Genomic DNA, 63,682 nt, shown 5'->3' with positions numbered 1-63,682 from the left:
CCACCAAAACTTCAGGCCCGAATTCCACAGAATCCACCGAAGAACAACACTCTCTTTTGTATTGAACGAAACAAACAATCCTTTGATGTATACTTTTCAAACCAGATTTAAACTCAGACAAATATCAAAGAAACTAGCAAAGAAGCTCCAGATATAAACCCTAATATCCAAAAAGAAGATCTGGAAGCTATACCCTAAAATCGGACTGAAACACATATTTATAGAAAATAGATCTGCGATCTCCACTCGAGCACAAGAATGGCTACTCGAACGGACTAACGCTCGAGCGCAGGAAGTGTCGCTCGAGCACAAAAACACAACTTCCAGTACTTTTGCAAACAGTTTAAACTTCTGGAACCAAAGATTCTCCGCTCGAGCGCACAAATGGTCGTTCGAGCGAACAAGCAACTTCGACTGCATTTTTGCTTTTTGCTTTGGGGGCACTACCCCTCAACCCCACCTAGGCACTGCCCCGGACCCGACATAGTCAGCTAAGTGGCAAACATGATAGGAATTTGGATCACAAACTCCTATGCAAGGCACAATTCGGGTTGGATTCACATCTAAAACTCATAGTCTCACTGAAATAAAAGAACGAATAAAATTACAACTGAAAGGAGTTTTGTTCAAACGGGATTGCCAAGAATAAAAACCTAACAACTACCTCTCGTGGCCGACAACCACCTCTGACCACCATCTCTAACTGTCGGCAACAAACTCCCATAATCACTCATTTCACTTGTTTTCAAAACAAAATTTTAAAAAACTTGTATATTAAACATATTTTTTGTTTTCATTTTTATCCAAAATATAGCTATTGGCGTCATATTTAAATCATCCAATTCAAAAGGACACGTGGCGGGAAAAAGGGTACTCCGTGGTATTTGATAACATAGTGAAGAGTCCCACATTTGAAAGCACCCACGTGAGCTGCAAATGCAAGTTCAACCAGTAAAGATGATGAGCAACATGTGAGAGGTACGTGAAGAAGGAGTTAACAAGGAGCAATTGCTAGCAGTTACGCACTTACAAAGAGCATATTATGGCCCTAAGAAGTAGCTGAAAGAAGGAGATCATGGTAAAAGATAGCAGCCTAAATGCTTCAAAGGCATCGGAAGAAGGTTATAAATAGAAGAAAACAAAGACTAAGAAGGCCCTGACCACATCCAGATTATATGTCTTTATCAATTTCATTTATCTTTAAATTTTAGCACTTTACTTTTATGCATTGCACTTACATTTCATATTTGTATTCCCAGAACTTGGTCGGTTTAAAGTTTCGAAGTTGCCCTTATTAAAGGTAACATTTTGTAATTCTTTATTCAATTAATCAATTGCACTAGCCTCTCCTTTCCATTCTGTTACAAATTTAAGTTAAAACCTTGGTTCATCTTTTCAACACAACACAGTAAAGTTATCTTCATTGAGGTTAAGAGAACCTTAAGGCAATCGCTTGATAAGATTGGGATTTATTATCTGTAAGGACTTTTTAGATCCTTACTATCACACTCAATTATATTTCTAACCTTCGAAGTGTCAAAAATAGCCAACAATAATCATAAATGTATTTAATTATTTCTGTAAACTAAAAATAATAAGCTATATACGTTACCAAACAACATCTTAATTATTTATGTTGCATATGTCTACATTCTTTAAACAGTTTCTTGCATCATTTATCTCTCTACTCTGTCAATAATTTTTATTTTATTTTATTTTATTTTATTTTTTTTGCTTTCGATCATTTTTGTTGAAAATTTTATCATAATTGTTATACATAATTTTATACTAAAATGATAGGACAGTATGGCTTATGTAATTAAAGGTAGGGATTTTTTGTGAAAGCCCCTCCCATTGGACCTTTTTTGTGTGAAGCTCACAGAATAAAATAATGGTTAGGAATGGCAATGGGGGGCAATGGGGTGGATATTAATTCTCCATCCCCATTCTCCTATAATAAATTTTTTCCGTTCCCCATTCCCCATTCCCCATGGGTACCACCCTCCCCATTTTTTAATGGGTATGGATTTTCTCCAACCCATTTTAATCCCCATTTTTATTTTTTATATTTAATGTTAACAACCACTTTTTTTTTTTTTTTTTTTTTAAGATTTGCAACAAAAACTAAATATACCTTCAATCTTTTTTCTTTTTTTTAATATATTTAATGTTAACAATTTTTATTTTTATTTTTATTTTTATTTTTTTTCACAACAAAAGTTAAATATACCTTCAATCTTTTTTTCTTTCTTTTTTAATATATTTAATGTTAACATTTTTTTTTTTTTTAAGGTTCACAACAAAAGTTAAATATACCTTCAATCTTTTTTCTTTCTTTTTTAATATATTTAACGTTAACAACCTTCTTTTTTTTTTCTTTTTTTTTATAAAGGTTTTAGCTAAATATACCTTCAATCTTTTTTCTTTCTTTTTTAATATATTTAATGTTAACAACTTATTTATTTATTTATTTTTTTTTTTTTAAAGTTCACAACAAAAGCTAAATATACATTCAATCTTATTTTATTTTATTTGGTTCAACAACAAAATCAAACACACATTAATTAATTAATTAAAAAGTTTGTTTTATAATAAGTAAATATATAATTTTGAGACAATCAAAAAGTTTGTTTGAAGAAAGTATTATAAGACTCATATTAAATTACATCAGGGCATAAACAATGAATTGTTTGTTGATCTCTTAGCCACGGACATTTTAGACATTAAACCATCTTTCTCTTAGCAAATTTGAACCATTCATTTTAATTTATCCAAAATCTAATTATACCTTTAACAAATCTGAACCACTCATTTTAAGATATCTATGCATTACCACACCCAATCCATCCTCCATCTTCTTCCTTTAGTCCCTCACGAATTTTGTTGTTTGTTACTTTTAAAAAACAAAAAATATTTTTTCAATTAAATTTTTACTAATTTCACAACACCATCACCACTATTTTCACTTTCACTGTCACACTACCATCACCATAGCCGCTACCATCATCACTACCGCCATCACCCCACCACTATGTAACAATCTCTACTTTCACATTCGTTCCATCACCACCACCACCAAATATAAAAATATATATTTTTAATTTTTTTTATAAAAAATATTTTTCATTAAAAATATTTTCTATTTGAATAAATGACGCATAACATTGGGAAACAAGCTGATTTCAGTTAAATCTGTTCATAACTAAGAAAAAAAATTTTAATTTAAAAAAATTTATTTAGTAAGACTTTGTATCCCCTTTTTGTTTTTCTAGCAAATAAATTTTTGTACCCATCATTTCTAACCAATCACGACTCATGCTTGTTTTGATTCTCTACAATTTTCTTATTTTCAAATACATTCATATATATATATATATATATATATATGTTGTATAAATTGTGTGATAACATAAAACAAATAGATTCATACTCGTTAATTGAAATTTCAGAACAAGCAAACCATTCTGAAAATTACAATACACAACAAAATAAAATAACATAGAAAAGCAAACTGAAACCTACACTAGACAGTGCCCTTAATTTTTTTAAATAAATTTAAAAAAATTTAGATATGCATAAAATTTGACAAGAATAATGTGACAATGTTAATTAATGTGTGTTTGATTTTATTGTTGAGCCAAATAAAATAAAATAAGATTGAATGTATATTTAGCTTTGGTTGTGAATAAAAAAAAAAAATTGGTTGTGAACCTTAAAAAAAAAAATTAAAAAAAGAAAAAAGAAAAAAGATTAAATGTATATTTAGCTTTGGTTGTGAATCTTAAAAAAAATAAAATAAAATAAAAAAATAAAATAAAATAAAATAAAATTGGTTGTGAACCTTAAAAGAAAAATTATAAAAAGAAAAGAAAAGAAAAAAGATTAAATGTATATTTAGCTTTGGTTGTGAATCTTAAAAATTAAAAAAAAAAAATGGTTGTGAACCTTAAAAATAAAAAATAAAAAAAGATTGGAGGTGTATTTAGCTTTGGTTGTGGATCTAAAAAAAAAATGGTTGTAAACCTGAAATAAATAAATAAATAAATAAATAAAAAGATTGAATGTATATTTAGTTTTGGTTGTGAATCTTAAAAAAAAATAAAAAAAAATGGGGAAATTAGTGGGTACCCATTCCCAACCCATCCCCTGTGGATATTTAAAGAATATCACTTACCCTACCCAATGGATAAGAAAAAGAGGGGAAAACCCATGTATTTGGGTTGGGTCTCCATGGATACCCACAGGGTAGGTTATCCATTGCCATCCCTAATAATGGTTCCAAAAGTCCCTCAAATTAAAAAATATGATGAAAAGCTAGGAATACCCTTGCATATATATGAGCAATAGTAAGCAGTTGAGCTGTTTGTCTCTCTTGTTTTTTTTTCTTCGTTTGAAAACTATCGAAGTTCAAAACCCTTGATTCGAAAACCCTTCTTCAAAAACTATCAATTAAAGCATAATGAGAGATTTTCAAGTGCCATTGTCGAATGTTTCGAAGTTATTGAACGATTTCATCATCTTCTACCGGTCGTTATTTCTGAATCAACCATCACAAGTCAAAAAAGCTCTCTTTCTTTTACAGCTCTCTCTCTCTCTCTCTCTCCATCAACTCCACCGTCAATGGTTGTTCATCGACTTCACCATCTCCATCATCGATCAACATCGCTCATCCTTACCGTTGACCGGCGACCACCATTTTTACCGTCATATTTGATGCCTATGAACTCATGTTTGAGATCAATAACTTTATATCTGAGATAAAATGACCTCATATATGTCAAAAAAAATGATATATTGAGATATTATAATGAAAACTCAAGAGTTTTTTTGTTTGTTTGTTCATAGATCTAAAGTAAGATTCGACTATAATTCCTTTATCTAGTATGTACTCTGTTTTTGTAACAGTAAAATTTTACTCTGGTTAATGAAAATAAAGGTTGATTGCTGATTTGTTTAATGACAATAAAATTTTATTTTGAATCATAGTAAAATTTACTCTGATTCAAAATAAAATTTTATTCTGAATGACACTGCGATTTCTCCTTACTTTGATAATGACAGTAAAATTTTACTGTCTACGTCAATTTCAACATTACTTTGTTTTATTTTTTTAAGGAATTTCATAGTAACCTAGATCTTGTTTGATAAATCTTGATGAGAGGATTCAAAAAATACTAATTTTATTAAAAACCGACATCTAGATCAAAAGTTATATCATTTTAAAGTTTAAAAATAAAAAGGGCACATATGTTAGTATAGGTTGGATATGTTTTACAATAGAACTCATAATAAACTTATATTGTTTTTTACGGTAACAACATTTTATTGTCTTTCAAAGTAAAATTTTACTCAAAATCTTCACTTCTACTAAACAAGGTCCATTACAAATTATTTGACATGAAAATAATCAAGAACATTAAAAAATATATATTAAAGTGTCAAATTGAATTACAAAGTAACTCAGTAAATTGGATAGACAACCATTCAACAACACAATAAAAATGGACTGTTATTGTAAAAGTATTACATTATTCTCATACTTTTATTACAAAACAATAATGTCTTTCATAACAATATCTCCTTACAAGTCTTCTTGCTATGACCGTACTTCTTGCATTTACAACACTATACACTTGTTATATTCTCACTCCTAAACGAAATCCAATTCTTCTTGGTCTATCAGGTAGCTTCTTACAAATTTGATGGAAGATAACAAGATCATCCACAGCTATTCGTAATCTTTGTATCGACAATACCAATTGCAAGAGGAAAAAAATCTGAAAGAGAGAACATTTTACAATTAGTAAGTATAATATACAAAAAGCCAAAAAAAGTAAAACAATAAAATGTTACTATAATTAAAAGTAAAAGTTTACTCTGAAAATAAGTAAAATGTTACTATGAAATTAAGTAAAATTTTACTTTGTAAGACATTGACAATAGTATCTACCTTGATCTCCATCCTTCGTTGTAGTTGATAACAATGTGTCCTTATACTTGCCATTCAGGAAAGTACCATAAATAAACAATAGAAATCGGTTAAATCCTTTGATGTGCAGTTTGACACAACCTTCAACACAATGGTACGATCACCATACTTGCATAACAACATAAGAGGTGGAACCATTTTTCAAATCTGCAATCAGTTGACAGTAAAAATTTACTATCAATCAAAGTATAATTTTATTGTAACTACGAGTCCAAAAACAAATAACAGAAGTACACAGTACCAGAGTAAAATTTTACTATCATTCCATCAAAAAATAAAAAAACAGAATACATAACACCATAGTAAAATTTTACTCTCATTCTATCAAACAAAAACAAAGCATATACCAGAGTAAAATTTTACTCTCATTTTATCAAACAAAAACAAAGCACATACTAAAGTAAAATTTTAATCTCATTCTATCAAACAAAAACAGAGCACATAGTACCAGAGCAAATTTTATTCTCATTCTCATTCTATCAAACAAAATTAGATCATACACAATAAAAATAAATCAAAAAAAATAACTAATCAACAAATACACAAACCTAATTGAACTTGAACAATAATCAAACACATGATCGAAACAGAACCTCTAAAACTCGATCAACAGTCACAAATCTCAATGAAATTCTCAAAATCTGATACAAATTTGAAATGTAATCTCTCGTTTAATTGACTGTGTTGATCTTCGGCGGCGAGATCTTCTATTATTGACCAAAGGCGAGATCTTCAAATTTGGAGATTGTCTTCATTGATTTTGCAGATCGTGTTTATTGATTTCGCACATCGTCATCGGAGGTTCGTGTATATATTAGCTTAGATTTTCAAATATATGATACATATATAGAAGGGCAATATTGTCAAAAAAAAGGACAAATTATAGAATGTCCTTATTGAGGCACAAGTCTCCTACTCAGGGGCTTTTTAAAGGAAAATTCATTGAGTTGTCCTTTACTCTAAAAAAAGCTCAAAAAGGGAGGTCTCACCAAAATCCCTCAAAAGTATCTTAATGGATTCTTTTATATAAAGTGGTAAGCTCAATACCCAACCAAATTATTATGTATAAGTTTTAAGAATTGATTTTATGCCATATATAAACACTTTTTTTTTTAACCCAAGGCATGTAGCGCACTTGGCAAAGGCCTGGGGGTTAAGACCCTTGGTCTCAAGTTCAAAACTCCTTGGGCCAATCTCTTAGGCATAGCACAGTTGATTAGGAGGTTAGCCTCAAGTTGTTGTTATACAACACTTGGTGTGGGTTCAATACTCTCCCACTACGCGAGTCTTGACTTAAGCGGTTTGGTTAGGAGGTTAGCCTCAAATTGTTGTTATCACAGCACTTGGTGTGGGTTCAATGCTCTCTCGCTGTGTAAGTCCTGACTTAAGCAGAATTTGTCTTAGGAGGTCGATGCAAGTTCTCAAGTTATAGTCTCTTACTCGGAACGGACAACAGGATTTGTCTTAGGAGGTCGATGCAAGTTCTCAAGTTATAGTCTCTTACTCGGAACGAACAACAGGACACCTTGGTGATCTCTGCAAAGGGCGCTGTCTTGGACCTGCGGGAGAGTGTGAGGATTTTCCTGTTAAAAAAAAAAAAAAAAAAAAACAATATCTATAACTATTAAATTAAAGCATACAAAATCTGAAAATTGAAAAACAAAAGTGTTTTTTTTTTTTTTTTTTGGAGGGGGGGGGGAGGTAAAAAAAATTTAGGTATTTTTTTAAGTAAAGTTGCAACAATTTGTTATTAAAAATAAAATTATATATTTTTATGATAATTAAATGCTGCAATGTAACTCTGTTCCTCCAACTTCTTATAATAAGTGATGAAACATATCAAGTCTAACAGCATCATCAACATCATCTTGTAGCCCAGCTACCACTTGCTTAAAATTGTGCGTGGAATCATCTGTGTCAAACCAAGACGCCTTCCCAATAGAAGATTTATGATGGGCAAATTATATTATTAGTTTTTACATTTTATTTCTTATGTCATTTTGATTCTTACACTTTCGATTAACTAAATTTTAATCCTTAATTTTAAATTTTATGTCAATTTAATCTAATTAATAACACCATTCAATTTTTTGACAAAAAATAGTCACTGAGTTAGTTAAATATTAACTCACTAAGTTAAGTAAATTTATAATTTTGCTCCTAAAAAATAAGAGATGTCGCTTAAATATGTGATAGGGCCCCTTGAAACTCAGGACCAACCCTGATTCCATCTCTATATTAGGCAATTTGCAAGAAAGTAGGCTCTGCCAGATCAAAGTGCTAGAAGGGATAGTTGCACCACCACCCCACCATTGTCATCAGACTGGGAAGGGTTAGTGGGCAAAAGTTTGTAGCAGTCACAATGAAGGTATCAAGAGGCACCATTTTGGGTCTCGTTGCATTTGATCTCAAAGCATGCCCCGCAGCTCATGCATTGTTAGTGCCATAGTGTTACTGCCATAGCTCTGGCTATACAAATTGTCATACCCACAAGCTCCTCCTGCCACACCAAAATCATCCAGTATGAGAAACCCTTATCCCAAAACATCAATATTACCAATATCTTTGAGGAATAAGTAATTCATAAAAAGTTTTTTTTAAAAAAAATAAAATAAAACCTATGGTTGAGTTTTATAGGTAGTATTGTTTAATGACTCAATAGCAAAGAAGTCATTTTGTAAAACTCAAGTAAAAATGTGAAATTATGTGTCCAAGCAATGCAACTTTGTTGTGCTAAATTAGTAATGCCACAAGCACATAAATATTCACAGCACATATGATACTAACAAACCAAATGTAGCAAAACTACATACTAAAAATAATCCATTTTTCCATCCACAACTTGCTGATCCACATATGATAGTTCTGCAAATGTCATTCTCAACTTGGAATATAACTATCTGCATTCCACCATTTGCATTCTGCTTCTCCAGTAAATAATAGGGTCTGCTGATCGTCAGGCAACCGTACTCACTAATCGTGCAGCAATTCATTTGCCTTGTTCAACCAAACATTGTATATATCATCAGCAAACAGAACAAAGTGCACCTGCAAACAGCATTATTGTAAATTTGTGAGAAAAAAGACAGTTTTTTAATTTTATTTTTCACATGAATTTGAAATTTGGTAAGCTGCCTGATGATTAGTAGGTTGGAAACTAGTAATTTGATTCAACTGAACCATAAATTTGAGGACTACATCTTGCTCGGAAGGTAGAATTTACTACTCCCTTTGTTTGTCCCTCATTACTAGATCACATTTGCTTCTTTAGACACGTGAATTTTTTTGTTTTTTTTTTAATGGTAAAAAGACTAGATTGAATTGCATTATCCACATTACCCCAATATTAAAATGTTTATTACTTACAAGCTCTCTTATCAGAATCTTACGATTTGCGATTCAATTCACAATTCGATTCGTAATTTTTGCAAAATTGATACAAATCTATGGATGAATCTATTTGGAAGTGAATCTCTAGTGAATTGCATGATTCACAATCGATTCACGATTCGATTCACATTTTACAATTCCTGCAATTCTTGAAATTATAATGTCCGACAAATTTTCCACTCCTTTTTTCTCCATCCTTTTAGTAAAAATGACATAATACAACTTCTAATAGCATTTAGTTCCAAAATAACCATTATATATACATGATTTTTTGTTATTTTAGTGATCATGAAGTTTTAATAGGATCCAATCAAATTCAGTTAGACCCAACATATTTTTAACTTTTCTTCTAATTTTTTTTTCCTTTTAAAAAATCATAATATATGTTTTAAAGATGTTTAAGATTAAAGTAACTTACACCATGAATAATTTATTCCTATTTTATTAAATTAAATATAAGTGAGGCCAGTTATACCTTTTAAAATTGTTTTAGGCATTAAACTAAAAGATCATAAATAATTTTTTCTTATTATTTAGTCATTATTACTTGAAAAAGTATGTATGTTTATTGTATAAATATCAATATCGTTGTTAAATTATTATTACTTTGGAAATTGAGAGTTTGTCTTTGTTTACTATCTTTATTAAGAATGGTTGATAAAAAATAACTAAAAAAAGAAAAAGGTAAGACGGTGATCTTACATAGGACTTTTTGTTAATTTCTTACCCATTAAACTACACGATGATCATTCAAAACAATATTTTCATTGATTTAAGTCTAAATATTTTTTTAAGCCATTAACTAGTCTGTTTCTTAAATTTCAATAGGTCCTACAAATATTTCATTTTAATATCAAGTCTAATATGTTTATATTATAATAGCAGAACAGGGTTATTTACATCGAGACCCCCTAAACTATTAAAAAGTATCATTTTAACCCCCTAAAGTATAGATGCGTACAAATGGACCCCCTAAACTATAAAAACATACAAATTGGACCCTATAACGGAAAGCACCAAAGTGAAACACGCCAATAGTTTAGGGGTCCATTTGTATGTTTTATAGTTTAAGGGACAAAGAGATACTTCTTAATAATTTAGGGGGTCTATTTGTATACTCTTATAGTTTAGAGGACAAAGTGATACTGTTTAATAGTTCAAGGCTAAGAAGCATGGACAAGTGACACGACAAGAATATGACACAGGCACACTAACACAAATTTTTTAAAAAAATACAGGACACAAGTGGGAGACAGGCATGGAATATATAATTATATATATTTATTATGTCATATATATAAATATATCATTCTAAGATAATAAATAAATGCAACATAGCACTAATTTCTATAAATTGACGTTAATTTTCTTTTACCATTGTATTCTAAGTTATTTTACTCAAACTTATAATTAGTTTCATGTGTGTCTAATCAATGGACACGTGTTTAAGCAATGGACACATGTGTCTTCCAAGTGTCCAAAAAGTGTCTGAGTCTAAATTCTATTTTAAAAAATAGGACACGTTTTGATGATTGTCGGACACGTGTCGGGAAAGTGTCCAACGAGTGTCAGTGTCCAACACCGACACGCCACATTTTTAGAAGTGTCTGTTCTTCTTAAGTTTAGGGTGTCTTCGTGTAAAATTAGAGATATGAATCTCATTAATTTGACTAACCAAATAGTTTTTGATTGTGTTGAGTGGAGAAGAAAGATTTATGTAGCCAACCCCATTTAATAGAACTTAAGGCTTGATTTGGTTTGGCAACTTTACTAGTGTTACATTACTTGTTAATCTTTACATTCTATGTAGTTATATGGGACATACATGACATAATATGAATATGCTATTTTGACAAATTTTATTAATTTTAACTCCCTATGTTATTCTTATCAAAGAACCAAGCCAAGTATTGAAAAAATATTATTGTATTTATGAGGTACATTATAATGCTAGGTAAGAAATGCTACAATTCTAATTTCGTAAAACAAGTAAATACGTATATCTTATACTTAAAAAAGAAGTATCCAAAATTTCAAAATTAATGAAAAATTAATAAAGAAGTATCCGATATTTTTAATAAGTATCCGGGATTATCGATATCCAATATAGATACGATACGAATACATCTCTCTTTTAGAAGCATCGGTGCTTCATAGCCCCACACTTACCAGCTGCAACTTGAGCCTGCCATTGGGACAGAAGGGACGTGAACCTGCGAAACAGGTACTATTGCGCATGCCCCAAGGAAGGTATGCTACATAGCAACCCATTAAAGGAGCAAAGTACTTTAGAGACACTCTCCTACTTTACACTCAGGTTTCTCTATATATATATACTAAGCACATGCACTCCAGGTACATATCCTCAACTCTCTACATTCCTCCATTTCTAAATTCTACTTTGAGAGAACAAACTTTTATGTCAGAGGGCCTTCGAGAAGGACACCAACTCGCGGTGAGTTCTCAAGGGTTTGTTTGCGGGTCCGACAAAACAAGACCTGTGACATTAGAGCTGGCAATTTGGGCCCAAACCTGCGAATCCACCCACAATAAATGGGTTTGGGCCTATCCTTTTACATAAACGGGTGCTAATTGGGTTAAAAAAATTTGTTGGTTTATTAATGGGTTCAATGAGAGAAAACCCGTTGGACACCCAACAAAGACAAAAAAAAACAACCTGTTCATTCTGAGCTTCACTTCACGATTGTTAGGGTTCTCTCTCTCTCTCTCTCTCTCTCTCTCTCTCTACGTGATCAATGAACTGAGTTGATTAGGGCTTGTTCTACAACGACACCAAAGAAGAAACCAAGAAATGGACTCATCGACGCCATTGGCAACACTCCTTTGATCAGAATCAACAGCCTCTTTGATGCCACTGGCTGCGAAGTACACACACACACTCTCTCTCTCTCTCTCTCTCTCTCTCTCTGATTTCATCATCTGGGTCCTAAATATATGTGGGTTTGTGTCGAATTCTAGTAGTTTTATCTGGGTTTTGGTGATTATTCAGATTTTTGGAAAAGCAGAGTTGCTGTGAAAAATTTTCACTGAAAATTATTGAAGAGGTGAGTTTTACTTAGCCTTACTGTTCGGTTATTGATAACTATGGGGGAAAAGGAAAGAAATTTGAAGTTCCAATTTTCCTTTTTGTCATTTATGCTGAGTTTATTTTTCAAGAAATTGGAAAACTCTCCTTAATTAAGCCCATGATCTATTAATGCTTTTTTGTACACAATAAGAAAACTGGGTTCATTATGCTTATGCTTATGCCTATAAACTGGGTTCATGAGTTATGATGATATTGAGGTGAGCTAAAAAAAAAAGAAACACATCCAAAAAAAAAAAAGGTGAAACAGAGAATATCAAATTACCTCATAGAAAAATAATAATACTTAACTCATTTTACGTGATACAAAAGAGGTTTAGCAGAGAGCTGCTGCTCTGTTTTTGATCTGCAAATTGGGTGCTTTGACTTGGATTAGAGTTGGGTTTGCTTCAATCTCAGAGACAATTTTTATGTTTCCTTTTTATGTTAAGGATTGTTCTTTAGTCTTTTTTTCTTTTTTTTTTTCCTCCCCCTTTTTAAATCTTGAACTCATTGGTCTTAATCAGCTTTGTGGGTAAAATTATTTTAAATTTAGATTGATTCCACCATTCAAAGCACTTTATTTATTTATTTATTTTAGATTCAAAGCAACAAATCAGTTTTATCATGTGTTTCAGCTATAAAAGATTAAAACTGGGTATATTCAATGTTGCTATAATATGATTACATTGAAATCAACCATCCAATAAATTTGGGTCTGCTTCAATCAATAGGTGATTATTTACTTCTTTCCTAATTTTTTTTTATGAAGAGCAGTCAATCTTTAATTCAATTTGGTCTTTCTTATATTTGATTATTTGAGTAATTGTCAAGTGTCTATTGAGCTTAAAATGTTTTATTTGGAGCCTAGGATGGACAAAAACAGTGAAGAGCATGTGCAGCAAAGGTCTTCTAATATTTCAAAACGCCCTAGGAGGTCCACTTCTGCAGTATGGGATTCTTTTGAAAAATTGCCTATTACCATTGATGGGAGACAAAAGGCAAGGCGTAGGAATTGTGAGCAAGAGTATGCGGCTGATTCAAGATCAGGCACCACAAACTTGTTATGGCATATTAGAAATTGCCCTAAACAAGGGCTCCAGGATTCTCACTGTTCTACTGTGTTTGATTCAAGACACATACTGTGGCAAGGTTGCCACAACAATAATTTGGCATAACTACCGTTTTATGTTTGTGGAACATGAGGGAATTAGGGACATACATTGTTTTTAAATCCGGATGTAAAATCCATCTTAAGAAACACAACAAAATCTGATGTGTTGAAGTTGTATGAAAGAGAGAAGGAGAATTTGAAATATGAATTGGAATCAATCTCAAGTAGAATATGCCTTACTTCAAATTTATGGTCCTCTTTGACAACGGATGGATATTTAGCTTTGACAGCTCAGTATGTTGATGACAACTGGGTGTTACAAAAGAAGATTTTAAATTTTCGTCATGTGCCTCCACCACACAATGGTCCAATTCTAGCTGAAAGAGTTATTCATCTATTAAAAGAGCGGGAAATTGATAAAAAAAAATTCACCATCACATTGGATAATGCATCATATAATGACGGCCTTGTGGATGTGTTGAAGCATCATCTTTCTTTGGCGGCTACATTATTGTGTGAAGGTGAATTTTTTCATGTACCTTGTGGTGCACATATCTGGAATTTAATTGTACATGCTGGATTGAAAGTGATCAATCAATCTATACATAGCATTTGAGAAAGTGTCAAGTATGTTAGAGTTCAGAAGCAAGGAAGATTAAATTTGTCAAATGCATCTCTCAATTCTCTTTGAATTGTAGTAAAAAAAATACGGCAAGATGTGTCCACAAGATGAAACTCAACATATTTGATGCTTGAAAGCACGCTAATGCACCGTCGTGCATTTTATCAATTGCAATTGATTGACACAAATTTCAAGACATGCCCATCAAATGAGGAGTGGCTTAGAGTTGAAAGAATAGCTAGGTTTTTGAAACCATTTTATGAGATTACCACTCTTTTCTCCAGATCTAGGTACCCCACGGCAAATTTGTATTTTCATGGAGTGTGGAAGATACAACTACTTTTCATGGAGGAGACGGAAAATCTAGATGATGTTATAAGTTCGATGGCAAGAATGATGAAAGGGAAATTTGATGAGTATTGGGAGTGTGTGTAGTCTTGTCTTTTGCCGTAATATTGGATCCCCGTTACAAGCTACACTTCATGGAATTTTGTTTGAAAAAATTGAATCCTCAAACATGTGTGGAAAGGGTGCAGATTATTCGTGAGAGGTTGTATTTGCTTTTTGAAGAGTATATGCATTGTGCTCGGACTTCTACTTTTAATCCATCTTCGTTGACAAGTGCTACAAGTGGAGGCAACGAAGAGGGTACACTTGATGAAATGGATGTAAGAGTCATTAATTTTATATAATTAAAATATTTTCTGTGTATATTTACAATCCTGATATTCTAAATTTAAATCGTGTAGGAATTTGATCTATTTGAGAGCCAAAATTATGGGTGGAGTAGAATCAAGTCGCAATTGGACTTATACTTGGAAGAGCCTAGACCTGATAGGTAGCAAAATTGAGATTTGGAAATCTTGAATTATTGGAAGACAAATAGTGCCCGATATCCAGAACTCTCTTTAGTGGCACATGATGTCTTGAGCATTCCAATTACAACTGTTGCTTTAGAGTCCGCTTTTAGCATTGGGGCCGAATTATTGACAAATATCGCTCCTCCATCATGCCTACGAATGTAGAGGTGATATTATGCACTTGGGATTGGCTATACAGTTTGTGGAGGTAAGTAAATGAAATCAGATTTATTTAATTGTCTAGCACATGTCATTTGTTTAACATGTGTCATTTGTTTTTACTTTTTTGTGATTGTTGCATTAGTTTCGGAAGCTCTAGAAGAAGAGGAAGCACTAGTAGAGGATTTTGAAAGCATAGTTGCTGGATTTGGAACCATTTCACACGTTTTTTTCTCATTGCTAAGTGAGTGCTTTCACCAAGTTGACATGTATGAGTTTATAGCTTTCTCCTTTCACTTCTCTTGCCTACTTTTACTAGCACTTTGAAAAAAAGAAGTGATGCCAAATCAGAGGTTACTATCACTTTATTTCCAATTAAGTGCAACCATATGAAGTTATTGTTTTCTGTTTTTACTACGTTAATTTTCAGCCGGAAATCTATGCATGCCCTGACTGTTTGCTTTCAGTTTCTATTGACTTATGGTCATGTTTTGGAATACCATTGTTTTCCCTTATGATCGAAAGCAGAAGTTATCATTCACAAGGTTAGATAGTCACAAAGTGTCATGCTCCCTTGGTTAAAATGATGGGTAATCTAGCCCTTGCAACCATCTAATTTTGGTGGGTTGTAGCATGTTTTGATCATGTAATGTTTATGATTTATGAAGCTTACGAGTAAAAGACTAGATTTCATTTATGCAAATTGAGTTCCAGGAAAAATGGATCGACCTCATACCTGCCAAAACAATATTGTCATTGGGATACGTTGGGATAGCATGGACGATACTGGTTAGAAAACTTCAATTGACTCTTAGATTAGATGAATTGGAATAAGGAAATACTGTCACTTCAAAGTAGAAGGTTGAGTCTCTCTGGTTTTTCTGTTGCCAGTTGTTAATTAAAAAGAGTTGACTTTTGACTACAATGGTTTTGCTTCAGTGATGCAGAGTGCAATATTTGTTCTTTACACCTTTCATTTTGGATGTTATTAATGTGTGTTTTGTGGGAAATTACTGATATACTTGGCCAAAATAATGAGACCTGCAGTAATGATTGGTATAGAAGATCAGGTTTTAAATAATTGGGCACATTTTGCAAAAAGCTATAGCTTCCTTCCACTCATTGGGGATGGATCTACCAAGTATGTCTTCCAATGTATTAACTGAAAATCTGATAAAAGATAAATATAATATTGTAAATTGAGAGACTTCAGTATTTTGCTTATTGATCCGATTCTTCTGTGGATATGTTTCTGATAGAATTGTCTTTGCAGAATTCAACCTGTATATGTTGATGTTGTATCTGGAATTGTTGTGGCCCTAAAAGATGATGGCACCAACATGGGGAAAGTGTATGTTCTTGGTGGACCAGAAGTGTTCACTGTGCATCAATTGGTGATTTCTGTCTTTCTCCTTATCTTTTCTTTCACTCCAAAGTTGTTGCAGTCAGGTGAAGTACATTTTTACTGAATTCCAAAGTTTTCCAGGCAGATCTTATGTATGACACGATCGGTGAATATCCTCACTATGTGAAAGTTCCTTTCGCTATTGCTAAGGTAATATGAATTGCTTGTAGGTCTCTATGAACCTATATTGTTTTCTTTACTCAACTTTGCAAACTCATTACTATGTCTATTTGGAATCATTAAAGAAATATGTTTGGCCTATCTGTGAGTTTGTGGATCATATGCTCTATTAACTCTTAGGTTTTTGGTGAACTGACTGGCATAAGGTTGTAAAGTTAATGATTTTGTTCAAAAATGCTGTATCCTGGATTTGTCTATTTCAAGTAAAAGCTTTTTTATTTTTTATTTTTTAATAAAAAATATACAGGTTAGTAATAGAATGCAAGATCATGTCCAATCAAAATGGAGTAACATGAAAATATAATTTGGTCAAAATTCCTTTTTATTTACCTAGGCCAAGTTTGGGTAGGATGAAAGTGGTGGGAAGTTTTTGAGTTTGTTTAGCATGAAAATAAATATATTCCTAATTCTATATTTTATATTTACATGTTTATGATTTCTTCTTCTTTTTATTTTGTTTTATTTATTTATTTTAACAGATATATGATGGAGATAGACTCATGGAGCAGGATACATTTTGATATGGACTCATTGAGTAGTAATCTGTAATCAAATACTAGTATTTTGACATTCATATTTTGTTTGAATGATTGGATTGGATTGGATTATTTTTGAATATTTTTGGACATTCAGATATATTTTGTTAAATGGATTAGAAACTTTTGAAGAGTATTGGTTGATTTCTCCTCACAATGCTTGGCTTTTGAAGTATACTGAATCTGTTGATAAATATTTTGTTATGGTCTCATTGATGTCATCATGTCAATGCATTTCTCTTTTTTTTTTTTTTTTTAATGTGTTCAAAACAAAATCAGTGAAAGACATGTTAAAAATACATATTGCAACCCCACCCCCCCCCCCCCCCCCCAAAAAAAAAAAAAAAAAAAAAAAAAAAACTAACTAACTAACTAACTAAATGGGTCGGGTCGGGTCTGGCCGTGAATGACCCATGCACGACCCATCCATGTCCGACCCGTTACCTAAATGGATGGACAGCTTTGGGTTAATACTATATTAACCCATTACCCATTTACCCCCCCCCCAAAAAAAAAAAACCCCCAAAATCCACCCATTTGCCAGCTCTACGTGACATGTTTGATCACTCCAGCACCATGGATCCAACTGCATCCATACACCCACCATTTACTGAGTATCATCATACTTCATGATCTGAACTATGTCAGTTAGAGGCAAGTGGTCTTGACAAGGTCAGGTTGGAAACAAGAAGTTTAAAACAATTAGCAGGGACTGAAAATCCTGTATTTCTGCCTAAAAGCTTGAATGTCCATACAAATTCAGACAATGTTGCCAAACAAAACCATGAGACAAGGAAATACCTTAATACCTATGGCTATTATATTCGATGCCCCAGAAAGAACAATGCCATAACATTGTGTTTTAACTTTTCTTTCCACGTAAAACAACTTGATTCTGAATGTTGATACCAGTTTTAGTTCCAGCTAAGGAAATCATAATTCTTTTCGCTCATCATTCAACATCTCACCAAAGAAATCAGACATGCAACATTTCAATCTGGAAAGTGAAACTGAGGACTACCATTAAAATCAATTCAGGGACAAGTTAATACCTCCTGGAAGTCATTTGCAAACTCCCTAACAGTTGATATAGCCATCATGGCAGCTTCATCGAAAGGATACCTGAAAGAACATGTGAAAATGAAATAAAAATAGTGGTCATGCCGCTCTCAATAAACAACGAAGAAAAGATTCAAAACAATTACTCGAGTCATTACTAAAGTGTGCACTAAAGATAGATTTATATATGACATCCCATCCATTCAATTATTCTACTACTCAAAAAACTTTAACAACCTGCAACCCTGCAATTTGCAGATGTGATCATATCACCTAAGCTGATTAATAATGCATTCAACATCTCAACTAATTCTCATACAAGGTGCGAAGATCTACGAGTCAACCCAGCTAGTGAAGATAGTGATTTTTCAATCTAATTTGCAGGAGTTTTGGGAAAGGCGATTGAAAAAATTCAAAAGCTTACAGACTTTGATATAGACATATAGTATTAACTTTAACAACTGATAGTTCTTTTAACCAACTTACCCAAAAACACCACATGATATAGCAGGAAATGCAATATATTGAATGTTGTTGTCTTTGGCAACACGTAAACTGTTTCTGTAACAAATTTGGGTAAAAAGAAATCTTAATAAAATGATCAAACAAAATCACATAGCCAAACCAAACTTAGCCACGTGTCCCAATCATCAAGCAAAACCAAATAAAAATAAAGAAATATATAAAAATAAATTCTGGGTCAGAAACTCATTACCTGTATGCACTTCTTAAAGAGGCTTCAGGGTTAGGATCAACATCGTATATGGGGCCAACAGTGTGAATTACATGAGAAGCAGGCAATCTAAAACCTCTGCATGTATACAACATCCTCGTATGTTCATAAGGAGTTATATAAACATAAAGTTGGACAATACCACTACTCGTTTTATAGAAGCTGAAGTAGGAAATCCTACGGTGTAATCCTTGCTTCTCCAGTGGGACAACGAATTCCAGGTCGGACTTCTTGTACGTTATGGCATGCTGCTCGGAGTTCTGGGCCAGCAGCTCGGTGTATGGCTAAGAAAATACACAGACTTATTGACAGAGTTCATAACAGAGCATGTTCACCAGAAAACAGTGAGAAATTACCTCCATCAGCACCACCACCTCCAAGCATCAGCTCATTTGCTGGATTGACCTATGAGAACAACGATCCAAATTAAAAATAATTGCACTAAAGCCCAATCATAGTGTTTGGATTTCCAGATTTAGCTGGTGTCACAAATCCAACAATGATCCATCATTTTGAATTCTACAGTATTAAAATTGAATTTCAGTAGAATCCCCGGACAAAGTTTTAACCCTTAAATTAGCGGAGTCATGGCTGGAAGGTGTTATTTAAAATCAATGGAAGCCAAAATTTAGGAGTTCAGATCATAAATCTAAATCCAAGTTTCATAATGCAACATAGATAGTTTCACAATCTTGTACTGTGAAATTTGTCAAGTCATGTTTGGTTTGAGTTTTTTGAATTAAGTTTTTGAAAACTCAATTTTTTGGTTTTCGTATTTTTTTGTTTTTAGTGAATATTTTTAAAATTTTAAACATTTTTTTTATTTTTTTAGATGCACCTTGCTTAGATGTATCTAAAAAGTAAAAAATTTGTGAAAAAATATTTTAAAATTTTAATAAATACATAAAAATACAAAAAATGTACTGAATTCTCATATTTTTTTTGTATTTTTGGTATTTAGTGAATTTTTAAACGGTTTTTTTCACAATTTTTTTACTTTTTAGGTATATTTATGTTAGGTATGTCTAGAAAGTAAAAAAAATTGCTTAAAATATTAAAAAAATTCAGTAAAAACAAAAAAATAAGAAAAACAAGAAAGTAGAATTTTCTGAAAAGTATTTTTGAAAAAACACAACCAAGCAAGCTAAAAGCTTAAGGTATTAGGAGATGGTCCAACAATGTATATCAAGCTATTCAATACTCTTCCTCACATGTAACCCCGTCTTGCACGTGTAGAGACAAACAAAGAATTAAACATAAAGAAGAGCAAACAACCAAACATAGAGGAAGAAACCAAACAGGGACCGAATACCAACGGAGACTTGAACCCAAAACCACTCTCAACCAAAACTCTGATACAATGCTAGGTCACCAATTTTTTTCAAAAGCTTAAGCTGTTAGGAAATTGGCCCGTCAATGTATATCAAGCTATCCAATAAAATTAACTACTAAAATATATAATTTGGGTGCATTAAGATATCCCATGTAAATTGAATGGCTCCATTGTGTTTCACATTAATATTTTGAGGTACGAGTCCATCATCCAAAGGGAAGCTGTTAAATAAAATGGGAACCATGGTTGTCAAATAAGGAATCGAATCGTGAATTGAATCGAATCGTAAGATTCACAACACTATATATTTTATAAAAATATATATATACACATATAAAATCACAAATATAGTGCTTAAAATGGGCAACTAAGACATGGTTCAGTATCTTTCTTAGTACCAGCTAGATGATGTTTCATTCTATACACACCTCCCCAATAATTATTTCCACAATATTTGCTTTTTAATTGTAGCCTGCCCTGTTTTTGTTTTGTAACTTTTGTACAGTGTTTTCATGCTGGGTCAGCCATTTTTTTTTTTGACTTTTTTATCACTGTTGATTCACAAGAATATCTACAGAATTAAAAAAAAAAAAAAAAAAAAATTCAGACACAAGAAAATAATAAACAACTAGACAATAATGCAAGTGAGAACCTTTAATAGTGAATAAAGAATCAAAATTAATCAAATAAGGACAAATATATAATTTATATAAAATCCATATAGTTTATATTGTGGCCTTGTTTGTCATAACTTAAAAAAGTCAAAAAGTCACTACCTTATTTAAGTCACATCATCTTATTTAAATCACATCACTTCTCTACTACATCACTTCAAATCCAACCCATATCCAATCCATATTTTATAAAAAGTCAAAAAGTACACTTATTTAGATCATCCCAAACCACCCCTATATATGTATATATATATATATATATTAAAGGAGGATAGTGGTGTGGAGCCTTACAGCAACACTAAACAAATACCCATTACTTTAATGTTCTTTCACCCACAAGAAGACCCCACAAGGAGACTTTATGGTAAAGAAAAGCTAACCCACATATTGGTTTTTTGAGTATCGAGAGAGAGAAGAGAGAGAGAAGACTGAGCAGACCGACAACGGGTAAGAGAAGACAATTCCTAGCTATTTCTTTACATACCTTCAGATTTCTCACTGGTAGAATCGAAAATCCTCTTCTTCGAACAAGTTTGTCTCCTTTCTTTGATTCGTCTCTCTCTCTCAGTCAAGCCCTAGCTTGAGTTTTTCATATGTTCTTCGAATGATTTCTTCTATTTATTATTCCTTTTTCTCCTTTTTTTTTTTTTTTTTTTTTTGGAATTAAATAAGTCAAATGACGTCGTTTAACAGATCTAGGCAGGAGAAAAAAAAATGAAATTTGAATTGTGAGTACCATACATATCGGCGATTCACATTGATTCCTATGATTCTTACTTCGAATCGCACAATTCTTTTAAATTTACAATTCAAGTACTCGATTCGAATCGTTCTATGAAAAAATCGTAGCAAATCATACGAATTGTATCGTGAATCGTACGATTCAGACAACCATGATGGAAACCACTCACTGCAGCTAATGGTGCATGTTCCAGTACTAGGACTTCACGAAAAACTAGCATTTCCTACCTTCCACCATTACAAGTTTATGATGGCCGCCTTTTTTAATGGAAAAGTCTATTAAATTCCATATGGTTCATAATGGGACAATTAAATTTCCAAGGAACATCCAAACATGCCCTTACCCCTAAATCAATTGACCAACCATAATCAAGGTTGGTTTGGCATGTATATAATTTGAAATAAATTAATTATCCAACACAAATTTGCAAATTTGTAACAACGCTCTACCTCCACAGCACAATTTGCTCTTCAACTGAGCATAGAGATTCAAAATCTAAACATTACACCTAGAGTAACACCACTATGATTTGAGCATTCAGCATAAGAGGCCTACCAAAACTCCACGTAAGCTCCATAAATGCCCAAATCTTAGTGAAATTACACCCATGGTTGTCTGAATCGTGCAATTCGCGATATGATTCATACGATTCGATACGATTTTTTCATAGAACGATTCAAATCGAGTACTTGAATCGTAAATTTAAAGGAATCGTGCAATTCGAAGTAAGAACCGTAGGAATCGATGTGAATTGCCAATACGTATGATACTCACGATTCAAATTTCATTTTTTTTTCTCCTGCCCAGATCTGTTAAACGACGTCGTTTGATCTCTTTAATTGAAAAAAAAAAAAAAAAAGAAGGGGGGAAAAAAGAAAAAGGAATGATAAATAGAAGAAATCATTCGAAGAACAGATGAAAAACTCAAACTAGGGCTTGACTGAGAGAGACAAACCTGTTCGAAGAAGAGGATTTTGGAACCTACCAATGAGAAATCTAAAGAAATTTGAAGGTATGTAAAGATATAGTTAGAAATTGTCTTCTTCTACCCGTTATCAGTCTCACAGCTCAGTCTTCTCTCTCTTCTCTCTCTCGGTACTCAAAAAATCAATCTGTGGGTTAGCTTTTCTTTACCATAGTCTCCTTCTGAGGTCTTTTTGTGGGTGAAAAAACTTTAAAGTAATAGGTATTTGTTTAATGTTGCTGTAAGGCTCCACACCACCATCCTTCTTTAATATATATATATATTTTATATAAATTATATAATATTTTATATAAATTATATATTTGTCCTTACTTGATTAATTTTGATCCTTTATTCACTATTAATGGTTCTCACTTGTCATTATTGTCTAGTTGTTTATTATTTTCTTTTTTATTTTCTTTTTTAAAATTCTATAGATATTCTTGTGAATCAACCGTGATGAAAAAGTCAAAAAAAGTGGTTGACCCAACATGAGAACACTGTACAAAAGTTACAGAACAAAAACAGGGCGATGCAATTGAAATGCAAATATTGTGGAAATAATTATTGGGGAGGTGTGTGTAGAATGAAACATCATCTAGCTAGTACTAAGAAAGATACTGAACCATGTCTTAGTTGCGTATTTTAAGCACTATATTTGTGATTTTATATGTATATTATTTTTTATAAAAAAAATATACTGTTACGATTCAATTCGATTCACGATTCAATTTTTTATAAATATGATTCGCGATTTGACAACCATGATTACACCAAGTCTCACGATTACAATCAGTACCTTCAATAACATAAATAAGCTAAACTCAAGAAATTAGCTTCAAAGTTCTAACAATGCTAAGTTAAAAAATCATCTTGTACTAGTCCAGCATCACATAAACAATTCCAACTCATACAGATGGAATTCAAGTTGGAGTCAACCAAGAGGCATTGGCTTGCATTGTAATCTAATTAGTAACTTGCTAACATAACATCCTACCTTGTGCCCAAAAAAAATAAAAAATAAATGGGATTCCTAACACACAGATTAAGGTTGTGTTTGGATTTCAGGATTTGGAGTGAAAGGATTTGGGAACTAATCATTAAGTAGAATAGCTCAAATTCAGATATGATAGTTAAAATATGGATTTTATGATTGAATTTGAGAAGAACATTTACATTGACAGATTTAAAATAACAACGTCAAAATTTTAAGATTGAAATCCTCATACTAATGATTATAATTGTACAAAGATCATAACAAAATACAAACCACTTAACCTACTCTATAATTGTTAACTATAAAAGTTCCCAAATTGCATCATTTGAAATCCATCTATCCAAATGGAACTTAAAAAGTCCTCAATTTCATAGGGAAAAAAAAAATGAAAACAATATGGGGGTGTTTGTTTGGGAAGATTGGAGGAGGGATTGGACTCCATGTCCAATCCACCATGGAATTCATTGTTTGGTTGAGAATTTGTAGGTCGGATTAGTAGTCGGACTATGAATCTCATATATGTTGGACTATTGTGTCCTAGGGAATGCGGGATAGAAATGATATTAGAATCACATGAGATTACATTGTAAAATGACATATTTACCTCCAAGTATTTGATTTCATTATGTATTGTATTTAGTAAAATAAAATAAAATAATTTTCTTTAATTTTTATTAATGTTTATTTATTTAATTTATTTAATAAAATTTTATAGATGTTTTATTGATGAACACACTCGACAAGAAGGGCACACTAGTGTAATGGCTCCGGCAGTGACTCCGAACACTAGTCTAGATTTAGGTGGTGAACGGAACAATGAAGAGTTGGTTTGGGTGGAAAAAATTTCGTCACAATTGGATCAGCTAGTTCAGATGAGAGATGAGGTCATGATGTCAACATTTGAGATAGACAAATGGTGGCATCAATGGGAATCATTGCTTAGAGATAATGGAATTGATGTGGGTAGGTGGGAAACTATTGAAGGCTCTGATGGTAATCATGAGATGGAGTCAGGCGGTGCTATGGTTTTTATAGATTTCGGAATTGATGTTGAGGTGCATGATGACCTCTCTGTTATTAATATAAAGGGTGGAGTAGATTGGACTTTGAATTCTGAGGCCCAAGATCACAATTTGGACTTGAGTCTGGACCATAACCCTTATGTGCCCCAAGATGAGGTTGATCTGGCTCTTTGTTTGGGCCGAAACAATGGGCCAGTTGTTATTCGGGAGTTCAATAAGCAAGTTGAAAGGACCAGGGCCTCTTGGTACAAGAAAGATGTGGACAGTAAAGGCAAAGGAAAAGCCCGCTTGGGGGATGATCTTGTAGATGATAGTACATCAGAGGATGAGGGTTGGCCAAGAACACAAAGGCAGTTTGGTGAAGGGAGTTCACGCTCGGGGGGAACTAAACCCATAAAGCCTAGTCGTCATCCGATGGGTGGAATTGCTCAACTGTTGAGGGAGAGAGGCAATCCACAAGTAATTAAAAGAAAGCTTCATGGTCGCCAAAAACGTAATTTTGCTGAGGAGGTCAGTTTTTATAAATGCAGGGATGGTGTAAGGAATTGCCGAAAAAGGAAGAGGGGTTTGTTTTTGGCCTCACACAAAAGGAAAGAGACCCCTGTTAGATTTCAGGTAACTCCATTGAAGAAGAAAGATCTGGGTAAAGATAAGGTCTCTCGTATCAAGGAGGGAAGGAAAAGAAAGTCCAGTGTGGCAGGTCCTAGTGGCTATGAATCATCGCAGAAGAAAATTTGTTCGGATTGGATAGCAGTGATGGAGGGACGGAAGACAGATTACAAGACCTGGTGGAGAATTTTGTTATTGAATATGAAATGGCATCAATTTTTGAGCTGTTATGGGATGATAGAGATCCGACTGCTAAAGGGATTTCTCAAGAGGTTGTCCCTCAACAACCTCCTCCATCGCCATGAAGATTTTGAGCTGGAACTGCAGATGGATGGGCCACCCTTTGACAGTTCGAACAGCTATACATAAGCCTAATGTTCTTTTTCTTATTGAAACTAAGATGGAAGCTAGGAAACTGAAATGGTTGGGTTTACCTATGGGGTATCGATTTTGGACAGGGTGTGGATAGTGTTGGGTGCAACGGAGGATTATGGATGGCGTGGGATGACACGCACTCTATGAAAGTTATTTATAGGTGTGAACGTTTCATTGCACTTGAGGTGGAAGATTACTCCACTCATAATTGGGTTCTTTTGTTAATTTATGGTCATCCTAATTTGAGTTGTCAAGAAGCTTGTTGGGATAGATTGGCAAATTTTATCTGAGGGATTCAGATTCCAGTGGTCTTGATTGGGGACTTTAATCAGATTTTATATCATAAGGACAGACAAAGTTTTTGTCAATGCAAGGTGAGAGGTTTGAATCATTTTTATCATTTCATGGAGACTTGTCATCTTCTTGATCTTCCGAAGTCAGGTGTTGATTTTACTTGGACAAACAATCGAAGGAAGGGGCTTCGGACTTAGGAAAAATTGGATAGAGCTATGGCAACGAGGTGTTGGGTATCAAGATTTCGGAAATTTACGCTCACTGCTCTTCCCATTCAAAGATCAGATCACAGTCCCATAATCCTCAATACGGATATGGGAGGGCAAAGAAGGAATGGAAGAATTGGATATGGAAATTTTGAGGCAGCATGGTTGGGTGATGGTGCAATGGAGGAGATTGTACATAAGGTGGAATTTACCAGTGGAGGGTATGTGTTCAAGCTGTTACATCGCCAGAAAATTTTGCTCCGACATTTAAGGAATTGGCACCACCAACCTACTAGAAGTCTAGCAGCTCAAATTAAGGAAACCCAACGGCAACTAGCGCAAGTACAATGTCGTTTTCAGTCAGAGAATAACTTTGTGCGAGATTATGCATTACGAGCTCATTTGGATTTACTCTTAGAAAAGGAAGAAGTGTATTGGGCACAACGGGCAAAGCAACGATGGATGAATTTGGGGGATAAAAATACAAAGTTCTTTCACCAGATGGCAACGTTTAGAGCCTGTAAGAAAAGGATTGGATTCCTGAAACTGGATAACAGTGATTGCGTTATGGATCAAGGTGTCATTGAGCATGAATTTCTACAACATTTTAAGTTGTTTCACAATCAACAGGATTAATCTACATCCATTCTCAGGTGCATTTCGATTACCCTGTTAATTTTCAATTTGTTAATGTTTTGCAAAAGCATATTTTGGATGAACATCAGAAAGTGCTTGAGGCTCCTTTTACGGACCAAGAAATAAAAGACGCCATTTTTACCATGGGTGGGCGTAAAGCTCCTGGACCTAATGGTATGATTGCAGCTTTTTATCATAAGAATTAGAAAATTGTGGGGGATAGTGTGATCAACACTGTTAAAGCCTTTTTGAATATGGGAGTGATGCTTAAAGAAATGAACCAAACGTTTTTGGTATTGATTCCCAAGAAGGCAGTGCCTCAATCGGTTAATGATTATCGGCCTATTAGTTTGTGTAATGTGGTATATAAAAGTATTGCCAAGGTTCTTGCAAATCGATTACGATGTGTTTTGTCAAGTATAATTTCCCCCAACCAAAATGCGTTCGTTCTCGGTTGAATTATTTCTGATAATATCTTATTAGCCCATGAGATGAGTCATTTTATTAAATTAAGGAAAAAGGGGTGTAAGTCTTGTTTTGCAATGAAACTTGATACGAATGAGGCTTATGGTATGGTTAGGTGGGATTTTTTGCTCATGGTTCTAAGATGTTTTGGGTTTAGTGAGCAATGGATTCACCTTATAGAACAATGTATGTCGACGGTGTAGTTTTTGGTCTTGGTTAATTCTAGTAAATCTGAATGGTTTTTTCCTTCTTGTGGGTTACGACAAGGTGACCCATTATCACCTTACCTGTTTTTGTTGGTCATGCAAGCTTTATCTGAAGGGTTGGTTAATTTAAATCAGCAAGGAGTGTGTTGGGTTCTCTCGATATCTAGAAATGCTCCCGCAATATCCCATTTACTTTTTACAGATGATTGTTTGTTGTTTATGACTTATAAAGATGAAGACGTGTGGTGTTTGAAATGGTTCTTGGAAGCTTTTTGTCATCAGTCAGGGTTAAAAGTTAACATCCAAAAATTGGCGATCATGGTTAGTCCTAATATGGGAGAAGTAGCAAAAAGGTTCATTAAGGACTGTTTTAATATTAGACTAGTAGAGAATTTGGGAATTTATCTGGATGTGTGCATAGATTCGGGTAAGAAAAAAGGGGGATTGTTTGGATCAATTTTGGAGAGGGTTCATAAAAAATTAAATGGATGGAAGAGAGGGCTACTTTCCTTTGCAAGCAGATGTGTGTTACCTAATCATACCCTTCTGTCCGTCCCAATTTATTTATTGGCCATTTTCCAAAGCTCCTAAGTATTTTGTGAAGCAGCTAAGAAGTGATGTGAGGAATTTTATATGGAAAGGAAAAGATGGTTCTGGCATTTTTTGGAAGCTGTGGGATCTACTATGTAGACCTAAATTAGATGGAGGTTTGGGTTTAAGGGATCCGAAGTTATTGAATCAAGCACTTCTAGCTAAATCAGCTTGGAGGATTTTAACTGAACCAGATAATTTGTTGAGTCAGGTTATGATGGCAAAATATTGCACGAATGAGAAATTTTTACAGGTTAAGGCCAAGAGTAGATGTTCATGGGGTTGGAGAAGTATTTTGTGGGGGAGAGATTTATTACAACAGGGTATCCGGTGGACTGTTGGAGATGGGAAATCCATTGATCCTTGGATACTGGGAATGGGTAATGAATTGGAAGGGCGCCAAGTGGGTGATAGATTTCGGGAATTCAAGGTTGTGCATTTATTGACCACGAGAGAAAAGAATGGAGAGTACCCTTAGTTAGAACTATTTTCCCTACAGCTATGGCACAAAAGATCCTTAATATTTATATTCCTCGGACTCATGTACATGATAAGATTATTTGCGATAAATGTCTGAATGGGGTGTATAGTGTAAAATCTGGGTATGTTGTTGGTAGTCAATGTAGGGATAGGTCATTCGAGGGAGGATGGACAATGATAGATACGCTTTGGAAAAAGCTTTGGTTCCTACAACATGGATAATGTTTTTGTGGACACTAAGTCATCGTATTGTGCCAGTTAGAGTTGCTATTCAGAAAAGAGGTGTTAAGGTAGAATCTGTTTGCCCAAGGAGTAAAAATCAAGACAAAACACTGGAACATTTGTGCTTTCAATGTCCTTTTTCTAAAAGAATTTGGTTTGGTTCGAAGTTGGGACTCAATTTTGATACTGGTCCGGAATTAAGAGTGGAGGATTGGATTCAATTTTGGTTTCAAAATGCTCCAGATGAGTGTGCTATTGTTGAAGCCATCAAAGTTCTTTGGGGCATATGGGTTCATCGGAATCGGATAGCATTTGATAGTATCATTTTTTTATCCAATTTCCACCATTCACATGATAAACGAGTTGAGAATTGAAAATGTTTTTGAGATGCATTTCAAAACTGAAGCTAATAAGGAAACTGGAGGTAATATGAATTGTTTTATTATGTCTAATACTAACTCTCGGTGTGTAGATCCCGCTTACGCTGCGTTTTTGGTTGATGGCGCTTGGTATAAAGAGACGGAACAAGCAGCGGTGGCATAGGTGGTGGTTAACAGAAATGGATGGAAGGTGGCATCTAGGGCCTTTTCATTCCAAGTGCATTCAGCTCATGAAGCCGAAGCCTGTGGGTGTCTGGACTGACTACAATGGTGTTGTTCCCAAAATCTCAAGGCAGCTTTAATTCAAACAGATTGCCAAAAATTGATCACTAGTTTGAGATCAAAAGTTGCTGCTGGATATATATAATATATGTAAATCTATGGACTATGTTTGTATTATGAAGGCACATCTTAATATTGTAAAGCCCGCACATGTTGCCGCAAAAGCTGCCCTGCATGGTGGTAGCTAATTTTGTTGGTTAACTTTATATACACATATATATTTCAAGTTTCTGTTTTCTCAAAAAAATAGTTAATTTCCTAGTAGTTTCCACACATCTACATCCTTTTTAACCAAATAGTCCAGACTATATATTCCAAGATTAATAATCCTATGAATTACCATTCCGTCCAAACAAACATGACTTATATTGTATATGTATGTATGTGTGTGTATATATGTATATGTATATGTAATTAAGAGAAAACGACAGAGTGCTTACTATGGCGTCGGAAGAGCCGTCGACGAACCACCGAGTGATGTCTCCCTTCTGGATTTTGAGAGCGCTGGAGGGGGACAGCAGGAAGTGGCCGATTCGGTGATCGGCATCTCCGCCGTTGGACATCGTGGAAACCCTAGCAGAGCTCGATTCTCCACCGTTAGCTAAGTCAGTGCTCTGCTCCATTTTCGAAATCGGTCTGGCTAGAGTTCGAAGATTACGGTGGTGGTGGTGGAAAGTTCGCCGTGTACGGCGGAGATTTCTAGGGCTTGAGCTGCAAGAGAGAGAATTGGGAAATCCAAGCCTAATAAAAAGTAGTCTAGAGCGCAAACCAAGAAGGCTGCCATTTTTTTTTAGAATAATGTTTCAGAACATTAAATTAGGAGCTACTAATGATGTGGCATAATACCCCCATCAAACTGATGTAATATTTTGACTTAAATTTATTTATTTTATTTTTTTTAAACTTATTAAAACAGCTATTAGTACAGCTATTAGTGATTCAAAAATTAATAGAATAAATTTCATTCTTTTTTTTTTTTGTCTTGTCAGTGTGAGTGTCAGTTTGACAAAATCGAGATTTGACTCCGTCAATTTTGATATGATTGTGTGGCTAGCAGTGTGCGTACGAGGATGGGGGAAATTCGAAAGGGGTGTTCTGGTGGAGGTGCTCCACGTGTCATTTATTTATTGGTATAAAGCATGAAAATTCGGAAACAAACGGACGACCTTTTAATTGTTGCTTATTTCACCAATAGTTTGGGGCGCGAGGATCCTCTCAACTACAAGTCTGAAGCGATCTCTTGGGGTGATTCAATTCAATAGTTGAAATTAAGGTTAAATTTGAAAGATTAAATAAGTGTACTTTTTTATTTTTTTTGTATTATGTATAGAAAAAGTAAAGAAGCGATATTAATTGATGTGACTCAAAAAAGATAAAAAGATGAAATAAGTGCACTTTTTTAAGTTAGCCAAACTTGACCTAATATTAATTAAAATGACGTTGTTTTAATTAATAAGTAAAAAAAAAAAAATCATCTGCTTCTTCTTCTAATATTAGTCTCGTAATTCTCTTGACTCATCGTAGCTTCTCCTTAGCTCTTTATACTCGTTTGCTTCCAAAAATTAAAAAAATAAATTAGAAACAATCAAACCCAAATCAGTGTAAATAAGAGAGCAAGCAAAGATTGATCTAGTCCAATATATATAGATATAGATAGAGAAAGATATATATATATATATATATATATATCTATATATAGATATAGATATAACACCGCCACTATGATTGTCAAAAAAACCCCCAAAACTCATGAAATAGGCTTTTTTTTTATCTGTAAATAAGGCAACTCGCTTAATCACCCACCTTTTCTCTCACCTTGTTTCTCTCTCTAAATTTCTTCACTCTCTGCTAGACAAATCTACAAACACTTGTTGAACGAGTGTACAAACAATTGCATTCACAGATTAACATCATTTTTTTTACCCAACTCGGAAATTTAGAGAGAAACAACAATCTAAAATACAGTGTTTGTTGTACTATACACAGAAAAACAAAAGATTAATTTGGGGAGAAAAAAAAAAAGAAAGAAAATTGGAGATGAGAGGTAGAGGGGGCAAACCCAAATGTCTCCAACTTCCTCTTTAGCGTGATTTTCTAAGAGAAAGAAAGAGAAAGAAGGCAAGCAAAGAAAGCTGATTTTTTGTATTTTTTTTTTCAACTTACTAACCAATACGATCTCTTTTTGGTTAGTTTTAATTTCAGCCGTTGGATTGGATTACTTTAGGAGATCAACTTTAGGCTTTTACTTCAGAGGATCCTCACGCTAGTTTGGGGGCCAGTTGCTCTCAAGCTCGAAATCGAATTAGACGATATTGTTAGACATGGTGGGCTTGATTTCAAGCGTATTTTAATAATTTAAATTGTTTAATATATAAAATTTATCGAGTATATTATTTTTATAAATAATTATATTAATCAAATATTGATAGTCACTTAATTAGTTTGTATTTGTGTCTGTGATTTGTTTTTAAAAGTATAATCGTCATTAAAACAAATGTAAACTGATTAAATGACTATCGATATTCGATCTGCGTGATTTTTTCAGACATAATGTAGTCGACGAGTTCTATATATTAACGGTTTGAATTATGAAGACGAATTCAAAATCGGGCTCACCACAACCCAACAACATTGTCCAGTTTAATTCTAAACTGGAGAGAAGTTGTGGCCAATAGTTTATTAATAACCCTACAAATTCATATTTATGAATTCAGAATTTATTTAGAAAAATAAATCAATGGTTCAAATTTATTTTATTTATACACTCTTCACTATATCAATTTAACTTCCACTACACAAACATATTTGAGATAAATTATATGGTGATTAGTGTTTAAGTATAAACATATGATGCTTCAGAAATGTTAAATAATTTTTTATTGATAAGGATGGGTCATAACATTTTTGTTTTCAATATTACTTAAAAAGGAAATAAAGGAGAATATTTCAGTGGCATTAGAGCAATTAAGTAATATAAAGTGATAGACTTCCATAATCCTATTTGTCTAAGATGGTGAAGAAATAATTCAATTAAATTACAACTTAAGGCTCGTTTGGGATGTGAGTTGGTTTTTTAGCTTTTTAACTTTTATGACTTTTATGAGAAAAAAATAAAATGATTATGATTTGGATATAATATTTGTTTTAATGGATTAAAAAATCTATTTTATTTTTTTGTAACTATTTTAACTCAAAAACTTCATTTTAACTTATACCAAACAAAGACTTAGCCTCCGTTTGGAAAGTGGGTTGGCTTTTTGACTTTTTGACTTTTTTGACTATTTTAGCCTGGGCTAAAAAGCTTGGTTTGGGAAGGGCTTTTTGGCTTTTTGGCTTTTTTAATTTTTTTTGTGAGAGAAGAATGTAATGATTATAGGTTGGATGTGATGTTTTGTTTGTTATGGCTAAAATAGCCTATTTTGTTTTTTGTGGCTAAAATAGCCAAAAAAATCTGAAAAAGCCCTTACCAAACACAGGCTTAATGTAAAATTTTCAAATGAAATCAATTGAAATAAAGGGATATGTACCGTTGATCCTAATAATTAAGACAAGATTGTTGAGTTGAGAAATGAAACACAAGTACAACAGAATTTAATTTATTCCTGCAGCTTTCATGCTAAGAGAAATTATGGTGGTGTTTGACTTAGGTCTCGCTTTGGAAGTGACTATTTTAAAGGTTTTTTGATTTTTTAGTTATTTTAGTAGGTTATTTTAGTTTTTATGTTTGAGAAGATGAGATAAATTTTTATTTGAATTGTTGTATTGAAAAGTGTATTAAAATGATGTTTGAAGTTAAAATGACAAATTTGTCCCTAAAATTATAATTTTTTAAATTGATGTGAAGAGGCAAAAATGTAATTTTCCAAGTGATGTAGAAATTTGACACTTTGACAGTGTAGACTGGCCCTACACTGTCAAGGCAGTTGAGACTATTTTTTTTTTTAATAAAAAGGGTTGCTACAGTAGGCTTTTTGGCTTATTTCCATTTTGAGGCTATAATAGCCCCAACCTATGCTTCCCAAACAGCACCTTAGTTTTGTAATCGTAATTCTAATAAAAAAAAAATTAAAAATCATTTCAAAATTCATAACTAAATACAATTTAAAAACTATTTGAAAAATTCATAACTAACCACATAATTTAAAACTCAATTCAAATTTTTTTTTTTCAAAATTTATAACTAAAACCTTTTCAAAACTCCATTAAATTTTTTTAAAATTTTTTATTTATTTATTTTGTTCTATAAAATTTTACGTTAATCATAATTTTAAAACTAAACCAAACTTGATTTACAACTTTAAAACTAAACCAAACTTGATTTACTTTTTGTGATGTAATTTCTTAAAACTACTTTTCTAAAGAAGATATTTGAGAACAAACTTTCTTTCCCCTTGTTGGGAGCTTCGTTGTCATTTTATTACGACTAAAAGCATTTATTAAAAGCATATTAAAAATAGACACAGCTTTGTGTCACAATTAAATTGAGAATTATATATACACTTTCCCATCAAATTACTTGATGGAACAATTAATATGACAATAAAGCTTACCCCTTATCTTCATTGATTGATTTTTATTAAAATAAAAAACTACATTAAGAAACGAACACATCAAAATAAAGAAATTAGGGAAATGTATTAAAGGATTTCACTGATATAAAGTTGCCTCAAATAGGGTTTCTATTCCAACTTGTGATTAAATCAACAAACATTATATGATATTCGTATGGCCTTGATTTCAATCGAAGGCTACCAATTGAATATCACTGTTTACAAGTATCTATAACACAAACTTTATACGAGTATAGGCCTAAGCGGGTGCTAGTTAGCCACCACAGCAATAGACTCTAAATTTCCATGAGTCTCTCCCATGCCTACCCACCTTCAAATTGAACATCATATACAAATTTTTTAACCCATGGCGTCGTGAAAACTTAGAATTGACCCCCCTCAAATGTTTGGCCAAATTGCCAATTAGCTGGCACTGCATTGTAACTAGTAATGGTCATTCCATCGCCAGTAGTGACTTGAAATGAGAGAGATTGGCCATTGAGCATGGAGTTGCTCTGCCAGTTTTGACCCCAATTCCTTGACAAGGGTTGCCAACCTGTTTTGGACCCCTTGATCGACACTGAATGGACGTCCCCTGCACCGCCAACGTTGCTAACCAAGACCAGGTTGAAGTAAGAGTGGCCATTGATTGTAAATCTTATTCCTCCTTTCTTCACACAGGGCACCCTGTCAAGACCACCACACAACCATATTCATTAGTTAATTTAAAGAAGGGAGAAACTACTGACAGTAAGACTTGATCCGAGTATCACACTCGATAAGACATCACAAACTCATTCGTCTTTATTTGATAGTCAAATTAACTAGCACAGATTAAGCAAATTGCTTTGACTAATTTTTTTAGTTAATTTGTTTGACTTATAGGAATGTTGAGGGTATATGTATATAATACTTAGTTGCAGAAAAATAAATATAAAAAGTTCTACATGACACGAGAAACATAGAGAGTGGTGTTGGGTCCACACCCTTCTCCGTGTTCAGTGCAACTAGCAAAGTTGTGAGGGTAATTAGAGAGCAACCCTTACCTTTGAAAGGATACTGGAACAATTCCAGCTCTGTATTGGGCAATTTGCAAGAAAGCAGGCTCTGCCAGATCAAAGTGTTGGAGGGGAGGGTTGCACCACCCACCATTGTCATTAGATTGAGAAGGGTTCGGTGGACAGAAGTTTGTAGCAGTCACAGTGATGGTCCCAGGGAGGCACCATTGTGGGTCACTGTTGCATTTGATCTGATAACATGCCCCACAGCTCAAGCCATTGTTGAACAGAGCAGTGCTTAGTGCTGCGGTGTTAGTGCCATAGCCTTGGCTATACAAATTGCCATACCCACATGCACCTCCTGCCACACCAAAATCAAGTATTAGAATCCCAAAACATTAAATTTATCAAATTTTACTAGAAAAATGTCATTCTTTTAACAGTCAAGTTTATAAAACTCAAACAGAAGTCACTTTAGTAGACTAAAACTCAAGGTAAGTAAAATGTGAAGTTATGGGTCAAAGCAATGCACTTTTGTTCTGCTAAATCAGTAATTCTAAAATCACATTTTTTATTTATTTATTTATTTACAAATAAGTGCTCAAAATAGCAACACTGCATATTCATCTCAAATGGGGCCACTGGAAAGAGTAGTGTTGTCAATACTACATTTTTTATGCATTTTCTTAATTTTTATGTATTTATTTATATATTTGTATTTTTTTCTGTACTAAATGGAAAATTTGTCCAACTTACCCATTGTGCCAGATGCATCACCCCCACCATAGAAAGTGGCATGACCACCTTGCCACCCTCCATAGTCACCATAAGCGCCGCGGAGGCATAAATCGAAAAAGAAGAAGAGTAGAAGAGAAACAATGGAGAATACTTGAATGGCCATTGATATATCTATATATATATATATAGAGAGAGAGAGAGAGAGAGAGATGCTAGAGAGAAGATTGTGCAGTAAGAGCTTCTTAGTACAAAGAGGGGAAATGGGGCTTTTCTTAAATAATGGAATGGATGCCAAGTTGAGGACTCTGAGGGGGTTATATAGATGGGGGCACTGTTGTATGGTAGAAAGTGACAACTTAGCCATGCTCACTTTTGAGAGATGGCCAAAACCAAAAAGCCTGAATCAAAATGTTTTTCAAGGTCATGTACAAGGGATCAAAGTTGCACATGCAAATGTTCTGACTAAACTACCAACTGCAAAGCTCAAATGACCCCACAAAGCACATGCACTTCACAACTGTCTCTGTCATTAATTTATTTATTTTCCTCTCCTTCCCTCTATACTACAGATTACATGTCTTTCATGTGGACAATTCCCCCCCCCCCCCCCCCCTCACGTTTGACTAAAATCACACAGTCAACTAATGGGTAATGTGGACAGGTTTAATTGGAGAGTTTGGGGCAGATTTGCAGCTACTTTGCGTATTTCTAAAAGATGCACCGGATTCTTTGACTCAAAATCTATGCCCTCTGTTTCGAATGCACTCTCAACCATATGATATGCTGAAAATTTTGACATACAAGAATCTCAAAGTACGATCAGGCAGCTGACAGTGTGTTGGGACAGAGATAGGGATTTTAGGGATAGAGGATCTTGTGTCAGTACTCTAAGCCACCATTGCATTGTTAGTAAACACATTTTTTTTTTTATTTTTTATTTTTAAGATTTGAAGAGTTTAGAGCTTAAAAAAATCAATTATCCTACCAAATTTATGATTTCCCAAGTGTTAGTGGACTGCGTATGTTAACCCTCTAAATATGTCCTCTCTGACCTACCCCTGCAATGGCATCAAGATATGCATTGTAATGCTGAGAACGAGAATTTTTATTATATTACAATTTTCCATTTTGAAAAACACAATAATACCATGAAGTCAAAAAAAGTAGTTAAAAAACAACAAAAAAAATGAGGTGTGTGAACTTGATTCATTATGTATAATATATATAACCCAAATCACACTAAATTTGAACTTCCGTTACACTTTATTTTCTTATCATAAATTTCCCCCAAAAAACTACAGCGAAATCTTGTTCTCCTTAAGTCAACAAAGAACCATAGCCTGCTAGGAGTAACCAATATGCAAACAATTGCACATCCGAAATTAAGAGCTCGTGTTCTTTGTAGGTACCATGTGTTAACTCTTGTATGGTGAAAAAGCTTTGAGATCCGGTTGGGCTCAAAGTGCCTAGCAAAACTAAATGCTAAATGAACCAGATATAAATTTCAAGCAACTAACATTAATATTTTTATATATATATATATATTGCATTTTTCAACAATGTTTTGTAGTTATAGTTGAATCTTCAAACAAGAATAGGGATTGTGGATGCTGGATAAGATTATCTAGGAACCAAAGGTCAGTTATTATTTATGAATATTATGGAAGACAAAACTATGTTAAAAATTTTTTTGCAATACAATATGTCAATCTATGACATAGCGATAATTGTGCATATCATTGAAAATCATAATGGTACATGCAAAATGGTTTTACAATCAATTTTTTAATTCTAAACCTGACTTATTGTCAAATTTGTTGTTAGACTTTCAATATTAGATAAAACTAGAAGGGTTAGTTAAAAAATAGGGAGGGGACTTGTTTAATACCCTACCATGTTAGGAGCACATGCAAGTACTGGTCATTGTGGACCCTTTTATACATGCATCATTATCATAGCTTTAGAGCCATCCATTTCCAAGCTTATATATATATATATATATATATATGTAAAGGGGTCACACTGCCGGCTATTGCATATGCAGTATTACCCCACATGCAGAAAGATTATTTTCGTATGGTCTGAATGGACTTGTGGAAAATCAATACAAAAAGAACAGATGTTCTGGCTAGTGTTTTCTTGGCTTCTTTTGAAAAGAAAATTGGGGAATTGGGGATTTAATAAAAATCCTTCTTAGCATCCAATTATTATTAATTACTAATATTTTTTTAATCAGTAGAAGCCAAGAAAATGTTTTGGCCAAAATCTTCAAAGTTGTCTCTTCTGGAAGAGAATATTGTGGAGGTGGAGCAGAGGATCTACACACCCAGCCCTTCAAGATTTACTCTCTCTCTCTCTCACTCATAATAACACAATGACAAAGACCTTGGGAATTTGGCTTTCGTGTTATGTAAGAAAATAATAGCTTTGCAACCAATTGATGGCAATCTGATATGAACTTGATAATATCATATAAATAGACCGGAAAGGGGGGGAAAAAAAAAAAGAAAAAGAAAAAGAAGTTGTTTGAGTTTTTTAGCTTAAATTTTATAAATTACATGCTTAAGCAGTTGTGCGTTGAAAAATCTAAGTAGCACAGACATAGTCACATGAAATTATAAATTAATTATACATCATATATATGAATAATTTATTCAAATATAATTAAAAAAATTTAACATAAATTAAAAAGCTATATATTACATAAATTAAATATCAATATATCATTTATATAGCAATTACATTCAAAACAATGCAAAACAATTATATGACATTGCATTATACGTAATGTATTCATCTTATAAATGTTTCTAAACATATTTAGGATGCATAAGTTGTGTTATGAAGAATGGAAAACATTGTTATAATGAAGGGATTCATCATATTTGATGTATTTGGAGGGTTCAAGAAGTGTCACCGAAGTGTCCGATGTTATGAATTTGATTTTTTAATCAAGACACGTTGAAGAAGTGTTTGACACGCTTTTAAGAGTGTCCACAGAGTGTCGTGTTGGATACAGGTGTCGAACACGACACGCTTCCTTTGTAGAAGCGTCCATGCTTCTTAGTGGAAAATGTAATATGTTTGGCATTTTTGGTAGAACTTTATTTTCCTTTTCCACTCAAAAAACTCAAAATAAAGACAAAAGGCTAATTATCATGGTGAAGAAAGAAATAAGTTGAAAACCTGCAAAATTATCAAACACCCTAATTATCAACATTTGTTCTATAATTTTACTACCTTTGATTTTTTATGACAAGAATGAGCAATTAATTTGAGCCATAAGACAAATATTTCCCTTTTTCTGATTTAAGAAGAGTATGGTTTCAATTTTTTCTATCAATATTGTTTCAATTTTTTCTATCAATATTTGTTTCAATTTTTATGAATCCGACCAGTTTCTGTGATCATAAACCCCCTAAGTATTTTTCTCTTCGAGAGTTTGCATCAAACCCTAAACCCACAAAAGGCATATCATGAGGGGATTTATCCAAATGTTGTTGGTTAGAAACCAATGAAAGTGCCCTTCACAAGGGTTTGTCTGTTACTTCCACTTGTGAGAGACTATGACATCCCTCAACATGGAAAGAAACATAAGCATGAGGGACATGAAGGGTCACTTCAAGTGGTACTTAATAGCAGGGTCACCATAAAGCATTTGCAGACAGCCCACATGAGCTTCCAGGGACCAAAACTCATACCGATAATCGACGGCATAGTAAAGGAATGTGCATTGGATTCATGCACAAAAATATACTTAGAAAAATAATGTATGATTCAGGTTCAACTCCTGTATGACGAAGTCCACATCTTGAATGAGTTTGGATCATATCAAAATTTTCTGGGTATTTTACTGAGCACGGCTTCTGTGTGCATTCCAGTGGTAGTTTGAGGTGGTAGGCCACCGATGGCGATGTAATATTCCATGTTAGTTATGTTTAGGGTCCCAAGCTCAGGTTTTGTGATTCTAATGTTGCATCGGGATGAAGAAGGTCACGTTCTGAATTAATTAATTGTTTGGCCTCTGCATACAAAGAGAGAAACATAATAATGTTTTTTGTTTTATTATTACTTTTTCACCATTTGAGGCTTCTTATATGTACAATACAAGAACAAGAGAAAAAGAACCTTTATTATGAGATGGGTGTTAGTTATTCTCTCGGTATTTTTATCTTGGTGGATGTAGTTTGGTGGCTGCAAAGTTTTTTTCCCTAGGTTTGAATGTGCTTGGAATTATTCAGGGGAACTAGTGAAAGATCTAATTTTGTGCAAGTAAGTCAATTCGTTGACAACCCAACAAAAAATCCAACAATCCAAATGGAATCTAAAAATCCCCAATTACACAGGCAAAACAATAAAAAAAGCATATGTGAGTATTTAAGAGAGAAGAAAACACAACTTACTATGGTGTCGGAAGAGCCATCGAAGAACCAATGAGTGATGTCTCCCTTCGGAATTTTGAGAGCGCTGGAGAGGGGGACAGCGTTGGACATAGTCGAAACCCGAAAGCACTCGATCCTCCAGAGTTCTGTCCCATTTTAGAAATGATCGAAATGGGTCTGGCTAGAGTTCGAAGACGACGGAGGCGATGGTGGTGGTGGTGGTTCTCGAAAGCTTGCCGAGTACGGCGGACATTTCTAGTGGGTTCATAGATCAGAATGATTTCGTTGGAGAAATTCTCCCAAGTGCACACTTTTGGGAATTTGGTAAAAAATTTAGCTTTTTAACTTTTTTTACACAAAAAAAAAAAAATTAAAAAAGTCATTTTTTTTACACAAAAAAAAATCACTAAAACGGTAAAAAAAAAAAAAAATGTTTTTTTTTTAGGATCTCTGGTATTAAAATTTTCTAGCATAAAAGACATCTAATATTTTCATAATATCTAAGATCCCTCAATTTGATTCAGAGAAATTTTATCGAAGAGAAATTCTCTGTTTCTCTACAGAAAAATTTTCAGATTATGTAAAGCACTAACAGCTATGATTTTTAACTCAAAAAAAAAGCGGCAAAACAACACCACCACCACCAACACTGATGCAAAGAGAAATGTGCACACCACACAGATCATGCACAAAATTATTACACTGAGTACAACCAAAAAACAAAATTTCTTTGAACTTTCAGAATGATTTCGTTGGAGAAATTCTCGCAAGTGCACACTTTTGGGAATTTGGTAAAAAATTTAGCTTTTTAACTTTTTTTACACAAAAAAAAAAAAAGTCATTTTTTTTACACAAAAAAAAAATCACTAAAAAGTAAAAAAAAAAATGTTTTTTTTTAGGATCTCTGGTATTAAAATTTTCTAGCATAAAAGACATCTAATACTTTTATAATATTTAAGATCCCTCAATTTGATACAGAGAAATTTTATCTAGAGGAAATTCTCTCCAATCTAGAGAAATTCTCTGTTTCTCTACAGAAAAATTTTCAGATTATGTAAAGAACTAACAGCTATGGTTTTTAACTCAAAAAAAAAAGAAAAAAAAAGGGGCAAAACACCACCACCACCACCAACACTGATGCAAAGAGAAATGTGCACACCACACAGATCATGCACAAAATTATTACACTGAGTACAACCAAGAAACAAAATTTCTTTGAACTTTCAAATTTCTCTGACCCGCTCTCTAGAGAATTTCTCTGACCTTCTCTCCTATCTAGAGAAATTTCCCTTCTCTCTAGAAAAAATTGAAATTTCTATGAACAAAATTATTTGCTACTGTAGAATCCTTTCTCTATGAAACCAGAGAAAATTCAAATCCTTTACCAGAGAAAATTCAAAATCTTGTACCAAAGAACTGAGTACGACCAAGAAACAAAATTTTTCTAAACTTTCAAATTTCTCTAACCCACTTTCTAGAGAATTTCTCTAGCCTTCCCCTATCTCTAGAGAAATTTCCCTTCTCTCCAAAGAAAATTGAAATTTCCCTTAACAAAATTATTTGCTTTTTTAGAATCCTTTCTTTGTGAAACCAGAGAAAATTCAACTCCTTTACCAGAGAAAATTCAAAATCTTATACTAGAGAAAATTGAAACTAGAAAAAATTCTAAATCCTTTACCGATCAAATCTTTATCAGTTAAATAGAAAAGAAAGAATGAGAAGTGTAATATATATATACTAATAGTACACAACCAAAGTAAAGTGCTCACTAGATAAAATTCTAGACCAGAGAAATTATGGACCAGAGTCTAAAACACAGAGAAAATACGTCTTTTATTGATTTGAAAAGTTACTGAAAATAAATTGTTCAAATTCATACATTTCGCACTACCAATGGCTGACATACATACACAGCTCAAACAGCAAGAGCTATTAGAGAGGGAGAGAGAGATTCTAGAGAGAGAGTTTGAGATTCCAGAGAGAGAGAGAAAGAAACAATGGCGGCAACGTAGATCTGATGTTGTTTCCTATCGACCCACGCGACCGAACCGCTGAGGAGCTCGACCAGTCTAGGCTCGGCGGTGGGTTCAGATCATATGGCGACGAGTCTTCGAAATTGCGGTGGAGCCACGTAGGAACAGAGATTCAAACCGAGAATTAGGGCTGTCTCGTGCTGATGAGGTTGATGATTGGGGGGCATTGAAGGAGTTTTTATCTAGTAATGGTTTTGAGATGAGAGATAGAGGAGAGAGAGAAGGGTTTTTTTGGGTCTGAGTCTAGGGCTGATGATTTTGAGAGTTGGGTATCAAAGAAGAGCTTTGTTCCTTCGGAGGAGAGTCAAATTTCTCTGGTATGATATATGGGTGTGGGTTTAGGGACCTTAGACGTCAAAAAATAATATTATGGATCTTTTTCATTACTAAAAATGGGAGAGAGACCTTAGACTAGTTTTTCCTTAAAAAAAAACTAACTTTTTATCAATTTCTCAAAACACCACAAAATGTTGTTTTCAAAAGCTCGCTTTTTGACATTTTTTTTTTTTGTGGAATATATAAAAAAAATGGGAAGATGATATTATCTAAAATAAGTTAAAAGTTGGTTTTTCGGCTTTTTAACACTTCCCAAAAGAGCCCAATATACATTTGTATAAGTTGTTATAAATATATATAAATTATCTTATAAAATTGCATAAGTTTATATATATATATATATATATGTAAGTTAGTGTTAATAGGTAAACTACCAATAGGTCCTAATAGTTAGACTTAGGCTAGGTTTGGCATCCCTTAAAAAAGTCACAAAGCCAAAAAGTTATTTTTAAGTCACATAATCTTATTTAAGTCATATCACCTCTCTATTACATCACTTCAAACCTAACTCATATTTCATAAAATGTCAAAAAGTGCACTTATTTAGAACATCCCAAACAATTGAAAATAAGTCTTGGTAAAATTATCGCTAAAAATAATTTTTTTGTGATAATTTTTTACATATGTTGCTAAAAATTGACAACTAATGACTTTTTTTGTCATAATTTTTATGAATTGTTGCTAAAACTTACAATTAGTGACTTTTTTTATGACAAATTTTTTCTATAGGACCTACACGTAAGTACCCCTAAGTTAATTCATAAAAATTTGAGAAATCATAACTTACTTATATTTGTGAGAATTTATGCAATTTTATAAAATATATATTTATAAAAATTTATATAAATACATATGATATGCACCTTACACATCTAAATATTTTCTGCTAGTTTGGTTTTAGATGAATTGAACCAGTTCTGTTCTACAAAAATTAAAATCATGATTGAAGTGATTCTATTTATACACCATTAATTCTCCCAATACGTACTATTACGTAATTCACATCGATAATATTTTAAACTTTTGAGGATCTTATTTCTCATTTATGACCGACTAAAAACATATAAATGAATGAAACCAAACTAGAAATTAAGAGGTTTTTTTTTTTTTTTTTCTTTTTTTTGTTTTAAGGTGGTTAATAACCTGATTTAGTACTTGAAATTGAATATATTAAATAATAATCAATTAAGTTCATTTGATAACCTCATTTTTTTTAAAGTGTTTAATAACCTGATTTAGTCTCAAAAATCTCATTTTTAGTCGTTGAAAGTCAACGGCGACTAAAATTTTTAGTTGCTAGTTAGTCGGGGATTAATTGTTGGCCAAAGTATTTGACAACTAAAACTAAGTTGGTCACTAATTCACAACTTTTCGCTACTAAAATTGACTTCGCCAAAAGTTCCCAAATAAAAATAATTTTAGTTTGCAGCGATCGCCAATAAGTTTTTGTCGCCTACGTTTAAGGGCCAAATATTTTAGGTGCCATATTATGTTACATTTAAGGATCAAATATTTTAGTTGCCGTTTTGTTTTACGTTTAGGGACCAAATATTTTGGTTGCCGTTTTAGTTTACGACTAAACATTTTACTCACCAAAAAATAAATATTTTAGTCCTATCGTATTTTACGACAAAACATTTTACTTGCCAAAAGTTTTTTCCTCGTCTTAGTAACCCAAAACCATGTTTTCAACGACCAAATGTCAGTTAGTCGCCACAAGTAAAATAAATGCCGACCATATATTTTGTAGTAGCTAAAGTCTGTATCTTTGTTGACTAAATTAGTTTTAGTCGGCATTTTTAGTCATTGAAGGTGTATTTTCCTGTAGTGTTATCACGTAAGACAAAATGTATATTGGTGGGAAATACGGATAATTTTCTTCTCTTACGTTCATTTGTAATCACGTTCTTAGGATTTTGTTAAAGGTTTAGATAATGGAATAATAGAAGGGAGACATTGACACTTATGTAGGGATCAAAGTTGTCACGCCCTCAAAATAAACCCATTATATGTATATCATTGACATGCATTATTTAAAGAAAACAATTTATTAATTCATTCATCAGAGTATTACTAAATAAAAACATTACATGTAACATCAAATTAAATGCCTTACAGGCTAACATCTTTCCAAGCCAATACTTGGACACAAAAACATGAGTTCTAACTCAAATACAAATAAAGCCCTAGGTTTGAATGTTTATTAAATAAAAACAAATAACTAAAGATAGTCTTCAAAATCCAAATCCTTCCAAGCTAAGACCTTGGAGATAGCTTATCACCTGGACCTGAAAATGATGTTCCCATAAAGGGTGAGCCACAGCCCAGTAGAAAAATACTAAACCAAATATAAGCATTGAATAAAGCTATAGCATTCAATAGATGGTTAACCAAGATAATCAATTATAACTTAATATAGTCTCATGACACTAACGTCTATGACATTTTCAATTCTCATTATTATCAATAAGGCTTAGAACCTGGCCAAACTTACAACGGTGAACCATATAACATATTCACATTACTTCCAATATCAACAACACATATGAGACTCAGGCTCATATCAAAACACTTCATACTTCCCGTTTGATACACATTTTAGTGCTGTATCAATAACATGTAAAAAAACACTTCAATATAATAAGCACACATAATAGTGATGCTAATGGAGTCCATCCCCTATCTCCTCCCAAACAAAATCCGGTTTAGAGGTCCATCTCCTATCTTCCCCTAAACCGTGGAGTACATCCCCTATCTCCTCCCACACAATATGCAAATGCAATGCTCAATCAATACACGTATTTTCTGTATTAATTCAATAGTCAAAATTAATGACTTAACTAATGTGATTAGTTTCAGTTATTCCTAATCCACATGCAATGTCTACAACAATCACGACTATCCTCTACCGATAGCCCAAAACAGTTATTTCTAGACTGGAAATAAATATATCAACAATTCAATAGGCGAGTGATTTAAATTATCCAACTACACCATTTAATCAATGAATTCCTCAATTTCATGAATTTAACCAAATTCCTCAATTTCCTTAAATTAATTATACAAATTAATTTATTAATACAACTAGGGTTTTTCCCAAAATTACCAAAGTAACCCCAACATATCAATATACCAAAACTTAGAACAAAACTTATAAAATGGAGTAGGAATTCCCTACCTCGAAGAAAATAACCCGAATGGAGAAGACGGAGATGATGACCCAAAACCAAAGTGCTCCGAAACTACAAACTCTCAGATTAAAACGAAGCTCTCGACTCACTCTATCTTTTTAATAAAGCAACTAGGGTAGAAACACCCTAAAAGATGATGAAACCTAAGAAAGAAGGTGAGTAGAGGGAGAGAAAACTCGGGACTAGGGTTTTAGGATCAAAAGAATGTAAAAAAAATGTTTTAAAAACAGCTGCTGCGTATATAAACCCGACAGGCTCGCTCGAGCGAACACTTGCTCGCTCGAGCGACCAGACACACGAAACCCTCGCTCGAGCGAAGAAAAGCTCGCTTGAGCCAAGAATGCAATGCTTCAGGTCTGCAACCTAGAAGCACGCTCGAGCGATAGAATGCTCGCTCGAGCGAAGAAACACTGCTCTCAGGTCTATACTAAACGCAATAGCTCGCTCAAGCGAACAAAAGCTGGCTCGATCCACCAGACACAAAATATAACCCTCGCTCGAGCGACCAAGCCCTCGCTCGAGCGACCAACCCAAAAACTGGACAGCAACACTTGGTTTCCAAACCCAACCAACCTGAAACAAACCTGCCCAACACATCCTATAACTCCAAATGAGAAAATAAAGGACGACAACAACAATTATACAATGACAGAATATACGGAACCTAAGTCCGGATACAATAATCAAATGGGAAAAAGACCGGGGTCGCTATAACCTCCCCCCCTTAAAAGAATTTCGCCCCCGAAATTAAGCATAAGTTTTTGAAAACAGGTTGGTTTTTTTTTTTTTTTTTAATATGACAATTCAATTGTAACAACTTGGCCCAATACTGGTCATTTCATCTCTTATCAAGAAGCATCTCATAATGTGTATATAAAACAACATATATTACAATCCGCATCAGTATTATGCATTTTTCCTTTTAATTTCAACAGTTTTCAATATCATACTCAATTTCATGACAGAACTCTAATTCAACAATATATTCACCATATTCAAGTTACTAAACTTCCATTATGAGGCAAGTTCCAAAATATTTCATTAACCAAACATTCTCAATGTTTTACAACTTAAGACATATATAAAGCTCTTAAGTTCAACATTATTACAAAATCTAAATACAAGATTACAAATCGATAAACATGTCCGGGTATTTCTCGCGGACTTCCAACTCACGTTCCCAAGTGGCTTCCTCCACTCCGTGATGCTTCCACAGAACTTTCACCAAAGGGATGGTTTTGCCTCGCAAAACTTGGTCTCGCCTATCCAAGACCCGAACCGGTCTCTCCTCATATGAGACATTCTCGTCAACCACTAAATCGGTCCAATCCAACACATGTGATGGATCCGACTCATACTTCCGAAGCATACTCACATGAAACACGTCATGTACTCCGGACAACTGCGGTGGTAAAGCTAAGCGATAAGCAGCCTCGCCAATCCTCTCAAGGATCTCAAAAGGACCAATGAACCGAGGGGACAAATTCCCGCTCTTCCCAAACCTCATCAATCCCCGTCTGGGTGATATCTTCAGAAAAACATGATCACTCACCTCAAACACCAAAGGTCTCCTCCTACGGTCAGCATAAGATTTCTGACGACTCTGGGCTGTAACAAGCCTCTTACGGATAAGCTCAATTTTCTTCGTCGTTTCCCTGACCAACTCCGGACCCAACAGAGGTGCATCACCCACCTCGGCCCAACAAACAGGAGATCTACACGGTCGGCCATACAAGGCCTCAAACGGTGCCATACCGATACTAGACTGGAAACTGTTGTTGTAGGCAAACTCCACCAACGGCAAGTGCCTCTCCCACGACCCACTAAAGTCTAGAACACAACCCCGAAGCATATCCTCAAGGATCTGAATAGTGCGCTCGGACTGCCCGTCAGTCTGAGGATGATAAGCCGTGCTAAAGGTCAACTTAGTGCCTAAGGCACTCTGCAAACTCTGCCACAACCTGGCAGTAAAACGAGGATCTCTATTTGAGACGATCGTCACTGGGACCCCGTGCAACCTCACTATATCCCGAATATACAAGTCGGCAAGATGATCTACCGAATCTCTCGCGCGCATAGGAATGAAGTGCGCCGACTTAGTCAACCGGTCTACAACCACCCAAATAGCATCACTACCTCGCTGAGTCCTCGGAAGACCTACAACGAAGTCCATAGTGACATGCTCTCACTTCCACTCGGCAATAGGCAAGGGTTGTAACAAACCCGCTGGCCTCTGATGCTCGGCCTTCACTTGTTGACAAGTAAGGCACTTAGACACGAAAGCTGCCACATCTCTCTTCATACCCCGCCACCAAAACTGGCGACCCAAATCCCGATACATCTTAGTGCCTCCCGGATGCACCGCAAAGCGTGAATGATGAAACTCTCGGAGTACCTCCTCTTGGCAAGACTCCGGCACAAACAGACGGTCTCGGTATCTCACACTCAGGTCGGGATACACCGTCAAACCCTTCTCAACTTTCCCACCGGAAATCTTCTCACGGAGGGATTCTACCTCAAGGTCACCCCTCTGAGTCTCTAACACTCGAGTCACAAGTGTAGGCTGTGCAACAACAGAAAACAAGGCCGCAGCCTCAACGGATTCACCTAGAAGTAAATCAAACTCCCCAAGTGCACCCAACATCTCCCATTCCCGGATGGCTATACTAGCGATGTCACCAACAGATTTCCTGCTAAGGGCATCGGCCACTGTAGACACCCCATTTTTGACCGTCCTCAAGACTTGGATGTCACCGCTTGGAATACTCGGTGATTATCCATGTTTGTGTTCGTTTGGAGTTCCCGGAAGTCTCGGCTCGCGTGCCCTGCCTCAGGATCTCCGAACTTGACCGTTTAGTGTCTGGTTTCACACCGAACACTTGTGTTTTGCCTTGGAGGGGCAGGGAATGCCTTGTGAGGCATCCCCACACACCACCGGCATCGGCTAGAGGCCACCGGCTGGTTTTTTTCTGCCATCGGCACTATTTTTTGCCGGTCGGCACATTTTATTGCCGGTCGGCACTTTTTTTTGTCGAAATAACATTTTTGGGCAGCCGACCACTGTTCATCTACTTTATGGAGATATTTTGTGCCAGCTGTGATAGCTGGCACCAACTCCGCCTCCCTCCATACACGTGTATAGAGGGATCTCCCTCTAAACAAGCTTGTTGTATAAGCTTTGCAAGAGGGAGTCTTATAAGAGGAAGGCTCTCCTCTTGGCTCTAGGTTAGAGACTTAGAAGCAAAAACCAGAGCTTAGAGATATAGATACATTCTATCTCTATATTTCCCTCTCTCTCCTCCTTTGTGTGTGTTTCCTTGGCCTAAAGGTGGATTTTACCTTACTTTTGCACCATTACACACACTATTACACCTTGCTCCGAGATTGAGGGCCTTGGGGGGTTGATTCTTGAGTTTTTGGACTGATTTTGATCAAAAGAAGAGGGTTGGACCATTTGTTCTTCAAAGGTTCTTCAAGGGTGAGCATCTTGCTTTATATTCCCCAAACTTGCAATAGTCTTTTACCTATCTTGCTTGTTGATTTAGCTTTTGTGTATAACATAAAAAAGGCTTATATTTTCATGCTTTAGAACTTTCATTAAGGTTGTTTTGTGTTTTGAGTGCAAACTCACCCTTTTAGGCCTTGTTTGGCCCCTTTTGTTGCCTTTTGGTAGGGTTTTATTTACTTCAGTGTTTTGATCTCTTTACCACTGAAAACCAGTGTATTTTTAGTAGTAAAGAAGGTGGTTTGAAGCCTTGCATAGGGGAAGGACACCCCTCTCCCTTCGTTGTCTTGTTTCCTTACATTTTGGCCTAAAAAGGTAGCATGTATGTTTGATCATCTTGAGCCTTATTTCAGAAGTTTTTTGGATGTTTTAGGTCATATGTAACCTCTGTCTTTGGCCGGATTTGTGCCTCCTTGTATGCTTGTAGTACTTGCTTTGTATTGCTCCATTTGGCCTGGAAATGTCCCTTGTGTTTAGACCATGATTTTTGCATGTGTTGGCTTGGTTCCATGAAGATGTTAGCACTATTTTTCCATGCTTAAAGTCTGTTGGTTATCCATTTGGTCATGCTTGACATGTTTGATATGGTTGCTATGCATTTTGGCTTGTGAGCCCTCAAGTATATGAGTCACAAGCATGCCTTAGTTGGTCCACTTTAATGAGTTGAAGTTGTTTGCCATGTTATTTCAGTCCCTAAATCATGCTAGCATGCTTGCATTCGTCGTTCCTTTTGTGCCTTGAGGGTGTACCCTTTTATGCCTACATTTGAGCCTTGGTGCATACACTCCTTTGGAGTCATTTTGGCTGCCATATTAGGAAGGTTTGGAGTCCTATTTTGTCTGCAAAAACTCTGTTTTTTACTTGTCTAAACCATGCCATGATTTGGTCTTGTTGTTGGAAATGAAGTGGCCCTTTTGGTGCCTTAGCTTTGGGTCTATTGGCTTGCATGTTGACATGAGAGTTTGTTCATCATTTTGAGCACTTTTGGTGCTGTTTTGAGGTGAATTAAGGCCTGCACCTTTATCACTTTAAGGCCCTCTTGCATGCTTGTCTCATGTTTGTTACATAATTGTTTCATTAATGTGTAGTCCCATGCTAACTTTATGGCAAATTGGTCCATGTTTGCATCACATTTGCACCTTACATGCTTAGCATTGCATATTTGTCATGATAGTTGCATAACATTTGCCATGTCTTCCATAATTGGTGTCATGTTGCATTTGATCCATGTTTGCATAACATGCATTGCATTACTTGGTTTGGGGTGTCAAACCCAGTGTGAGAATCAAGGAACATTCATACTACAAGTGATGTAATGTGCCTTGATTCCCGGTCACCGAGGCCTTTGACTCCGACTTGATAAGGCTTTGGTTCTCATTTTGTTTGTTGCATGCATCCTTACATTAAGTGGCACATTTGATCCTTTGGGTTATCATGCACCATTGATGGCTCGAGGATCGAAGGTCATACTTCCTTGAGTTCAAAACATGATAGGAAGCATGACCATGCTCACATGTGCCTGAAAACCCCATGCCATGCACTGTCTGTTCTCTGTTTGCTGTCAAAACTGTCTTCTGCAGGAAGTTTCTGCCGACCGGCAATCTTTGAATGGCCGGTAAATCAAAATAATGCCGATGGAAATCCTAGACTGCCGGTGGGAATTCTGCCTGGCCGGTGGTGCTCTGCAACATGCAAGGAACCTGTTCTGGAGTTTTGGCGATTTTCAGAGAGACAGGGCAGTAGGTGGCAGGGGTACGGTACGGGTTTTTCGGGCGAGCCGAGTTCCGAGCATGCATCATCTGCGCATCCCGAGGCAGAGGCTGCGGCCACCTTCTTCTTTCTTTTGCGTCCTTTCTTTTTAATTAATTAGAAATTTTGTAATAATTTTTATTTGCTTATTATTTGGGACTGTAATATTTATTTGTACCCTCCGAGTGAGGGCAATTATGTAATAAGTGTGCGTGAGTGTGTGTATGTCTTCCAACCTCACGTCTTTCTTCCCTTTTATTTGCCTGCTTACGATGGTAGATTAGGGCACGTTTAATTTAGCATACCTTATGCTATGCATGCGTGCATTTATACATTTGTACTGCATGCATTACGCTCGGTACATCACGCTAACCGCATTTGTACTTCAATTTACAAATCGAATATGTGATAATTGATCGCATTACATATGCCATGCTTAGGTTAACCGAGCCTATCTAAATTGCATCCTGTATGTGTTGCATTAGGCAATTTAACATAAACTAGGACACACACGTTTTGCTAACTAGTTTACTGTTTTGGCACGGAGTACGATGTAAGTATTTATGCTTTAGCATCTCGCATGTATGTGAATGTTAACATGACAGTATGCTTGCCATGCGGCTAGTTGCTTACGTGATATTACTGCTTGAATGCCTGTGGATGGAGGTCGAATTGCTTAAATTGGGATAACACATTAAAACTGTGAATTTTAAAGCCCACTAGATAGTGGCAAAACTATCTTTTCTAAAAGCCCACTTGAAGGTGGCAAAACCTGCATTTTAGCCTACTTGCGAGTAGCAAACCATTTTCAAAACAAACATGAAATTTTTTTGTTCCAATTTAGGCGATTTGGTATATACTTGTTTGCTGCGCGCATAATTTAGTAATTCTAGGCTAATAACCGGAATAAGAACACGTAAACGTTTTCAAAACAGAATATCACGGTTAGTAGAGGCCGGTCTTTGGACCAGGTGAGAGGGGGTGCTCATAGCTGACCTTCCCCGATCGTACCCAAGTTCCCGAGCCAAGGCAACTTTGGTGATGACGGACACGTGGCCTTTGGCACCGAGTCAGGGTTTCCTAAATTCCCCCTTAATAAAATATTTAGGTGGCGACTCTGTATCTGGCAAAGCAGTCCATGTTTGGCACTTCTTTCAAAATCTGTTTTCTCAAAACGATTTGCCAGATTTGGACTCTTTGGTTCAGATTAAGAACCGATACACAAATCGAGTCCGAACTGTAGCGAGGTCCCCTTCGCGGACATTGGCCTTCCCCGGATGATAATGCAACTCGAAGTCATAATCCTCAATAAACTCCATCCACCTCCTCTGCCTCAAGTTCAAGTCTTTCTGTGTAAACAAATATTTCAGACTCTTATGATCCGAGAATACCTCGAACCTCTCACCATAAAGATAATGCCTCCAAATCTTCAAGGCAAATATCACAGCTGCTAACTCTAAATCATGCGTAGGGTAATTCTTCTCGTGAATTTTCAACTGACGTGAGCCATAGGCAACCACTTTCCCTTCTTGCATCAACACACAACCCAGACCCTCTCGTGAGGCGTCACAATAGACTGCATAACCTAACCCTCTCTCCGGAATAATCAAGACTGGAGCGATGGTCAGTCTAACTTTTAACTCCTGGAATGACTTTTCACAAGTCTCACTCCATACAAACTTGACTCCCTTCCGAGTCAATCTAGTCAAAGGTGAGGCTAACCTGGAGAAATCCTTTACAAACCGGCGATAATACTCAGCTAACCCCAGAAAACTGCGGATCTCAAACACACTCTTAGGCTGTGCCCAATCTTGCACTGCCTCAGTCTTGGATGTATCAATAGACACTCCTTTCCCAGTAACTACATGACCTAAGAACTTGACCTCTTCTAACCAGAACTCACACTTTCCAAACTTAGCATAAAGCTTATGAGCTCTAAGTAACTCAAGCACCACTCTCAAGTGTTCCTTGTGCTTTTCCTCAGAAGGTGAATAGATAAGGATGTCGTCCACGAAGACGACTACAAAACGATCTAAAAATTCCCGGAATATCCGGTTCATCAAATCCATAAAAACTGCCGGTGCATTGGTGAGCCCAAATGACATCACCAAAAACTCATAGTGGCCATACCGCGTACGGAATTCCGTCTTCGGAATATCCTCCTCCCTAACTCTCAACTGATGATAACCCGATCTCAAGTCTATCTTCGAGAAACAACGGGAACCCTTCAACTGATCGAACAGATCATCTATACGAGGCATAGGGTACTTATTCTTAACCGTAGCCCGATTCAATTTCCGGTAATCTATACAAAGTCTCAAAGCACCACCTTTCTTTTTAACAAAGAGAGCCGGTGCTCCCCATGGCGAAACACTAGGACGTATATAACCTTTATCTAGCAACTCCTTGTAACAAGCCCGCGGGGGACCTCGCTACAGCTCGGACTCGACTTTGTAGTCACGGTTCTAAATCTGAACCAAAGAGTCCAAATCCGGCAAATCGTTTTGAGAAAAACAGATTTTTGAAAGAAGTGCCAAACATGGACTGCTTTGCCAGATACAGAGTCGCCACCTAAATATTTTATTTTGGGAAATTTAGGAAACCCTGACTCGGTGCCAAAAGGCCACGTGTCCGTCATCACCAAAGTTGCCTCGGCTCGGGAACTTGGGTACGATTGGGGAAGGTCACTTCGTGAGCACCCCCGCTCGCCCGGTCATAGACCGGCCTCTACTAACCATGATATCAATTTTTGAAAAACTTTGTGTGTCCTTAATCCGGTTATTAGCCTAGGTTACTACGTGATGCGCACAGCATACAAATATAGACCGGGTCGCCTGAATTGGAACGAAACATTTCATGTTTGTTTTTGAAAGAGGGTTTGCTACTCGCAGGTAGGCTTGAAACATTTGATGATTTATTCCAATTTAAGTAACCCAACCTTCACCCACAGGCATTCAGGCAGTTATATCATATAAGCAATTAGCCTCATGGTGAGCATGCTATTCATGGCAGTCACTCACACGCATGCAAGGATGCTAAAGCATAAAACTTACCGAGTACTCCAAGCCAAAATAGAAACTCATTAGAAATCATGCATGAATCCTAAATATACAGAAATGCCTAATGCAACACATGCAAAATGCAACTATAGCAGGCTCGGTGCATGTATTCAGGCAGTTATACAACTATCATGTATTCAACTTGGAATTGAAAAATACAATGCAGTTAGTATGATGCGCCGAGCCTGGTGCATGCAATACAGGTGAATGATGCAAACATGTTGTCATATTGTATGCTAATTTAAACATGCCCTAATCTAACCATCAAAAGCGGATAAATAAAAGGGAGAAAGACGTGGGGTTGGAAGACATACAACACACACACGCACACTTATTACAGTTGTGCCCTCACGCAGAGGGTCCGAATAAATAATACAGTCCCAAATAAAAGAATATTACAGTCCGAATATTATAGTCCAAATAATATACAAATTCCTACTTAATCAAATTAACTAAGAAAATAAATAAAACTGGCATGCAAGCCAGGGACTGCCTTGCTTCTGATGGATGATGTATGTTAGGCTGCTTTGCGCGGAAATCCACCGGGATGCCCCGATTAGCCTCTGTTTTACAATTATTCTTGAAAAGCGTGCCAAGTCCCGAAAAGTTGCTGATTCCTGATTTTGCTGCAACAGAGAGCAGGAAAGGGGCATAGCAGTGTATTTTCACAAATATATGCATGCCTCGATCCTCGTGCCACCAATCACGCATACCGAGGCATGATGGCCGAGGAGTCGAATTGCACAATTTAATGTAGGATGAATGCACATGAAAACACAACAAAACCTAACTCCATCATGGATGATCCGGAGTGTCGGTGACTGGGAAATTGAGACACATTCCGTCACCCAGAGTACGAAATGCACCTCGTTTCCCGTGCCCGGGCTAACTCCTATCCCGAACACGATGCAATATGCATGACATGCAACTAAGATGCAATCCTAACATACACCATGCTATGAAAGTGAGATGCCTCAAAATGCGTGCACACGGGCACGCAAACCGAGAAAATGACAGAATGCAATCTAAGATACAACCTAATATGCACTATGCTGTGAAAATGAGATGCCTCGAAATGCGTGCACACGGGCACGCAAACTGAGAAAATGACAGAATACAATCTAAGATACAACCTAGTATGCACTATGCTGTGAAAATGAGATGCCTCGAAATGCGTGAACACGGGTACGCAAACCGAGGCGATGGTATATGCAATGCAAGTGACTAAAATGGCATGGAAAATGTAACATGGACTTATACTAACATGAGAGAGCTTCAGCCACACTCACATAAGAGGCCGGTAGATAAAAATGAAGTGCCTCGAAGTGCGTGCACACGGGCACGCAAACCGAGGCAATGGCATATGTAATGCAATATGGCAAAAATGGCATATAGAATGCAACATGGACTTATACTAACATGAGAGAGCCTCAGCCACACTCACATAAGAGGCCAGTGGATGAAAATGAGGCGCCTCGAAATGCGTGCACACGGGCACGCAAACCGAGGCAATGGCATACGCAATGCAAATGACATGGAAATATGATATGGGCTTATACCAACATGAGTGAGCCTCAGCCACACTCACATAGGATGCCGATGGATGAAAATGAAGTGCCTCGAAATGCGTGCACACGGGCACGCAAACCGAGGCGATGACAGAATGCGATGCAATGACACAGAAATGGAAAGCAATCATTCTAATAGAATTTCAGCACTAAAATATAGGGTAAAACAGTCCCGAAATGAGGCGAAATGACACCAAATGCATGGAATAGTCCCGAAATGCGAATTTAGGCACCCGAAATGGCCTATAGCTATGCCAAACATGCACGATATGGACATGTGATGCAAAGACAGAAGCTAGGCAGTCCAAAAAAAGGCACTTTCACAGTTATAAACATGGCCAAACAGCAAGCATAGGTAGGGCAAAAATGGCATGCAAGAATAGGGGCCAAGAGAGGGGTAATGAAGCAAGTGATATAAGCAAAATCCAAACTGAAAAATTTCCTTCTACAACATTGAAGAGGGACCAAAAATATGAATGTTTACAGTATATGGAAAACCTCAAATCAATATACAAACATGCTAAAAAAAGGCACAAGATTGAGGCTCAAAAGGTGCTATAACATGAAGTATACAAAATAATCACCAAACAGAAAAAAAATGTTAATGAAACATGAATTATAGACCAAAATAAGACTATTTATAGAACTGTAAAATGGCCAAAAACAAAAGCAAGGGGGGCTGCCAATTTATGCAAAAATGGGGGCCAAATAAGGGATATAACTACAAGTGGCACATGGAGGCATCAAATGGTGAGGGGCCCTTCAACAATGTTGAAGAAGGGCCCAAAATAAGCACATTCACAGATTACATCATGCTCAAAAACAGATTAATCATGGGCCAAAGATAGCATGCAAGATTATGACATATAAGAGGATCAATGAAGCAAGTGCATCATGGAGGGCTCAAACAGGGTTGAGCCCTTAATGAAAAGTGAAAATGAGCTCAAAAGAGGGCCCCTTTCAGTTAGGGCCGGAGCTTGAAACAAAAAGCATATAGGGCTTACAAATGGATCAAGAAAAAGGGTCAAAAGAGGAGAAATGTCACTCACCCTTGAAGACTAAAGCTTTTGTTGCTTCTTGGACCAATTTGCAGCTCCTTTAGCCTTTGAGAAGCTCTCCTTGTTGCTGGAAATGAAGTGGTGATGGTAGAGCTTGGTGGTGATGAAGAACACAAGGTGTAGGACTTAAGGATTTTTAGGAAAATGAGAAGGATGGAGGGAGATATGGATCTTGAGGCTTGAAGAACAAAATTTCTAACCCCTATATGTGATGCCACCAGCTGGTTATAAGGATAAAAAAGGGGGTGTAAAGGTGGGGGAAAAGGAGGCCAACTTTCCCCCACAAAATATCCCCCGGATATTGATATTTTATGGGGGATAAAGCTATACAGCTGTAAAGTGAACAGTGTGGGGATTACGGCCGGCCAGTTACTTTGGTTGCAGGTGGCCGGCCGGCCACACCCCCTAGCCGGCCGGCTAGGGGTCAAAAGGGTCAAACTGATTTAGTGGCCGGCCACCACATGATGGTGTCCTCCAATGTGTGTACATCACAAGTATGTGGTTGAAAGTTCAAGAATGTGGCCCCAAGGTGTTCAACATTAGCCCGGAAGGAGGGGTTCAAAAGGGTCAGGTGGAATTACTGGCCGGCCACCAACTTTTAGGATCCTCCCAAGTGTGTACATCACAAATATGTGGTTTGGAGTTCAAGAAAGTGGGTCCAAGGTGTTCAACATTAGCCCGGAAGGAGGGGTTCAAAAGGGTCAAATGCAATTACTGGCCGGCCACCAACTTTTAGGGTCCTCCCAAGTGTGTACATCACAAATATGTGGTTTAAAGTTCAAGAATGTGGCCCCAAGGTGTTCAACATTAGCCCGGAAGTGTGAAAAACGGGAGCCGGAGGGCGTCAAAGGATGTATAACTGGTTGCTGCAACAATTACTGGCCTCCCACCATTCGGTGACCTCCCCGGTGATAAAACAGAGGTACCTGCCAAAAATGAACGAAAACCGTTGCAAAACGAATGTTCAGGGGCCAAAACACGCAGTTTGGGGCCCCGAAAACTGCCCGTTAAACACCGAAAATGGTATTCGACCTCGAAGTGGGATTCTCGGACCCCAGTGTCCCTCAAAAGGGAGTAAAAAGGAAGTATGCCAAAAATCAGAACAAATGGAGATGGTTAGGTGGTCCCGAACCGAGGCACACGGCCAACGATTCCGAAAAACCGGAAACCGGACTCCGAAATGGGCAAAATGGCCTACGACCACGAAATGTAGCCTACGGACATTGAGAGATGGTCTACGGGACCTCTCCCTTCCCTCAGGAAAAGAAACCGAGAAAACCGAGCCTGGTTCGCAAACCGAGGCAAAGCACAAAAAAGGGTTCGGAAGTCCGGAGGCAGGGCTCACGGCCGCGACTCTGAAACTTCTGAACGAGCACAATATACAACATCACCAAGCGCTCAATCAGTGAAGTCTGAGTCTTAAGGTCGGTCAAAAATGGGGTGTCTACACTCCTGGAGTTGGATCTTCAACTCAACTAACTCAGCTGGAGAAAAATGATAAGGTGCCATAGAAATCGGCGCCGTGCCGGGCACTAAGTCAATAGAGAACTCAATCTCTCTGTGAGGTGGCAAACCAACAAGGTCATCGGGAAAGACGTCCGAGTACTCACAAACCACCCGTGGCAACACAATCTGGGTCTCATCACACTCACTACTCAAAAAGCTAGCAAGTAGACCACTAAGCTCACTCCGCCCTCGCGAATCATACCCCGGTGGCAAAACACTACCAACCCGATCCCCCAGAAAATGAAGACACTCCCCGCTCACGGTACAACAAGTGACCCTCTGGCGGTAACAATCAATAACTGCCCGGTATGACGATAACCAGTCCATACCCAAAATAACATCAAAGCCCTTCATGGGCATAACTACAAAAGGAAACGGAAGTCTATGATCGGCGACCTCTATATCACAACCCCTGACACCTTGTTTCAAGATCAATTCACCCCCAAGAGGTGACACTACACAAATAGGAGATGCTAACAGTGCTAACTCCAACTCCAAAATAGATGCAAATGCAGCAGACACAAAGGAATGAGATGCACCTGTATCAATCAAAACACTAGCAACCGAGTTGCAAAACAAGAAGGTACCTCTCACAACTGATGGTGCCGGCACAAGATCCTGCGCGGTAACAGCGTACACGCGCCCAGACGACCTCTGATCAACCTGCTCACCCCTAGGAGCATAAGATTGCTGCACCGACTGGGACGATGAAGCCCCCTGATTGGCCCACGAGGCCTGACCTGACTGAGCTGGTTGCTGACCCTGAATCTGCCTCAAACCAGATGCACCAGGTGTGCCACCCAACTGCGGGCAATACCTCTTCATATGCCCTGGCTGACCACACTGATAACACGAGAGTGGCTGGCCTCTACCCTGACTCTGGCTCTGAGATCGAGGCGAAGATGATGCTGCTCTCTGCACTCCTCCCCTCTGAGGACAAACTGGAGACTTGTGGCCCAGCTGGCCACACTTGAAACAGGTAATGTCTCCCTGACGGCCTTTCCCCAAACTAACGCTCGGCACAGGAAAAGTCGATCTAGAAAAGCTACCCTGAGACTACTGAGGATTAAAACTCTTCTGTCTCTTACCATCACTCTGACCATCCTGACTCCTCTTGGAGCCCTTCTGTCCTTCCTCCTCTTCCTGTATCATGATTTCCATGTGGGCTGCAGCATCAACCATACGCCCATAATCCCGAATCATAGTTCCCCCAACTCGCAGCTTGAGGCCACGCCTCAACTTCTTCTCAAACTCGATACAACAGCGTTCCTCAGACGCCACCAACTCAGGTGCAAACCTGGACAAGCTAGTAAATGCAGCCTCAAACTCGGCCACTGAAGAACTCGACTGCTTAAGCTGGCAGAACTTGTCTCTCAGCTTTTCCCTAACTGCTGGAGATAAGAATCTCTCCTGGAAAGCATTCACAAAAGCCTCCCATGTGCCTCCTATACGACCCTTAGTGAACTTCCACCACTGACCCGCATCCCCCTTCAGCTGGAAAGATGCCAAGGTCACTTTCAACCCCTCGTCTTCGATGCCAAGCATCTCAAACGTCTTCGTTGTCTGTTCGAGCCATTCATCTGCCTTAAGCGGCTTTTCAGGATCGCCCACAAATTCATCCGGGTTAGACCGGAAGAACTCCCTCTTCAGAAAGGAAGGTCCTGCATCCGTAACAACAACCCGAGCTTGATTCTCAGCTCTGAGAATGCCTACTGACTCCCTGAATGCCCCTGCTATTTCTCGGGCTAAAGCGCCCATAGCCTGCTGGCCTACTGGCTCGGCCACATTGGCCTGGCCAATTCCCTCCTGAACTGCCGGAATCTCCTCTGGCACAGGCACCTCCTGCCTACCCGGCCTACCACGCCTACCGCGTCCTCGTCCTCGTCCTGACATCCTAATAAAGGAAACAAAGACGTTAGCACATTAATAAATGTGCCGAAGCTAAACACTCGCGTCCTAATGTATTGAACAACAATAATTCATTCCACGTAAGCACATAATCACATAAGCACCTACGAATTTCATTCCTGGATGATGATAGTCCCGAAGCGTTACTATAGTTCCGGTTGGAAGCAGCATTGATCAAGTGCCTTTCCAACAAGACTACTAGAAACTCAAGGGTCCAATCAACATCCAAGGAACTACATTCCATACCCACATAGTCACATAAACATGTTATCATGTAAGCATATAACATTACACTAAGTCTCTATCAAACGAGACGAACCCATTGTGATACTAATCACTTCCCACGTACCCAAAGTATTCAAACCCGGTACGCTCTGATACCAAGTTGTCACGCCCTCAAAATAAACCCATTATATGTATATCATTGACATGCATTATTTAAAGAAAACAATTTATTAATTCATTCATCAGAGTATTACTAAATAAAAACATTACATGTAACATCAAATTAAATGCCTTACAGGCTAACATCTTTCCAAGCCAATACTTGGACACAAAAACATGAGTTCTAACTCAAATACAAATAAAGTCCAAGGCTTGAATGTTTATTAAATAAAAACAAATAACTAAAGATAGTCTTCAAAATCCAAATCCTTCCAAGCTAAGACCTTGGAGGTTGAGCCACAGCCCAGTAGAAAAATACTAAACCAAATATAAGCATTGAATAAAGCTATATCATTCAATAGATGGTTAACCAAGATAATCAATTATAACTTAATACAGTCTCATGACACTAACGTCTATGACATGTTTCAATTCTCATTATTATCAATAAGGCTCAGAACCTGGCCAAACTTACAACAGTGAACCATATAACATATTCACATTACTTCCAATATCAACAACACATATGAGACTCAGGCTCATATCAAAACACTTCATACTTCCCGTTTGATACACATTTTAGTGCTGTATCAATAACATGTAAAAAAACACTTCAATATAATAAGCACACATAATAGTGATGCTAATGGAGTCCATCCCCTATCTCCTCCCAAACAAAATCCGGTTTAGAGGTCCATCCCCTATTTTCCCCTAAACCGTGGAGTACATCCCCTATCTCTTCCCACACAATGTGCAAATGCAATGCTCAATCAATACACGTATTTTCTGTATTAATTCAATAGTCAAAATTAATGACTTAACCAATGTGATTAGTTTCAGTTATTCCTAATCCACATGCAATGTCTACAACAATCACGACTATCCTCCACCGATAGCCCAAAATAGTTATTTCTAGACTGGAAATAAATATATCAACAATTCAATAAACGAGTGATTTAAATTATCCAACTACACCATTTAATCAATGAATTCCTCAATTTCATGAATTTAACCAAATTCCCCAATTTCCTTCAATTAATTATACAAATTAATTTATTAATACAACTAGGATTTTTCCCAAAATTACCAAAGTAACCCCAACATATCAATATACCAAAACTTAGAACAAAACTTATAAAATGGAGTAGGAATTCCCTACCTCGAAGAAAATAACCCGAATGGAGAAGACGGAGATGATGACCCAAAACCAAAGTGCTCCGAAACTACAAACTCTCAGATTAAAACGAAGCTCTCGACTCACTCTATCTTTTTAATAAAGCAACTAGGGTAGAAACACCCTAAAAGATGATGAAACCTAAGAAAGAAGGTGAGTAGAGGGAGAGAAAACTCGGGACTAGGGTTTTAGGATCAAAAGAATGTAAAAAAAATGTTTTAAAAACCGCTGCTGCGTATATAAACCCGACAGGCTCGCTCGAGCGAACACTTGCTCGCTCGAGCGACCAGACACACGAAACCCTCGCTCGAGCGAAGAAAAGCTCGCTTGAGCCAAGAATGCAATGCTTCAGGTCTGCAACCCAGAAGCACGCTCGAGCGATAGAATGCTCGCTCGAGCGAAGAAACACTGCTCTCAGGTCTATACTAAACGCAATAGCTCGCTCAAGCGAACAAAAGCTGGCTCGATCCACCAGACACAAAATATAACCCTCGCTCGAGCGACCAAGCCCTCGCTCGAGCGACCAACCCAAAAACTGGACAGCAACACTTGGTTTCCAAACCCAACCAACCTGAAACAAACCTGCCCAACACATCCTATAACTCCAAATGAGAAAATAAAGGACGACAACAACAATTATACAATGACAGAATATACGGAACCTAAGTCCGGATACAATAATCAAATGGGAAAAAGACCGGGGTCGCTATAAAAGTGAAATTTGACCAAAAGTGCAGGGAGGTGACTGTCACGATTTCATGTGTAGGGACCAAAGCGAGATTGGATCAAAAGTGCAGAGGATTATTGTCATGATTTTATGTGTAAGGATTAAAATAAGATTTGGTGCAAAATATAATTTACTTTTTTTTTATTTTGATGTGTTATTTTCTTAATGTAATCTCTTGTTTTAATAAAATCAAGCAATGAAGATAAAGGACAAGTTTTATTGTCAAAGTCAATTGTACCATCAAGCAAATTGAGGTAGTGTTCAAATATTAGGAATTGGTTAAAATTGAATATTCATATAAATATTCAGATTAATTAATTTAAGAAAGACATTTTATATACATATAGAAAATATTGTGAGTACAAAACCCACTTCCCTTGATTTGTATTTAATTCGTTGTTTTTATTTATTTGATGTTGAATTGATTTCATATTGGCATGTAGATGATTGATCGATTTTAATTATTTTGATTAGTTGGGTATGTAAGGTTTAGGATTTTTAGATGATTGATTGATTTTAATTATTTTGTTTAGTTGTGTATGTAAAGTTTAGGGTTTTTAGTTGATTAATTGATTTTAATTATTTTGATTAGTTGTGTAAGCCAGGTTTAGGGTTTTTATATGGATTTATTTTATGGTTGTAATTAGGGTTTTTATATGGATTTATTTTATGGTTGTAATTACACTCATGGTTATATGAAATTAAAATTAATTAAGAACCCATAGATAAATTTCTTATACTCCACCATGACTCCATGGATTGTTGTTTTATTTGAGTGTTGGTGAGAAAGAAGGTATAAAAAAAGTGAGGATTATGAGATTTATTTGAATGCCGTAGGCTTGGCATTATTATGTTTTTTCTCATGAGTGAGATGTTTTGTATATGTATATTGTTGCCCCATTCTCATGAGTAGACGAGTGTTTTGATTTACACGCTTACGTATATGCTAACTATTCGGGGAGTGTGAGTCAAACTCGGGATGATATCTTCGTACAAGTTTGGCTTCAGAGCGGTATTAGGTATACGGGAGGCACATGAGATATATGTGTAGGCCGGAAGTGGAGGCCGAACTGGTGGAGTTAAGATACAAAGAATTAAATGAGTTTATTGTTATAATGTGAATTGTATTGATTTGTATATCTTGAAAAATAGTAAACGACCTCGATAAATTATAAAATTTGAGCAGAGGCATGTATACGTGATTCC

The 63,682-nt window shown here is 36.0% G+C and overlaps 2 protein-coding genes and 2 long non-coding RNA genes across 6 annotated transcripts; 2 read left to right on the top strand and 2 right to left on the bottom strand.

Moving 5' to 3' along the window:
* Positions 1-5,483: 5,483 nt before the first annotated feature.
* LOC114269442 (appr-1-p processing enzyme family protein) lies at positions 5,484-30,409 on the bottom strand. 3 transcript variants are annotated; one of them, XR_014337613.1, is made up of 11 exons: positions 30,051-30,409; positions 19,489-19,537; positions 19,314-19,416; positions 19,115-19,210; positions 18,886-18,960; positions 18,393-18,462; positions 8,803-9,037; positions 8,372-8,489; positions 7,430-7,572; positions 5,951-6,136; positions 5,484-5,777 (listed from the first exon to the last, which is right to left on the bottom strand). XR_014337613.1 is itself a non-coding variant. In XM_028210765.2 (7 exons), the coding sequence occupies exons 1-7, from the start codon at positions 30,231-30,233 to the stop codon at positions 8,963-8,965; spliced, it is 651 nt and encodes a 216-aa protein (XP_028066566.2). In that variant the 5' UTR covers positions 30,234-30,401; the 3' UTR covers positions 8,663-8,962. The 3 variants fall into 3 exon arrangements, 1 of the variants encoding a protein (XP_028066566.2); XR_014337614.1 differs by having other exon boundaries at positions 7,494-7,572; XM_028210765.2 differs by lacking the exons at positions 5,484-5,777; positions 5,951-6,136; positions 7,430-7,572; positions 8,372-8,489 and having other exon boundaries at positions 8,663-9,037; positions 30,051-30,401.
* On the top strand, positions 13,336-15,499 carry LOC145796910 (uncharacterized). Its single transcript, XR_014337615.1, has 3 exons — positions 13,336-14,868; positions 14,950-15,268; positions 15,365-15,499. It is a non-coding gene; the product is annotated as an uncharacterized LOC145796910 (long non-coding RNA).
* On the top strand, positions 16,476-17,476 carry LOC145796911 (uncharacterized). Its single transcript, XR_014337616.1, has 3 exons — positions 16,476-16,613; positions 16,706-16,774; positions 17,284-17,476. It is a non-coding gene; the product is annotated as an uncharacterized LOC145796911 (long non-coding RNA).
* A 3,852-nt stretch (positions 30,410-34,261) lies between the features above and the next one.
* LOC114269443 (expansin-A8) lies at positions 34,262-38,135 on the bottom strand. The gene is made up of 3 exons (XM_028210766.2): positions 35,915-38,135; positions 35,207-35,519; positions 34,262-34,847 (listed from the first exon to the last, which is right to left on the bottom strand). Exons 1-3 carry the CDS (start codon positions 36,258-36,260, stop codon positions 34,544-34,546), a joined length of 963 nt encoding a protein of 320 aa, XP_028066567.2. The 5' UTR covers positions 36,261-38,135; the 3' UTR covers positions 34,262-34,543.
* Positions 38,136-63,682: the final 25,547 nt, after the last annotated feature.

The sequence above is a fragment of the Camellia sinensis genome, chromosome 8 (genome assembly GCF_055761805.1).
Source record: "Camellia sinensis isolate YWXY chromosome 8, ASM5576180v1, whole genome shotgun sequence".
NCBI lineage: Eukaryota > Viridiplantae > Streptophyta > Magnoliopsida > Ericales > Theaceae > Camellia > Camellia sinensis.
Note: the sequence above shows the minus strand (reverse complement) of the source record. Positions and strands in the feature narration are given on the sequence as shown.

Excerpts from the sequence above, each read along its gene's own strand:
- LOC114269443 (XM_028210766.2), bottom strand. The coding sequence starts at position 36,260 with ATGGCTAAGTTGTCACTTTCTACCATACAACAGTGCCCCCATCTATAT. Across the intron at positions 35,520-35,914 it reads TGATGCATCTGGCACAATGG|GAGGTGCATGTGGGTATGGC; the intron begins GTAAGTTGGACA and ends TTGGTGTGGCAG. Across the intron at positions 34,848-35,206 it reads GTTCCAGTATCCTTTCAAAG|GGTGCCCTGTGTGAAGAAAG; the intron begins GTAAGGGTTGCT and ends TGGTCTTGACAG.
- LOC114269442 (XM_028210765.2), bottom strand. The coding sequence starts at position 30,233 with ATGGAGCAGAGCACTGACTTAGCTAACGGTGGAGAATCGAGCTCTGCT. Across the intron at positions 19,538-30,050 it reads ACGGCTCTTCCGACGCCATA|GTCAATCCAGCAAATGAGCT; the intron begins GTAAGCACTCTG and ends TTGTTCTCATAG. Across the intron at positions 9,038-18,392 it reads TTGCAAATGACTTCCAGGAG|GTGCACTTTGTTCTGTTTGC; the intron begins GTATTAACTTGT and ends TGCTGTTTGCAG.